General features: G+C 41.5%; 3 protein-coding genes across 4 annotated transcripts; 1 reads left to right on the forward strand and 2 right to left on the reverse strand.

Annotated features, from left to right (window-relative positions):
- The first annotated feature begins 26,950 nt into the window (after positions 1–26,950).
- LOC113018059 (uncharacterized) lies at positions 26,951–29,407 on the forward strand. Its single transcript, XM_026161132.1, has 2 exons — positions 26,951–27,590; positions 28,110–29,407. Exons 1-2 carry the CDS (start codon positions 27,268–27,270, stop codon positions 28,861–28,863), a joined length of 1,077 nt encoding a protein of 358 aa, XP_026016917.1. The 5' UTR covers positions 26,951–27,267; the 3' UTR covers positions 28,864–29,407.
- On the reverse strand, positions 29,333–30,976 carry LOC113018056 (G2/M phase-specific E3 ubiquitin-protein ligase-like). The gene is made up of 4 exons (XM_026161129.1): positions 30,814–30,976; positions 30,280–30,452; positions 29,884–30,098; positions 29,333–29,592 (listed from the first exon to the last, which is right to left on the reverse strand). Exons 2-4 carry the CDS (start codon positions 30,363–30,365, stop codon positions 29,333–29,335), a joined length of 561 nt encoding a protein of 186 aa, XP_026016914.1. The 5' UTR covers positions 30,366–30,452; positions 30,814–30,976.
- Positions 30,977–31,016: 40 nt separating this feature from the next.
- LOC113018057 (uncharacterized) lies at positions 31,017–34,678 on the reverse strand. 2 transcript variants are annotated; one of them, XM_026161130.1, is made up of 5 exons: positions 34,269–34,678; positions 32,914–33,126; positions 32,535–32,670; positions 31,842–32,335; positions 31,017–31,411 (listed from the first exon to the last, which is right to left on the reverse strand). In XM_026161130.1, exons 1-5 carry the CDS (start codon positions 34,634–34,636, stop codon positions 31,081–31,083), a joined length of 1,542 nt encoding a protein of 513 aa, XP_026016915.1. In that variant the 5' UTR covers positions 34,637–34,678; the 3' UTR covers positions 31,017–31,080. The 2 variants fall into 2 exon arrangements, with proteins under 2 accessions (XP_026016915.1, XP_026016916.1); XM_026161131.1 differs by lacking the exon at positions 34,269–34,678 and having other exon boundaries at positions 32,914–33,311.
- Between the last annotated feature and the right edge of the window lie 18,209 nt (positions 34,679–52,887).

Below are 52,887 nucleotides of genomic sequence, written 5' to 3' on the forward strand. Positions count from 1 at the left end.
TGTACCATGCACATTGAAATACAATTTAATCACCGATGACTGCAATAGTTAAAAATTACAAACTGTATGCAAGGGTTAAATAGGACTGCCGTATAGTGAAATAAATTCCAATAATCCACAAAAAAAAAAAAAAAAATACCCTAAGCCGACTTTAAAACAATGACAACAATAAAATCTTAAAATGAGCAAGTTCTGGTATCATTTTGGTGCGATATATTTCTGAACATTTATAAAAAATAAGGTACAATGAAGAGAGAAAAGACATAAAAAAAAATAATAACCTACAGGTTAACGACCACTCTGATGTAGTCTACAACTAAATTTGTACAAATCGTCCTTGCTCAAACATCAATCAGCAGTGGTAAACATAAAATCTGGATGCAGGCCCAATATGCATTAAAGTCAAAAGAAGAGGAGTTTAATCTAAACCAAACACCTGTTCTGATGGACCAAGGTCACACCAAGTTTCGAAACCACAGCTCGTATAGATTGCCTGTGCAGCTCAAGCCTCTGCCAATAAAATACCCAGCCTTACTTGGAGCAGCGCAAATGTATTCATCTCAGGTAGCTTGGCATTGGCCACGCCAGATCCCCCAGCAGCGCCCTTTTATCCACAGTGCCCAGAAAAGAATCAAACTAATCATATAAATGCCACTTTATTCACCACCATTCAAATAGCATGGATTCGTGTGACAGTTAAACATGTAAAAAGAGCTTAATCCTCAAATATAAAGAAAATTATCTCCTATAATGATGATATTTTTGTGTATCAACCTTTCTGTCTGGGTTTGTGCCTCTTTACAACTATTCAGATCACAATTAGTTTATTTATTTTTCAACACACTAGCCATAGTAAGATGGTAGATATTTACACACACTTGCCCATAGAAAATGTCCTGCATGCAGACCATTCATAAATAACAGCAACCACTACACCAACTGTCTGATAATCTTAGCAGCTGGAAACAGGCATGTGATCAGCGAAAAGGTTCTATCATTTTAGATTAACAACATTCCACCTACTTTTCTCCTCCAGTGCCTTGACAAAAACTACTACAACTATATTATACGGGCAAATGTAGAAATTGCTCGGGAAGATTGATACCAGCTGACAAACAAAATCGTCATACCAATTCATGAAATATTAAATAAATTATCTTTTACACATTTTACCTGCAGTGTTATGTATAACATGTTCAGCTACTCAAACAAGATGCACGGAAATAGAAAAGTACTTTCGAAATTTAAACTATTCATTATTAAACATGTGAAAATTTAAAATAATCGAATTTTTTTTCATAAATTAATGACAAAAGCAAATTAATGCTTAATTTTCATCATACTTTTGTTTGTTTGTTGTTGTTGTTGTTTTTTTACTATTGTGATGAATATTTTCTTCAGTGTGCTGCATAATAAAAATCTGTGAGGATCAGTACTATGGTGTTCAGTTCTCAGCTTGAAGGTCACGTCTGTCTTTCAAATAAGGGCCAGAGGGCACAGAGTCTTGGACAGCAAGACACATCCAAAGGGAGTTACCACACATAATGGGCTCTAACACCCGCTGCTGAGAGAACGGGAGTATTTGCTTTGTTGACTGACCTTGCACCCTCTTATTCCCTGCAGGACAGACATTGATTGTGTATGATCTGTTCTGGCACCCGAGCATCTTGTTGACTGACGCCAGGTTAAAGAAGCAATTAAAATGTATGTTATCTTAAGCTGATAATTATTAGTATATGCCATCCTTAACCCCAGAGCCACAAGGGGGTCATTTGACCCATTGGCGACTTAAAAATTGTGCAACTCTGTTGAATTAAAACCCCACGATCTCACTTTTAATGGTGTTTCCCAAAATGAGGTTATTGGTCAAATGCTGAAATTTGAGTTGTGCAAGATCAAAAGAAGAAAAAATGTGGCCACTACCTAGAACCTCCATGTACATCAGGTTGACCCCATAAAAACCCCATAATGTAAAACCGCTACCACTGTTGACTAGCAACATGATTATTTACACACATTTTGATGTGATTTATAAATAAATACATACAGTTAGGCTAAGGGTGGGATTTGAGCGAGAGTGGAGCGAGGTAGTGCGAAACATGTGGAAATCTGCACAAGCTAGCTGTTTTGAGCAGCGGGGGAACTGGAGCTGATCTGCACAGAGTGTCTTTAACTAATCAGAATAAATGAAAGGTGTGAATTCCAGAGCAGAACAACCAAATGGGTTGGACTGAGAAGAGTTGAAGAGGAGGTCAAGAATTGCAGACAGAGGTGTAGCCATGTGGACGCTGGATGAAAGACTGCAGGTTTAGTGATCAAAATTCTACTCACATAGTGCATTGTTGAATTCTTACACATATTGGCATATTGCTTGGCTTTGTGCTGCTACAGTGTCTTTGTGATGCCATAATAAAAAGAGCTGTTTCTTGAACCATCACATAGAGGAAAGAAATGAAATTATTCATCCAACACATATAACAGATGTTGGAATCCTTAAAATCACAGTAACTTAAAATAAAATAAAGGTGTGCCTATAAACTTGTGCATGTACATGCCTGCTTCTAAGTAAAATCACTGTGACTGACGGAAGATCAAACACTTGATTACTGACTTAATGTATTTGACCTATGTTCAGTTAATTATTTGTTTAGTTACAGTCTTACGCTCGTTCTTGTTGCTTTCCAGTTCCTATGTACATCTGCACCTCTGTAATGTTTCCTTTGTTGAAAGTAAGTTTCTTTGGATTAGTTTTTCTTTATCATCTTATGGCCTTTTGCTGTATTGCACCTTGGCTACTTCAGTTGCCGTTTGTTTGGTGTCTTTGTTTAATTTAGTTCCATTAAGGTTTATCATCTTCTTGCATCCTGTCCACATGTCTCTTTGTCCTTTTTGGGTTGAACTGAAATTCCCTTAAAGCCCTGTTTCTTTTGTAAGATCAATTCTTAGCAGCTTGGGCCATGTAGAAAAAGTTGATAAAGATAGTGTGTGTGCAGACATTGATTACAAAAAGCTGTACTGCTCTTGGATTCCTTGAAAATGACAGCAGTTGCTCTTGATTTATGGGGAATATTCAGATACTTGACAACATTTTCCGACAGCTTTCCAAACTAATGCAGCACCAGAAGTACTGACTGAATATCTGCATTAGCATGGAGAATAAAAAAAAATAGTCTTTGGATTTTGTAATATAAAAACACCTTCAACTACATCTGAGAAAGCTTTAAAAAGCAAACAGCAAGTTCAGCAGATTTGACAAGAAGGATAAGGAGCATGATAGATTACATTGAGAAAACAGCACTGCTCAGAAATCTATTGAAATGCATCAGCCACTGGATTTATAAATACGAATGTAAATTAATTTTATTCTTTTCATGGAAGCAGAAGTAACAATAATGTGTACGGTATGTATTTCACATGCTTCAGTTGTATTACATGCTGTTAAGGCTTTTTTCTTACTTTCTCACAGAAAACTAATTAATTCAAAGATTTCATTCAATTTCAGACCAATATTATTTTTATTCATTTGTTTTTTTTTCTGCCCTGCTGTGATTTGCTTTCCTGGGCTAGTTCCATAAAATAGATTAAGAAACTCTGTGTTGATTAACTGTGAGATGAGAAAATTATTTTTTTGTTTTAGAACAAATGATCAGACTAAATTAAACAACCCCCTGTATGTTCAAAGTAAGTTAAGCACATGTGTGGGGAATTTTAAAAAAAAAAAAGCCATTGTCAGCGGTAGTGTGATCCTAGGATTCACCATGGTAACCTGTGAATAAAGATCAGTCTCCATCATTTTAATCCAGCAGAGTGAGAAATATGAATGTAGGTCAGTATGGATAATGATGTACATCTTGTAGACAATTTGCAGTTAAACTCAGTAATCCAGATTTTAGATACTTCTAGTGGAAAAGATGTCTAAATTCAAACTTGAAATTTTTGATATCTATGATATTTATCAAAATGTTACTTGACAATATTTAACACTTTACCCACCAGACAACTGTTCTGAACTTGTCACTCAGGTTTCATGAATCATTTAACTTCATTAGTTACACCGGTCCAGCTGATCTCTAATCAGCATGGTAGCAACTCAACCCAGTTAGGCATGCAGTCGTGGTCAAAATGATCTGTTCAGAATGGGGTGGAATGGTGATTAAAGTGTCTTTGAAAATGGCATGGTGGCTGGTGTCCAGTGAGGTTGTCTGAGTATTTCTATTTTAGAAAGTACTGATCTACTGGGATTTTCCCAAGCAAACAATCTCTAGGGTGTACAGAGAATGCTCTAAAAAGAGAAAACATACAGTGAGATGAGATTCTCTGGGGAAAATGCCTTGTTTGTGCCAGAAGCCAGAGGAGAATGGACATACTCCTTTGAGCTAAGAGGAAGGCAACAGTAACTTAAATAACCCCTTGTTGCAAAAATGGCCTCCAGAGGAGCATCTCTGAAGAGCCAACCTTGAAGCAGATAAGCTACAGTAACAGAAAACCACACCACATGACACTACTGCCAAGTAAGAACAGGAAAAGGAGGATTCGTTGGTCTGATGAATCTCAATTTCTCCTGCAACATTCAAATAGTAGGATCAAAATTTAGTGTAAACAACATGCTGTTGGTGTGAGGATTATTTCTTAGCAGACTTTGACCTCTTAAATCAATTAAGCATCGTTTAAACATTAGACCTTACCTTAGCACCATATTCATCACCTTCTAAGCACAGTGTAACCATCTTCTGATGGCTGCTTATGCCAAATAACACACCATGTCGCAAAGCTCAAACCATCTCAAACTGATTCCTTGAACATCAAAATGATTTCACTGCACTTAAATGGCCTCCACAGTCACCAGATCTCAATGCAAAAGAGTTCCTTTGGGATGTGGTAGAATGGAAGATTTCGATGGTTGATGTGCAGCTGGCAAATCTGCAGCAAGTGGCACGATACCACTTTTTTATGTCCGATACCGATGCCGATATCATAAATTTGGATATGGGTGTCGGGGGGTTCCCGGAGGCATCTTCCTTGGGGGGCTCAACCCGGGGTAGCGGTCATGTCCGGTTAGGGGCTCTGTTGGCTCTCAGGTGACTGTTTCCTCGTGGCTGCGTGCAGCGGGGCTAGGGGAGGGTCTGTGCTGACGGACGTGGGTTACTGAACTGGTAGCCTGGCTGCCCCTGGGTGGGTCCGGGATGGGCGTGAGGTTCTGGGGGAGCTCCGTCTGTGGGATGGGGTCCTGGCCGGGCCTCGGGGGCTTGGGTCCTGGTTGGTGTGTTGCCGGAGTTGTGGGCGGGTGGGTGCATGGGGGCCCAGCCCTGGCGCAGGGTGCCATGGTGCAGGGTGCAGGGTGCCGCCGGTGCGTTGAGCCACCTGAGGGGCTCTTCAACTGGTGGGGGAGATTGTCACATCTTGCAGGAGCTTTCCTCTCTTCAGGAACTCTCTCTGCAGGAAGGGGAGATACAGGAGAGGTGGAGGAAGATCTCAGCCTGGGCGTCTATTGTCTTATGTAGTCTGGAAGATGAGTGGATGGTGGGGTGGGTGCAGTTTTCTCTGTGGTGGGGTTGGGTGGACTGTCCCGGGCTCTGTGGGGCCGGGGGGCGCTGCTGCACTGGGCCCCGGTCTGGATGGGCCTGGGCCCCCTTCCCCTGGCGGGTCGCGGAGTATGGGGGTGCCTACTGGGGTCAGCGGGGGAGCTGGCCCCAGGGAGGGGTCACTTGCCCCTCCCTTCCTTCCCTCCCCATCTCCAGCTGCCTCCCTCTTCCCGCTCCACCACAACCACCCACACATGCAGGGCCTTGGAGTAGGGGTATGTTACCAGGGTGCAGAGGAGGCTACCCCCCCCCCCCCTGTCCCCTTCTGGCTGCCTCTGCCTCAATTTTATCCCACAACTTAGACATTCACATTACTCACACTCTCATTACACATACATATAGGATCTTGGGGGTGGGCACGATACACGGAGTCCAAGTTACCATCAGGGTGTACACCTCACCCCTGGCGTCGTTGCCCACCACTTACCTGCTGCTCTCTGGCAGGTAGCTCCATGCCCTCCTGGGTTTTAAATGCACCTTAGAACACACATGCATCAGCACTACAATGAGCGGGTGGAGGAAGGTTTGGAGTCTTCTCTCACCCCCGTTCTCTGCGGCCTGCTGGAGCGGGGGGGCTAGGAGGAGGAGTTGGCCGTCCGACTGCGGTCTGGAGTGTGGGGCCTCCCTGCTGCTGCGGAGTCGGTGCGGTCTGCCTCTCCCCACCGCAGGGAGAAGGGTAACACCACCTGGGTCTGGGTGCAGTTCCCCCCTCCAGGGGCAAGGGTACCTAGACCCGGTTCGTAGAGTACGCTTGGGGAGTGTGATCGTGTGTACAGCGTCTCTTTATGTCTGTCTCCACGTTGGGTGAGTGTTGAGTGAGTGCATATGAGAGCATGAGGGTGGGAATGGATGTTTGTGTCTGTGTGTGCCTGTATGTCTGTCTCTATATGTCAGGTTGGGTATCAGACGCCACCTCTCTGGGGACATCTCAGGCCCTCCAAGGTTTGGAGGCCTATCTCCCCCCACCACCACTTCCCCTGCCAGTGGCGGACTCCCTCAGACATCAGTGCGTTGGTGGTTCTTTGTGTCTGGGGATGGGCGTCCAGGTACACACCGGCTCACTCCTTGGCGGCCGCTTATCGGGCCCTGGAGCCTGGGGCTCGCTCGGGCCACTTCGGAGGTGGGGTGCCCCCGGCCTCTCGGCCTGGGGCTCGGTCACTCAGGTACAGCTGGCTGCCGGCGGAGCTCACGGGCGCGTCACTGCAACTCCCCCTGGCTTCTGCTCCGCGGCTGCTGAGTGAACCCTCATCTGGGACTCTCCTCAGCTCTCTCTGGGATAGTGGCGCGGCTGCCCCTCTGTTGGTCTTCCTTGGTCTCTTGTGTTCTGGGGGCCTCTGGGTGTCTGGACTTTTGATCTGGGGTATATTAGACTTAATAGACTTGGTCTAGAACGTAATATTAAATAAATTCTAACAACAGATTATCAAGCTTAAACGTGCTGCTGTTGTTCAGCCGCTGGTTTCCTCTTTCTGGTGCAAAGTGGGCCAAAAACAAAGAAGAGAGACGGACTCGCGGCAGAAAAGCCGATCAGCTCATCATTAATCAGTTTGATGACTGAAGTAGCAGCAGGAGAGGGAAGGAGAGAGAAGAGGCAGCTGCTCCATATATCGGTTGTTTAGCTTAACGTGGGAATGCTTTACAAACATTCAGAGATGAACTTACACACTTGCTTTACTTCTCTCTGGGATAACTTCCTCTGAGATGAAATGCCGGTTTGGTAGCGAGGCTACAAATACACACAGCTGCTCTATCATGTGAGCACACTGCTCCTATGTGCTACGTTTATGGGCCGAGTTACGCCGTGTCGCAAGTTTTGTGAGGTGCTTTTTTGATATTTAATGGATCGGATTACATTTTTTATTTCTCTCCGATATCCGATCCAGTAATTTACGTCAGTATCGGACCGATACCGATACGTAATATCGGATCGGTCCATCTCTAGTTACTATCGCACCAATATGGACCAGTATATCTCAGGAATATTTACAGCACCTTATTGAGTCTATGCCATAAAAGATTAAGGCTGTCCTGAGGGAAAGGACATTAACCTGCTACTAGAAAGGGGAACCTAAAAGTGACTGATAAGTGTATAGAAAAAGAAAGGGGAGAACATTTTGATTTCAATACTACAGCATAACATAAAAAAAAATGTTTGCTGGAGTTATCTGTCAATGGCAAGGATAGTGTTAATAATTGGATATCAATGTGTGAACTCAATGCAGCAAAAAATTCTGTTAGAAAACATTCAGAATATCTGAATATCTGAGTTTTCACTAAAGCTGCATTCTGGAAAAGACTTCCTAAATTGAGGCCTGCTGATTACTCTCCCAAAACAGTTGGATCAATAGTGGTTGCTTTAGAGAGGGACGCGATTGTTTGAGGAATCAAACTCGAGAGGAGTGAACAGTGTTGCCAACTTAGCGACTTTGTAGACCCCTTTTTTTCTAAAAAAAAGTCGCTAAAAAAGACATGAAAGCGCGTATCGCTTTTACTCTCAACAAGCAGCGGGTGCTGTAACGCAGTCAGTTCTTCTTTTACTCTTATGCTGTTTTGTGGATCACAAGGTTTAAAACTACTTATAAACACACACACAAGTTAACTCCACCAGAGTGCCTGTTTCGGGTCACTTTTGCCGGTCCAAGCCCGGGTAAAGGAGCAGGGTTGGAATTGTGACATTAAAAAAAAACAATAATTGCTAAAAGAAATTAATTTGTAGTTCTAAATAAACTCTAAATGCATTTAGGACGTTTTTTACTCACTTTGTCTCTTCCACGATGTTATTTCTCTCTCCAACAACATAGGTGCGATCAGCAGCGAGGAAACCGCACACCCAGAGGCAGCGTTTATCACAGCCGGAGACTTTAATAAGGGAAACCTGAAGAAAGTCTCACCAAAACTCCATCAACACATCCTTTTCAACACACGTGGAAACCGGCAACTCGACCACTGTTACACCTCTTTCCGGGATGCGTACAAAGCCCTCCCCCGCGCCCCATTCGGCCAATCAGATCACTGCTCCATCCTGCTCCTGCCCGCCTACAGGCAGAAGCTGAAACAGGAAGCTCCAACCCGGAGGGCGGTGCACTGTTGGACGGACCAATCGGAGTCTGCGCTGCGGGACTGTTTTGATCACGTGGGAAATGTTTCACGTGGCCGCCAGAGACATTGATGAATACACAGACTCAGTCTGTGGATTTATCAGGAAATGCGTGGAAGATGTCGTCCCATCCAGAACAGTCAAATCCTTCCCAAATCAAAAACCCTGGATTAACGGAGATGTTCGCGCGGCACTGGCGGCACGGAACACCGCCTTTGCCTCCGCGAACACATCGGACTACAAACACGCACATTACCAACTCCGGAAGACGATCAAAGCAGCCAAACGTGAGTACAGGGACAGGGTGGAACAACAGTTTGACAACCCTCGGAGTATGTGGCAGGGACTAAACACGATCACAGACTTTAGAGGGAAAACCAGCACACCGCAGACCACGGCCTCTCTGTGTGAGGATCTAAACGTATTCTACGCTAGATTCGACACAGCGAACACCATGAGACCGGACAGTGTGCGCACCGCGGATGACGTCAGTGCGCACACTGTGTCTGAGGAGGATGTGCGGAGGTGCTTCAGGAAGGTGAACGCACGCAAAGCTACTGGTCCGGACGGGATTCCCGGCCGCGTCCTCAGGTCATGCGCGGCTCCGCTGGCTGGAGTGTTCACGCACATCTTCAACCTTTCCCTCTCTCTGTCTGTAGTCCCAGCCTGCTTCAAAATGGCCACCATCGTCCCTGTACCCAAATCCTCCACCATCTCCTCATTGAACGACTGGCGACCTGTAGCCCTGACCCCCATCGTAAGCAAATGCTTCGAGAAGCTGGTCAGGGACTTCATCTGCTCTGCACTACCCGACTCACTGGACCCTCTACAGTTTGCATACCGCCACAACAGGTCCACTGATGATGCCATAGCCCTGACACTACACACTGCCCTGTCACACCTGGAGAAGAGAGACACGTATGTGAGGATGCTGTTTGTAGATTACAGCTCAGCATTCAATACCATCGTTCCCTCGAAGCTGGACAGGAAACTGCAGGATCTAGGACTGAGCAGCTCCCTCTGCAGCTGGATCCTTAGCTTCCTGTCTGACAGACGCCAGGTGGTCAGACTGGGCAGCATCACCTCATCCCCCATTACACTGAACACTGGTGCTCCACAGGGGTGTGTACTGAGCCCTCTCCTGTACTCACTCTACACCTACGACTGCACAGCCACTAACAGCTCCAACATCATTGTGAAGTTTGCGGACGACACTACAGTGGTGGGTCTTATCACCAACGGTGATGAGACGGCTTACAGGGAGGAAGTCAGCGCCCTGACCCACTGGTGTCAAGACAACCATCTCACCCTCAACGTCGCAAAGACAAAGGAGTTGATAGTGGACTTCCGGAGGTGCAGAGAAGTACACACCCCCATCACCATCAACGGCGCTGCTGTGGAGAGAGTGAGCAGCTTCCGGTTCCTTGGCGTACACCTGGCTGAGGATCTTACGTGGTCAGTACACACAAACAAAACAGTGAAGAAGGCGCAGCAGCGCCTCTTCTTTCTCAGGAGACTGAAAAGATTCGGCATGAGCCCCCGCATCCTCAGGACCTTCTATCGCTGTGCCATTGAGAGCATCCTCACTGGATGCATCACCACCTGGTATGGCAACAGCACCGCCTACAACTGCAAAGCTCTCCAGCGAGTAGTGCGGTGCTCTGAACGGATAATTGGAGGTGAGCTTCCCTCCCTCCAAGACATCTACAGGAAGCGGTGCCTGAGGAAAGCGGGGAGGATCATCAAGGACTCCAGTCACCCCAGCCATAAACTGTTCAGACTGCTTCCATCAGGAAGGAGGTTCTGCAGCATCCGGTCCCGTACCAGCAGACTGAGAGACAGCTTTTTCCATCAGGCCATCAGACTGCTGAACACGTCATAGACACCTCAGCTTCACTACTGGAACTTCAACATTATGCACTCCACACTGTATATAAATGCCACTTGTTTTGCACATATTCAACTCTGTATATTTTATATATTTTATTATTATTATTATTATTATTATTATTTTATTTTATTTTTTTACTATTTAATTTGTAAAAATGTGTATACACACACACACACACACACACACACACACACACACACACACACGTAGGAAAATATTTAGTATACACATCCAGAAATGCATACACTATTATATATTGTACATATATTTATTAGTTTCAGGTTGGCCATTCTTGTATTTTGCTCGTTTGTGTTGTTGTGTTTGCACATCTCTGTTGCTTGTGGGGCTCGCACACAAGAATTTCACTCGCATGTGCTGTGCCAGTGTGCCTGCACATGTGATGTGACAATAAAAAGTGATTTGATTTGATTTGATTTGATTTAGGTTACAATTAGATTAGAATAGAATAGAATAGAATTCAACTTTATTGTCATTGCACATGCACAGGTACAGGGCAACGAAATGCAGTTTGCATCCATCCAGAAGTGCTTAGTGATATAGATATATTACAATATATATTAGCAATAATATAGATATGTAAGTATATTACAGAAATGGGTCTATTATGTTATAATGTACACGGTATGAAGTATGTTGTGAATATTCTATAACTATAAGTATGTACAGGCTGTAGTGAGTACAAGCTATGTACAGGATATGGACAGGATATAAATATGAAAAACTATACAGAATATGAAATAAATAACTTTACAGGAATCTGAGATATACAGCTATACAGAAATGGGAACTATGCAAGTTGTAAACAGTTGTAGGGTTAAAAATTATCGTATGTACAGAATGATTGTTTACACAGGGCTATACAGTAGTGCAGTTAAGGTAAGTGAGGGTGTGGATAATTTCTACAGAGGCTATATAAAGTGTGTTAAGATTCAGTATTGAGGAAGGGTACAAGAGGTGATCGAAGAATAACCACACCAATCCGGCCGGGTGAAGTCAAACGATGATTTTAATGAACACACGTGTGGGAAGACAACTCTGTACGCAGACAGGAAGTAGTCTTCAACTTAATCAAAGCATGAACAGATATTTTATAGCATCAGGGTTTGTTTACTGACGCCCCTTCATACGTCACAGACACATTTTATACATAGATCAGATCAACATCATCATGACTTTTCACCCAGAAAATCATCTCCTATTTTCATGGCTTGGTACTTTCCGTTCTTATCTTAAAATGAATTGTTCCTCTTTCTTGCCGAGACAACAAGGACGGTTCCTCTAAATAAATTTAACTCTATGTGTGTGTGTCACGACCTCACATGCTCTTTCTCAATTCACCTGTTGCACTTCTGACCTTTTACCAGACCAGAAGCTCACTGAGACTATGTGTATGTCTTCTACTAAATAAATGTTTTAATCAAGAACCTCTACTAAAACCTTAATATAAAATGATCTGATCTTAAGGCCTTCTTAAAGCTATCTGTTACATTGTTAAAGCCTCGTCTTAGCCTGCGGCTCAAAATAACTTCCTGGTTTCACTTCTGCATACAACTTCCTGTCAGCCTGCAACTCAGTCTTTCTGAAAGAGACACTGTTTAAACCTTGGAATGCAATATCCATGCTGCAGATTATATTATTAATGCAATGACAATTATTTAACAATAGCAGTAAAATAATTTCCCTCCTCGACACTCCCCCTTTTGACCTCTGGAACACCAGAGGTCACAATACATTGTGTCCTCACGCAGACCCCTCTCTGGTGGTCTCGAACCTCGAGATCTCCAGGATCCTCGCCCCTCCTGTGGTCGCCGAGATCTTCTGCAAAGGAAACAAAACACCTTTTCTTGCATCTCCCTAACTTATCCTATCTGGGACTCTTTAATCAAAAGCATGATCCTAATTATGCTCTTAACTTATTGTCTTGTATTTATGTATATTCTTCAACGTTACTCATCCCTTTAGAACTCTTTAAGCCCTGCTTTCACGTCCGATTGCTCGCTCTATTTTCCCTTATCTGATCATCAACATCCTGTGCACAAGTTGTCGCTGCTGCAAGTTAATCTACTCCAAAAGAAAACAACCACTTTAATCAATTAAGTTTAAGCATATAAGCAATTACTCCTGTATACATTTCATCATAGCTAAATGCTGCCTTGAAACAACTCCTATGTGTTAACACTAACTTCATTTTAAAACCTCACATTTCCTATGTTATCACCTGTTTTGGTATAGCCTTTTTATTTCATTTTGCTCCCTTTAATGTAACAATACCTTCTAATTCTAATGTATCAGACTTAATCAAAATATATGCTTTCCTTCCTCTTTGGTCCTTCTTTAAGTTCAGTTAAAAGCTAAATGAATTTAAGGCCTTTTGCCTGGAATCAATACTGTCATGTGTGTTTCTTAACTCTGTGTCTGTAAGCGTGTGCAATCCTTCATGAACTCATATTATCCTCACAGTAGATTGGCTAATCATAGCGCTAGCCAAAGGCTCGTGACCCTCCAGAGACAAATTTGAGCCACAACTCCTTTAAAAGCACAAAATGCAATATGTATAAAAATCATTTCTATTTATAAGCTCCCCCTTTTATCCTAAAAATACCTCCTATATAATATCTGTATGTGTAAGCCTACATTATAACCACTACTTCTAGAAATCAAAAAGAAATCAAAGCTGTTCTACCCCTTCAACCCTCACTAATTTTCCCTCTAAGATTTATTCACAGCTTTGAAAAACCGGCATTGTATCTTCTAAACAGGATTCATGGTCCTGGGCCATGTTGGCCCAGCATTCTTGGTTCCTTGTATTTTCGCTCCTTATTTAGGCCAGGTTTTCTGAGGTGTCCTGTTGTGGTGTTCCCTAAGTATTTTTCCTTTGTGACTCTTACCCCTTTGTGCCCCTCTGTGTATTTATGAGCTCTCGTCTCTCTTTGTGTTTATTCCATGTTTCCCCCAGCCTGTTATGTCTGTGTTCTCCCCGTGCTCTGGGTGTATTTAAGTTGTGTCTTCTGTTATGGTAGTTGCTGGTTTGTCTGTGTTGTTTCCCCTCGGTCTCCCTGCGTCTCGTTTCTGGTTTGTGTTATTAGCTTACCCAGTTTAGGTTTCCGGTTTCTTGTTTTTCCACCAGTGCTGTTTTGTGCCCACCGTTGTAAATAAATATTCACCTGCACCAGAGCTGCCGCCTTTTGGGTCCTTTTCTACAACTCCACACGGCTTGCCTCGCAAACCGTGACAAGTTCACTTTTAATCCTTTAACCTTAACTTAAAAATACCAGTTTCAGTTTTACCATATCCAAATGATCAAAAACCCAAAAGGTCCTAAAATGATCCTAAATTATTAAACAATTAAATTATTAAACCCTAAACCCCCCTTTATCTTGATACATTTCATGTGTCAAGATACTATACAAAACTTAAAACTGCTCAGTTTTCCCCACTCATGATCCAATCTATGTCATAAAAATAAACTTAAAACAGAACAGTTATCAGTCATGTGTTTCTACAATTAATGGTAACTGAGTTACATCAAAAAATATTTCCCCTTTAGCATTTGGCATTCTCCCAACAATATACTATAATCCCATAATCTAACCCCAGTCAACAAAACAAAAATTTTTCTGGTAAAAGCAAATTGTTTGTCCACATTTATTCACTCACACATTCACTCACATGCAGTCACACCATATATTTGCTGATAGTGGAGCTTCCCGCACGATCAGATACTCCACCCTCAGCAAAATGAGCTCAGTCATTTTTTATTTTCCATAGGAAATATTTCTTTATGCTTTTGGACTGGATTGACTCGCATAAAATCCTTTTTACAGGGACTTACGACCTTGATCAGTCCCCACAGGTAGCTTTCTCCTCAGCCAATTGTAATCTGGAAAGCCGCCTTATATTTGCTCCTCCCGATAATTTTCAGCGCCGTTATTCACTGTTGCAGGCCTGCTTAAAACAGAAATGAAAAATAGAGCTGATTGTTAGCTCATAAAAACAAAACAAAATCACCTGACAGGTTTTCTTTAAGTGCACTGTTACAAAATAATGGGCCCAATTTTAGACATGTCCATGTTTCCTAAAACTCCCTCCATTTAAAAACAAAAATAACAACAACAACCTACCTGACCGAATCAACCCATCACCACAACAACCTTAAACACACAAATCTTGCCACCACATAATTTCACCTCCTCAATACACCAAAAGTCCCATTAAACCCACTCAATTTGCACACAAAAATCACCCCCTTTTGCTCTATAACATACTTCAATTCAGCATAAAACCCCCTTACAACAACATATCACTAAACTATAAATTTCCTACCCCAATCTGCACTTCTCGTCTCTGCTATGCTTCCTCTTCCTGAAAGTCACAGTCACACACACACTCAGGAAGTTCTTTCGTCACCACACACTCCAGCTAATTTGCATACTGAGTCATCTCTCAAGAAGCTGTAACAACAGAAACATATGTTTAAACATTCCCAACTCATTAAATCATTTTATTTCTTCCAACAGTGATCACTAGTGTTGATCAGTCAGTACGAGAGCACTCCAAAGTCACTCTTTTTAAAACTACTTTAATCCCTTTTTTGTTTTCATAACTCCCTTTGTCATATGACTTCTTCTATTCCTCAATTACAAACTCAAATGTATTTTATTAAACATTCACACCATTGTATCATTCATACAAAATAGCAAGCTGTTCTTCATTGCCTATGTTCGTGTTCTTAGCTAGGTTTAATCAGTGTCTATGCATTAAACTCCATGAGCTTGTCTTGTCTTTATAAGTTTAATGCATTTCCTGTTTGTGTGTGTGAATTTGCATATGGTGCTTTTACAGTGTGTCAGACTCCTTCATAATTTTGCCTTTAAACAGTCAATTTTCTCCTCCCCAAATTTACTAACCCAAATTCTGATTTCCTACCTGAAATAGCAGCATTCCTTGTCCACAGCCAGAAGGTAGGGCTCCACTTGCCACTTTCCACCTCCACCCTAGCCCAGCGGTCTTACCCGTCAGGTCCGAGAGTATTCGTGACTGTGCCTGCCTTAGGTTGTCCCAGGGTTTCGAGGTGGGATCTTACCCGTCATGGGCTATCCAGCCTTCCATACTCGCCTGATACGGGGCCCAAGTGGGCAGGGGAGGGAACACACTGGCTCTGGGAATTAAAGGAATGTAAGCTGCTTCCTTCATTGCATCTTATATTAACCTATCTCTATAATAAGCCATCTCAATTCTGACTCCTTCCTAGAATAATTTCACATATGGCACTTTGTGTATGTGTGTTTTCTATTCATTAATGTAATTGTCAGTTATTTTCTCTCTTCATTTTACTTTATTTATCTGTTTGTTTGTAACGTTCTACTTTAGTTCTACTAAACCTTGATGTAAAAACAATACTCCCTTATTTCACGCACACACTCTGCCTTTTGCCTACACACACACTTCTCTCTCAGACTTCCTCTGTTCACACATCACCTTATATGAGCATGCAAACTTCCTGTCACCCACACCATTTCCTGTTACACACACACCGCACGCAGCTGCTCAGAGCAGCTCAAGCTGCTTTGCTGTTTCTCCAGGCTAATCAAACTTATTTTGTATTTACAATCTACAAACCCTCTGTAATTCTACTAACTTTTGACCTAAAATGTAGCATCATTCACACAATGATTTCATAATCCTCTCACACACACCTTTTAAATAAACTAAACTCTTATAACATCACTCATGCCTCTCTCAAATTAAAAACACTTTCAAAGTTTAAAACGTCCTACTTTACATCACCCAAGAAATACCTCTCACACCTTCATTCATCATGTCAAAGCTTCTAGTCACCGCATTCACACTTAAACTGTGACTAGAGTTAAGGAATATAACTCAACACACTTTCCTAAGAGTATTTTAGACATGCTCGTCATAATCAAAAAGAGCAAGTAAAAAACAAACAAACAAAAAATTGAAACCTCCATTAATTCTCACCGCACACACAAGAAATTGACAAAATAAAACCCACCAGCAACTAATGCTGGAGAAAAGTTACTACTGAAAGTGATGTGTTAGTCTTAAGTATATACAGTGCACTCAATCTATTTATATATCTACATCCAAACTCAGTCAGTTACTATGCATCCCCTACGGCAACTCAAAACTTTATTTATAGTCCTTTGCTAAACATAAATGGCATTTTAAACACACTCTACAATGTTTGCAGCAGTATTTGTAAAACCAACTGTGGCTTAAACAGTTCACTGCTTACTAATTTGCATTTTCACTCACACACACACCTCCAAAAATAGCAGCAGGCAGTCAGTGCATTACTGACTCGACACACAGAGATCTCTCACACCAAATTTTATTATTCTATATTACAACGACGTCTTATATTTACAACTACTGTCAGATCTATCAGCTTTAGCGCCTAACCAATTTCGACAAATTTAAAATAACCGCCCACTAATTAACCAGTATCAAGACTTTAACTGTTTCTGGCCTCATTTCTAAAATCCCTAACTCAATTTAAAAGCGTCAACCAACCCAAACTTTGCCTGAAGCTCTATTTTTGGCATTTCACAGCCAAGGCTTACCTCGAAGTGTTAAGTTAAAGTTACACGCCCGAAGACCAACTTCTCCTGTCCAAAAAAGCGCAGATACCGTTTCAAACGGTAAGGAGACTCTAACTCCTAGTTTAATTCCAGGCTGCCCTGTACCCCACAGCTAAACCACACTGAACTAACCCTCTTCGCCGAGAGGTCAATGTCGCGCGTCCACGACAAGGAGGGAGCGTAACCTCCGGGCTCTGCGCTTCCTAGCAGACTCGAACTGCCGTTCTAGAATAATTTATAATATTTTGAAACAACAATCAACACCCGAAACAAGTGTATAACTGAGGCAGGTGCAACCTAGTGGTCAATGGAGACTCCAACTCACAAAATGACCACTCAGGTCCACTCTTATGACCAAATTTGGACTCTAACCAACACAATAACCAATTCCCTACCAAACTACTTGAGACTCTAACTCAATTTCTTCGGGACTTCAACCCAGTATTTAAACTTTTCTTATCAGACTCTTAACTACTTTCATTTCTTCTTAGCAGAACTCTAACTGCATCAACTCATGAGATTTTCATCAAAATCAAAACAGACATCCACCAGTAACTTCAGTGAGTAGACTTAAATTTTATCATGTCCAATTTGGCACACTTTGGAAATAATTCAACAGGTAGTGCCTTACCTTTTGGATAAGCCGGCTTATGCCCACTCACTTAGACCACTGGAATTCATGTCTGCCCGTCAGACCACCTAAGACCCCGGATTTCTCCGTCCAAACCTCCAACTCTCCTTCCTCAATAACCGGACGAGCCCCCAAATGTTAAGATTCAGTATTGAGGAAGGGTACAAGAGGTGATCGAAGAATAACCACACCAATCCGGCCGGGTGAAGTCAAACGATGATTTTAATGAACACACGTGTGGGAAGACAACTCTGTACGCAGACAGGAAGTAGTCTTCAACTTAATCAAAGCATGAACAGATATTTTATAGCATCAGGGTTTGTTTACTGACGCCCCTTCATACGTCACAGACACATTTTATACATAGATCAGATCAACATCATCATGACTTTTCACCCAGAAAATCATCTCCTATTTTCATGGCTTGGTACTTTCCGTTCTTATCTTAAAATGAATTGTTCCTCTTTCTTGCCGAGACAACAAGGACGGTTCCTCTAAATAAATTTAACTCTATGTGTGTGTGTCACGACCTCACATGCTCTTTCTCAATTCACCTGTTGCACTTCTGACCTTTTACCAGACCAGAAGCTCACTGAGACTATGTGTATGTCTTCTACTAAATAAATGTTTTAATCAAGAACCTCTACTAAAACCTTAATATAAAATGATCTGATCTTAAGGCCTTCTTAAAGCTATCTGTTACATTGTTAAAGCCTCGTCTTAGCCTGCGGCTCAAAATAACTTCCTGGTTTCACTTCTGCATACAACTTCCTGTCAGCCTGCAACTCAGTCTTTCTGAAAGAGACACTGTTTAAACCTTGGAATGCAATATCCATGCTGCAGATTATATTATTAATGCAATGACAATTATTTAACAATAGCAGTAAAATAATTTCCCTCCTCGACAAGTGCTAGTGGTTGTGAGTGGTGGTTCAGTCCATGTTATTATTGTGTGTTTGAGGGTACAGTTGTCCATTGTGTGTGTGTGTGTATGTTCAGTCCATGAGTTAACGTGGGTCAGATGTCAGGAGGCAGAGTTCAGGAGTCTGACAGCTGTGGGGAAGAAGCTGTTCCGGTACCTGGTGGTCTTAGTCCGGAGGCTCCTGTAGCGCCTCCCAGAGGGCAGGAGGGTGAAGAGTCCATGTGATGGGTGACTGGGGTCTCTGATGATTTTCCCAGCCCTTTTCAGACACCGCTTCCTGTAGATGTCTTTTATGGCAGGAAGTGGTGCTCCGGCGATGCGCTGGGCAGTTTTCACGACCCTCTGCAACGCCTTCCGGTCCGAGGCAGAGCAGTTCCCGTACCAGACTGTTATACAGTTGGTCAGGATGCTCTCGATGGTGCAGCGATAGAAGTTCACCAGGATGTCTGAGGACAGGTGGTTCTTCCTCAGAGTCCTCAAGAAGAAGAGGCGCTGGTGAGCCTTCTTGACCAGCTTGGAGCAGTTGGTCGTCCAGGTGAGATCCTCAGAGATGTGGACTCCCAGGAACTTGAAGCTGCTCACACGCTCCACAGCCGTCCCCTTAATGTGGATGGGTGGATGTGGGTCAGCATTCCTCCTGTAGTCCACGATGAGCTCCTTGGTCTTCTCGGTGTTAAGTAGCAGGTTGTTTGTGTCGCACCACTCAGCCAGACGATCCACCTCCTCCCTGTAGGCGGCCTCATCGTTGTCACTGATGAGGCCAATCACCGTGGTGTCATCTGCAAACTTAATGATGGTGTTGGAACCATCAGCAGGTCTGCAGTCGTGGGTGAAGAGGGAGTAGAGGAAAGGGCTCATCACACAGCCTTGTGGTACACCAGTGTTCATTGTGATGGTAGATGAGCAGCGGTTATCCAGCCGGACATGTTGGGGGCGGTTGGTCAGGAAGTCCAGTAACCATTTGCAGATGAGGGAACTGTTGCCCAGGTCTGTCAGTTTCCTGATGAGTTGTGAGGGGTGGATTGTATTGAATGCTGAACTGAAGTCTATAAACAGCATTCTGGCGTAGGTGTTGTTGTTGTCCAGGTGTGAGAGGACAGAGTGCAGTGCGATGGAGACTGCATCCTTTGTGCTCCTGTTCTGGCGGTATGCGAATTGGTGGGGGTCCAGGGTGGGGGGGAGACAGGATTTGAAGTGTGCTAGGACCAGCTGCTCTAAGCACTTAGTGATGATGGGGGTGAGTGCTACTGGGCGGTAGTCATTGAGGCAAGATGGGTTGGAGTTTTTGGGTATCGGGACGATGGAGGTGGATTTGAAGCAGGCCGGTACCACAGCGTGGGCCAAGGACAGGTTGAATATGTCTGTCAGCACTCCTGCAAGCTCCTCAGAACACGCTCTGAGAACACGCCCGGGGATGCCATCGGGACCTGCAGCCTTGTGGACATTGATCCTGCTCAGCACCGCTCCTACATCGGTGGGGGAGAGAGTCAGAGGTTGGTGGTCTGGCGTCACGTCTGCTTTGGTTGTGGTTGTGGGGTTCCCTCGCTCAAAACGAGCATAAAAGTTGTTGAGCTCGTTGAGGAAGGAGACATCAGAGGATGCGGGGGAGGGTTTGGTGGTCCTGTAGTCTGTAATGGTCTGGAGTCCTTGCCACATGCGTCGGGGGTTGGAGTTGGAGAAGTGTTCTTCTACCTTCTTTTTGTAATGGTGTTTGGCTTTTTTGATGCCCTTCTTTAGATTAGCCCTGGCTGTACTGTAGGCGTGTGCATCTCCTGACCTAAAGGCGGTGTTGCGGGCCTTCAGGAGGAGACGAACATCCCGGTTCATCCAAGGCTTCTGGTTGGGGTACATGGTGATCCGTTTCTGGGTGGTGACACTGTCTGTGGTTTCGGAGATGTAATCCAGTACAGATGAGGCGTACTGGTCCAGGTCTGTGTGGGTGAACATATTCCAGTCTGTGTTTTTAAATCTGTCCTGGAGCACTGCGTCTGTCCCCTCTGGCCACACTTTAATTGTCCTCACAGCAGGTTTCACACGTTGGATGAGTGGTGAATACCTAAGTGTAAGGAACAGGGAGAGATGGTCCGATTGTCCAATGTGGGGGAGGGGTGTGGCTTTGTAGGCTCCAGCCAGGTTGGAATACACATGGTCTAAAGTCTTGTCTCCTCTGGTGTGGCAGGAGACATGTTGGTGGAATCTGGGGAGGACTGTCTTTAAGTTGGTGTGGTTGAAGTCGCCAGCAACAATAAAAGCAGCCTCGGGGTGTTTATTCTGGTGTTTGTTAATGGCTGCAGAAAGTTCTTTCATGGCCAACCTAGCATTAGCGTCGGGGGGTATATACATGGCAGTGAGTATGATCGAAGTGAGTTCTCTGGGGAGATAATAAGGTCTGCATTTGACCATTAAAAACTCCGCATTAGGTGAGCAGTGACTCTCAGTAGTAGTGGAGTTCATGCACCAAGCATTGTTAATATAAATGCACAAACCTCCACCTCTGGTCTTGCCGGAGTCATCTGCTAGCCTGTCGGCTCGGTGTGTGTGGCGTCCTGCTAACTCGATAGCATTGTCCGGGCAGCTGTTGTTCAACCATGTTTCGGTGAAAAACATGACATTTGAGTCCATAATCCATAGTCTGTTGTTAGTGATGGAGAGCCGTATCTCATCCATTTTGTTTGCCAGAGAACGGACATTGGCGAGGAAAATACTGGGTAAAGGCAGCCGGTGTGGTGTTAGCTTTAGCTTAGCCCGTAGCCCTCCGCGCCTACCTCGCCTTTGTTTACGATCTCGGCGCCGTCTGCGTGCACTTCCGCCCGGCCGGGTAGAGTGGGCAGCCTCCGGTGTTCTGGAGATCTCTGGGATGAGTCGGAGATCGGCGATAAAACTGTTGGAGTTATGAGTCCAGATGTCCAGAAGCTCTTGTCTGCTGTAGGTCAGGAACGCACAGCAATTCTGGACGAATAATCTGGTTAAAAGTAGATAAAAAACCGCTAAATAGCAGATTCTGGAGAGACACTGAGCCTCGCGTTGTTCACGCGCCGCCATCTTGGAATTTAATTAGCATGACCAATTATGCAAATTAAGCAATGACGTCATTTAGCGACTTCCAGCGACTTTTAGGACAACCAATAGCGATTTTCCTTACTGAGGAGTTGGCAACACTGGCAGTGAAGTGTTAACTAGCTCCACACTTCTTTATGTTGGTACATAAAACCACATAAAAAGTTGTTAAATATATTTTTGGTCTTTCAGTACAAGTGTCAAGAGCAGAAACCTCTAGAATTGGGCCACACTAAATCAAACCAAATAAATCTCCCAACAATAAGCATAATATATATATATCTAAATATAGTATTGTGTTGAATTAACCCATTAACATTGGAGCAGATATTTGAGATCTTGGCAGGGGAAAAATATATATTGTCGTTATTTAGTAACATTAAAATACTTTAAAACATTTAATTTGCAGTTTCTTTTAAGTAAGATTTTACTGACATTCAATAATTCTTTATAAACACCACATCTAATATAAAGAAACGATAACATTTGGTAAGTGCAAGAATAGTATTTGCAAAAAAACAAATAGATAATAAATAAACTGGGCCAACATGACATACCAACAGGATACTGTAAGTTTCCTTGGGCCATTTTTAAGTAGAGATCTGTAGTCCAAATTGTTCCCGATTCACCCAAAAAAAGGAACTGCATCTGCTGAACACCTGCATGAACTGACATTTTTAATTCTTTATAACAGGAAAAGCACAGGAGTACCTAACATTAATAATGGCCCTGTGCCATGTGTGTGTCCCACCAAGCCTGCTGAATAACCAAGGCCTTTCAACCAGCATAGCTGAATGGATTGCAGACATTTTAATGTTAATAGCTACACCTGTATTTTTCCAGCTATAACATGTCAAAATATCTACCGTATTTCCCGGACTACAAAGCGCACCTGAATATTAGCCGCACAAGCTAAAATCAGGGGGAAATCCTGTTTTGTACATACATTAGCCGCACCTGACCAAAAGCCGCAGGTGTTTCAATGTTGACTTATCATATGTAAGAGAATATGCACAAAGCGAATTGTCAGGAAAGAGATGGCTGTTTGGAGACACACCCCTTTTATTAATATTTTGAAAAACAAGTTATGGGTACATATTTGCACAGCTTTTTAGGTATATGTAAAAGTAGCGGTAATTACAAGTATGAAACATGTACTGTGCTTCATAAATGAGTAACAAATGTAGTACATAACAATAACCTACAGCACACCAGAAAAATAGATTCAGACTACCTTTTAGGCTCAGGTGCAGTGATACGGCTTTAACAAGAAGAAAAGTCAGTCATTCACCACCATCTTTCTCTTCTTCCTGCGCACTGAAACCACCAAAGTCCTCTCCTCCAGTGTCGGAGACGAACAGGCTCAGGATCGCTTCGTCATCCACTCTCAGCTTCTTTCCTTCGTTGTCACTTTCAAAACCAAACAAATCCTCGTTGTCAGTGTCAGAGTCGAACACCCTCTGAAGGGCCGTGGTGTCCTCTCCATCATGCAGCAGTCCAGCCCTTCGAAATCCGTTGGTGATCATGGATGTTTTCACACTTTTCCACGCTGTCAGATTCCACCGGTGGAGTTGAGCATGACTTGCTTTTCGCAAGTTTATTGCCGCTCGTCATCCACGACTCCCGCTGAAGGTGTAGCGCTACTTGTACGGCACTATGTTGCCTGGCAGATGGACATGTGACCACTCTTGAACCCCGATACTGTGTGTCTGATCACATGCCCTTCCGCCAGGCAACGTAGTGCCGTACAACAGCGGAACAAACAAAACAAATCGTCTTACGATATGACAAAAATCATGGATAATCCATAGAAAAGCCGCACCTGACTAAAAGCCGCAGGGTTCAAAGCTTGTGCAAAAAGTAGCGGCTTATAGCCCGACAATTACGGTACTGTGAAAATGGCCTATTGTGTAAAGACTGCAATTACTTCACTGCACTGTTCCAGTCATCTCAGTAGAGCTTCATACCCTGTGAGAGTCGGTCCAAGAGCAGCAGCATCTAACATTAGACTTTGTATTTCTATTTGCAATATACTATGCACATGCATTTTTTTCTCATTTGAGAAAAAAAAACCAAACGTCTATTAGGACTTCAGCTGACAATATAATGGCTCATAGCACATCAGTAAATACACTATTCTGAACATTCTTCTTTCTTTCTTCGCTCTCTCTCATTCTTCTATCTATACTGCATTTCACTTTTTTATTCTAATAAGCTTATTAACATATAGTATTGTTATTTTTAAAGCCGAGAAAAACTCACACTTTCAAATCTGCTATAAACAGGTGTTTTTCTACACTTTCAATTCCAGGTGCAACTGCACACAAAATCTCATGATGGCATGTTATCAGCCAAGGGCAAAATACCAACCTTCTCACACTCTGCCTGTCTCAGAGACAAGCTGTGGAATTGTTGAGGTGCACCAGAGTGGAGGCCAATATCACACAGCCACGACGAGAGAGAAGATGCCTCCTGACATACCTGGCTATTCAAGTATTTCCTGTCCCATATCCTAAACATCTGAAATCTAAAAACACACTTTCCAGCTGAATGAATGTAGCTTGCAGAGGGGATACTGATCACAGCAGGAAAAAAAAAGTGAAAAGACAATGAAGCTTTGTGTTAAAAATTGTGTTAGTTAATCACTGAAGTGTGTTTTCCCATGTACTTTCATAATGTTTGTGTGTCATACTTTCATTTCAGTTGCTAGATTGGGAACCTGAGCATTTTACAAAGTTTGAAAAACAGATGTCTCATTAGTAAAATCTTGCACGATTCAAGATTCATTCAAGATTGCTAGACTCATTCCACATCTCATGAGAAGCAATTTTATGAACAACTACCCAGCCAAAATTTAATAGCCTACATTATCTGACAAATGATGCAGTAGTAAATGTGCGTGTATGTGTCTCTACATTTCTGGAGATTTATCTTGATTACTATAATAACTACATCCATTACGTTCATTGCTAAGTATTCAGTAATAAACAACATTTTATTTTTATTGACCTGAGCTTCTATTTTATTCTATTGACCTGATTCTGTAAGGGAAAAATATCTGTAATTATTAGATATTATCTTTCAAGAATATGTATGTCTTGGAAAATGTCTTTGTTTACATCAAAGTGATGTAATGACAGACTCTCTTCATCACTAGCAATTAAAAGGATTTGATTTCATACAATAACAGTGCACAATTATTTCTGGTGAATAATGACTGTAAATCATTTAAAAATATAAAAACAATGTTTCCCAGAATTTTCACAAATTTCAAACATACTTTTCTATTTTGGTTTTACGGAAAAATCAGGTGAAAAATCTATTTAATGAATTTTTGAATAAGACTGTAACATCACAGGACAATTGAAGCCCTGTGAATACTTTCTGGATGCACTGAATATATAGTAAGAATCACCAGAATTGTAGCCAGATTATTGGAATCAGCAGAATGAGAGATCCATAGAGATCTATAGAAATGACTCCTATGCAAAGATATCATCTTGCTCATCGTTTTCATCTGCTCTCATCATGACAAACCTGGCTGGTGTTGAGTGGCTGAGCACGTTCCAGTAAGTAAGGGCAATCTAAGACACTGGGGCCAGGACTGATTTTAGCTGACACTTGTAGTCCAGTAATTCTGCATCATCTTTCCTGTAGCTAATCTCTTTGTCACCTTTAATGCTGAAGCGGCCAGATTTTTCCATATTCTGCATGGCTGGTAACTCAATTATATGAGGTGCCGTAAGGGACATTATTACTGAAACGCTCTCACACACACTACTGAAACGCTCTCACACACACTACTGAAACGCTCTCACACACACTACTGAAAAGCTCTCACACACACTACTGAAACGCTCTCACACACACTACTGAAAAGCTCTCACACACACTACTGAAACGCTCTCACACACACTACTGAAATTTTACCTCTCACACACACTACTGAAATGCTCTCACACACACTACTGAAACGCTCTCACACACACTACTGAAACGCTCTCACACACACTACTGAAATTTTACCTCTCACACACACTACTGAAATGCTCTCACACACACTACTGAAACGCTCTCACACACACTACTGAAATTTTACCTCTCACACACACTAGTGAAATGCTCTCACACACACTACTGAAACGCTCTCACACACACTACTGAAACGCTCTCACACACACTACTGAAACGCTCTCACACACACTACTGAATCGCTCTCACACACACTACTGAAACACTCTCACACACACTACTGAAACGCTCTCACACACACTACTGAAACGCTCTCACACACACTACTGAATCGCTCTCACACACACTACTGAAACACTCTCACACACACTACTGAAACGCTCTCACACACACTACTGAAACGCTCTCACACACACTACTGAAACGCTCTCACACACACTACTGAAACGCTCTCACACACACTACTGAAATTTTACCTCTCACACACACTACTGAAACGCTCTCACACACACTACTGAAACGCTCTCACACACACTACTGAAACGCTCTCACACACACTACTGAAATTTTACCTCTCACACACACTACTGAAACGCTCTCACACACACTACTGAAACACTCTCACACACACTACTGAATCGCTCTCACACACACTACTGAAACGCTCTCACACACACTACTGAAACGCTCTCACACACACTACTGAAACACTCTCACACACACTACTGAATCGCTCTCACACACACTACTGAAACGCTCTCACACACACTACTGAAACGCTCTCACACACACTAATGAAAACCAAGAGGATTTCAATTGAACAGGAAGGCATTTTAGCTGCACAGGAAGGTGAGGAAAAACAAATAACACATTAATGCACAGCTAACACCGCGGTGACGTCTACAACAGTCTGTTAGAGGTATAATTGAAAAATATTTTGCCTTCATCAGTGACTATCCAAACATTGTTGTAGGGTAGCAGCCTATTGCAACAAGTCGGGGCATCCTGGCTATGCTAGCTGCCCGTATAATCTGGAAAGACTGTGTCTGACAGTACCTCATCTACAATGAAATTACATCAGATCCTTGTCATTTTTTACATACTTTCTTTGTTTTTTGAGGTGAGAACCAATGAAGAAGATGTTGAAAGATTTTTTACTTGTGCTCTGCAATGTATTGGGGTGCTCCAAAATGAAAATTCGGACAATATCAGACAAGAGCGGCTTTATAGAGAGCTAGATGATCATACACGAACTCTATCAGAATTTCTTGCTGCTGTATCTCGATATGATCCCAATAATAGGGTTGCCACCAACCTACTACAATCCTTGTATAGATGCTTTTGCAGCTTGCTACATGAATATGATGCTAGACAGAGATCTGCTTATGTGACCCACAGATTGTTACCCCCAACCACCTTGAGTGGTCATCCAAGTCGGCCACGATACACTATATCTGCTGAACAGATTTCTCACTTTGTTTCCATTGGTATGACATGGCAGAGAATTGCATCATGCTTTGGAATAAGTCGAAGAACCCTGTACAGACACAGACAAACTTTGGGAGTTGAGCCATTAAGCTATGTGGATATTTCAAATCAAGAACTGAATGGCCTTGTGACGGATATCCTACAGAACACTCCAAATGCAGGGGAAGTATACATTCTTGGAAGTCTGAGATCTCGTGGCTTAAGAGTTCAACGTTGGAGGGTCAGACAAAGTCTACAGGAAGTGGATCCTATTGGACGTGCATTTAGACGTCGTCATGCGATAAGGCGAAGGATCTATAGTGTTCAGGCCCCCAACCACTTATGGTAAGTTCACTGGTTTGAAACAAATGATCAGGCCTTGTGTTTAAAAGTATTAACACAATACATCAAAATTAATGGTCCTTCATTCAAAACATTACTGAAGTTAATCTATATGATCAGCATAAGATAATAATAATAAAAAAATAACAATAACCAAAAAAACTGAAATTGATATAAGTATGTTAAATATTTGGGGGATTCATAGTACATCAATTTAGATGTTGTCTAATGTATATACTGTTGAGTTGTTTAATCCTTTATTTTACATCACAATTTTAATCTCTAACATCAATTGTGCCAGGTAAACGTAGTGTGGAAAAAGACATTTTATGCCACTGTGTGTATGTGTGTGCACGTGTGTGTGTGTGTGTGTGTGTGTGAGAGACAGAGGTGTGCTGTTGTTGAAGTAAATGTACAAAATGAAACCTCTAGTTTTTGTTTAAGTACAGGGTCAGGAATTCACTACTAAATAATATGAACAAACATGTGGAACTGTAGTAATGCTTTCTGATCTCTCAACAGGCATTTTGACGGCAACCACAAATTGATTAGATGGCGCTTGGTCCTGCATGGCTGTGTTGATGGCTTCAGCCGAACTATCATATACTTACGTTGCTTATCCAATAACAGAGCCTCAAGTGTCTTGTCATTATTTTTGGAAGGAATACAAAACTTTGGTTTGCCCTTAAGGGTCAGGTGTGATCATGGTATGGAAAATATACAGGTTGCTCGTTTTATGTTACAGAGAAGAGGAGTAGGCAGTGTTATTACAGGTGTTTCAGTACATAACCAAAGAATTGAAAGACTGTGGGCAGAACTCAACAGAGTTGTATCAAGACACTTTATAAATATCTTTAACTTTATGGAAGAACAGGGTATGTTGGATTCACTGAATGAGCTACATCTTTTTTGTCTGCATTATGTTTATTTGCCAAGGATTGAAAGAGCATTAACAGAATTTGTCAATCAGTGGAACAACCATGGTCTCTCTACACAAGGAGGACAGACCCCTCTTCAGCTGTGGCATACAGGTGTCACAAACAATGTGGGAATCCTGTCGTTTATAAATGACATTTTTCATGTTGATAACTATTATGGCGTTGATGAAGAAGGGCCATTACCAGAACTTCAAACAAACAATAATGTCAATATTCCAGCTATTGACATCAACATAAATGAGACTGCAATGAACATAATTCAACAAGTGAATCCATTAGAAAATGATGGAAATCATGGAATAGATGTGTTTTCTTCACTTTTACACCTTCTACATTAAATAAAATATTTTGCAAAAAATAAAAAAAAGATATATAAAAAAAACATTTCAGAAAACATATGTGATCGAAACTAACATATTGAAACCATTTTCTTTAAAATGATAAAATGACAGCTCTGTTGTCAAACAGAAACTGACACAGGCAGAAGAATAAACAGACACAAAGACAACCAAATCAAAAACCGATGGACATACACATGAAATGAGTAAAGTGACACAAATTTTGTATATTCAAACTCAACAATCTAAATTAACTTCTGACGTGCTGTTAAACAATTGGTATCTACCTGTATGAATCCTGAAGAACAATCACTTCTTGTCAAATTGATGTCTTAAAACATCAATTTGACTGAAGCAGGTAAATTTGGAAATATTAAAACCTTAACAAGTTAATACTCAATACTCACTTTGAATCAAAAGAGAGACCAATACAAAAGAGAAACACGCAAACTCCTCCAGCATAATGTGTTCATACCCTGCCAAAGCCGTAAGTGTTACCTAATGCAAAATCAAACTTCTCCTTGAACAGCTGGTATGAAACATGCAGTGGCATCCTAATGCAGTTAACACACGTGTTGGCAAGAGGGAAAATTGGTGTAGAAGAGAAGTCATCGTCTCCTCTATGAATGAACTCAATCGAGGGTACTGGGGAAAAGCCAATAGGTGGCACCGCAGTTGCTCCAGTTGCAAAGGCCAATATCTTCTGTAATTTGGAAGGTCCTTCTTCTTCTGCATAAAACAGAGAAGGAAAAAAGTGTTAAAAGGTTATTTCATTTGGCCAACATAAATTGTCAGTGAGTACAAATCTAAAGCAAGAATCTTAATGACTGTTATTGCAATGACTATAGAGCATGCTTTTCATCTTTCAATAGTCTCAAAGAACTATGTAAAAATGTTACTACAACCAAGAGGGTAATGTGGTGTTATTGTTATATGAGTATGTTATTTAAAATAAAGATTTCAGAAATGCTAACCTATAAATCGTTACATCTATTTATTGTGCACTAAAGTGACAATTACCTTCTGCATCTTGGAGATAGTCTCTCCAGAAGGTAACAACTGTCTCCTCAGCAGCTCTTCTGTTGCTTCCTTCTGGAGATAGATGAATGTTGAAAAGATCATCCACCTGGTCAGCAGTCAGCATATGTGGCTCATAGCAGAACAGAGGGCGAAAACTGTCTGGATGCCTCCTCATTTTCTCGAGAACCCCAAGAGTTTTCAGACCTTCACAAAATCTGGATAAACAGCACAAAGAAATTTTATTCAATAATTCTGCAATTTCATGCTTCTAAGTTAATTGTATATTATCAATTTGGCACAATCAGTTATACTAGGTTATTAACTGGCCATTTTGATTAATAGGTAAGATTTTTATCACATTTTAATTAATCTGAAAAACACAGAATACCAAAATACCTTTGAAATGGACCTTGAACCCTGTGGATGACCTGAAACATGACAATATCATGTACCAGCAGATCCCTGTCTCTTAGTGAACGCATAGGCCTCAGGCATCCTGCATTGGCCAAGTAATCAAGCAGAGGTTCTTTTGACTTTTCAAGGTCCTCAAGGGTTGTACTTTGAGATATCTAGCATCACAAAGAGCAGAGGAAGGGCTTGTTATGGAAGTTACTCAGTAGTCTTATAACCTATTAGAAGGAACCCAGCCACCAGTGGTCTACACAATCACAATATGCCCGCGCGTACATTGGAAGTCAAATGACTACACATATTTTTTTAATATGTTTACAATGTGCTTAAAAAATGATAAAATATACTCTTTCGTCTACCCTTATCTACTGAATCTTAGTTTAATATAGCAGCAAAATATAAAAACTTGGCATTCAGCAATGGCCAGACTGATCCGGATAAACATTCCCTACAAAAGAAAACTGGAACACAAACTATTTTCAATTCACTATAAGATTTATAAAATAAACATATAGAGACCTTTCGGACTTTTTCAAAGAGTTCCAGGTCAGCTATGTCTTCCAGGGCTGGATTTGCTGAATTTCCAACCAGAAGGGAAAATACTGTTGGTGACAGAAAGTTAGGTGGTGGACCACCATGTACCAAGCTCACTGCAATGGCTCTCCCAGAGATGTAGTACCAGTCCCCTCAGAGAGCTGCAAAGCAACAGAATAAAAGGAAAAGCAAAATTGTCAGTAATGTTGCCTGTAAAAATAAATATCAGTTAAACAGTTCCCACTATTAATCTTAGAAAAATAGGTAATTACCAGTACTGTCAAGAGCCAAGTTCTTGCAGTTTTCTTTCCCCTCAAACATGGCTGACCTGGCAATGGTGTCCATCAATAGTCTCAAGAATTCCCTCCTTGGCCCACCTAAATCAACCCCTTCCTCATTTTTCCCCATATCATCTGAGAATTTCACACAGATCATCAAGTTGGGATCATAAGATAGCCTTTGAAAACCACGCAAGGCTCCCTCCCACACAGCAGAGCGATTTATATTAAATTTGCACTGCTGTTTTGTGCTAATTTTGCTTGATAGTTCCAGCAGTATCTCTTGAACAGGGACTTTTTCTGCACTAAAAAAAGAAAATAAAACAGAAAATAAAATATATCAGCCATGTAGTCATGTTACAGAATTTGAGAATATGTGTCACACTGATCATAGAGAGTTAAAGCTTTAAAGCTTTATATTGATTTGACAATTCTGGAAAGCCCAAATTATGTCTCAAACTCAAATTCTGTATGTTTGTTACTCGATCGTGGCTCAAGAGTTGGGAGTTCGCCTTGTAATCGGAAGGTTGCCGGTTCGAGCCCCGGCTTGGACAGTCTCGGTCGTTGTGTCCTTGGGCAAGACACTTCACCCGTTGCCTACTGGTGGTGGTCAGAGGGCCCGGTGGCGCCAGTGTCCGGCAGCCTCGCCTCTGTCAGTGCGCCCCAGGGTGGCTGTGGCTACAATGTAGCTTGCCATCACCGCTATACAAATACAGGCCATTTACCATTTACCACATCTGATTCTCCAAGCTCGCAATTATAGCTTGATTTAAATCCTCATCATCTGAAGAATCGCCAGAAAGCGATGCCACGAGAGTTAAATATGAAGAATAATCTTCATCATTAACGCTCATGGCAGGGATGTCTTCACTTCTTGCATTGAAATCTCTGCTGTGACTGCTTGTGCTAGGTTTGTCATCACTTCTTGCCATGTAGCCTTCATCACAAATGCTGTTCCCATCACTTCCTTGCTTTGCTCGTTGCCTTTTACCAACACTCCTTCGAATACAGTTGGTCCCAGTATCATCTTCTTCATCACTGCTAGTGCCAGGGTTATCACCTTTAACATGACTTCTTAACCTTGTAGTGACTTGGCTGCTCATGTCTTGTTGGATTTTTGAACTATCAACTTCAAAACAATCATTGTCACTGTCCTTATCAGTTGCACAACTGCTTAATGCTGATTTGGAGCTGATGTGGGAAGGATCTTTGTCTTCATCTGATTCACTCTTCAACAGAAAAAGACCAAAAACATATATCAAAAGCAAGTAATTATAGCTTATCTTAAAAAGATTAAAATAAGAAATATCCATATTGATTGCTCCCAAACACTTGTTTTAAATAAATATATTCTATTTTGTTAGAAGCCCAATTGTTGACATGTTTTTTCCCAAATCATGATTACTTTTCATTCTTTTAGTAACTTACTAAAAGTGTCCTTGATGGCCTTACATAGAGGGCTTTGGTTTTAAAAACCTTTAGGATCAGCATCCCATTCAGCTCCTGACCAACTTGGAGCTTTGGAGACACCAGCTTATTGCCACAAGCCATTAGAAACTCGAGGCTACAAAAAATAAATAGGGACAACAGCAATTGCTAATTAGTTAAATATTTTAAGTATTAGTTAAATATTTTATTATATATTGTTCTGTTTGTGTGTATGCTTTTATGACTTAAATTCTACTGGTATAGTCATATGTTTTTATAATGATGAATGATATTTTAAACTTCTTTACTTTGGTATATTATCTTTAAGTACAAGTCATTACATGAATACACACAGTAACAATAAACAATAGTATTTTACCTGACATCCTCTGGAAAGCGTTCACCAAAGCTTTCCTTGAGGTGTTTCACGACAGTTTGGTTGTCCCAGGTCTTCTGGAATTCAAAAGCACTGAGGATGTGCCCATGTTTGTGTAACCATAATTTCGAACCTTGTTTGCACACTACTCCCCATGATGGAGTTGGAAGTAGTATAACATCTTTGTTGAAATGGTCATGCTGCTGGGCCATAGCTCTGAAATATAAATATTAGATACCATAAACAACAGCAAGTGATAACTAATAATACTGAGATGCAGACAGCAGAACACTATCCAAACCCCTACACAGAATGCTTTCATAGACAAAATTGTTGTAGTTAGGCAAACATAAGGGTTAATTTTATATACTTTTTTTTATACTTTTCCGAGAATACGTGCTTCTTTTGTGGTTCGGACTCCTTCTGACATTTCTTTGGAGGTGGAGGAAAACCAAAGTAATTGCTTAAAGGAGCTTCTTCGACATCTTTAAGAGTTCTAAACAAATGTCTGTCCTCCTCCAGAAAATCCTATGTACGCAAACACGCGTTGCAACTTCTTATCTTGTGCGTGTCTTTTGTTTTGACAGCGAATGTGCACCTGCGGACCACTTATGTGCAGCCCTGGTTATTTAGCTCGTCATTGCAGCCACAGAAATTATTTTGTCCATGAAACCATAAAGCTGCACTTTCTTTTTGCCTTATAGTCTGATTTGTCATAACTTTTCCGTTTTGTGGTAAGTTTTTCTTTGGCTGTCACTTCTTCACCCTGACCTGTCTTATTTGGCTCAGCAGAACTAAAATATAAATCCTGCTGCTTTTACACACACACACACACACACACACACACACACACAACGCTCAGCGATTCTCTGCGCAATCAACCTCTCACATGTTTAAGCTGCGGGAGATTTCACTTGTCATGTTTGCATAGTAAGCTAACAATTGATAAGACGATGTCAGAGGAATTGGTGCGCAAATTATCATCACTCACCAGTCAGTACTGTCGCTCTCTATACACAGTTGCATAACACATAATTGCAAAGTGAAAGCAAAAAACAAGCGCAAATTCAAACGCGATTTCAATATGTCACATATTGACAGTGGCTCACCGATGCCAATGACATAATTACCCAGCTACATTTCCGAAAGAATGCAAAAGCATAGACATATATTTTTCCTTCCTACGATAGCCCGACGGGCAGGGCAGAGATAGGTTTTGGTAGCCTGGAAAAATCGCTAGCCCCAGGACGTCGGGCTAGCGATTTTGCGAGCCCTGCAGTATATTATTAAATATCAGACTATTACATATGGCCCCATTTCAGGCAAGTGAATACAAACTCATTAAACTTTGTAACTACCTTTTTCTTCTGGTGCCTGATGTCCAGCTGCCGAAGCATTGCCGAGTTTGATAACGTGGTGCAGGTGCACATTCTCTCCTGACTGTAGATGTCGCTGGCATGGGCAAGCTGCTACGTTGACGTGAGGGAAAGAGGGATGTTAAGTGACTATCCAGTCCGTCCACACTGGTACTTGCAACAGGTTGCTGCCCCACGACTGTGGCATTTGACAAAGTTCTGATGGTCTCTGCTGAGGATAATATACTGTTGAGTAATGCGGCTGCTTCACTTAGGCTACTAGCAGGTTGCTGAGTAGACATCTGTGTAGTGGTTTGAAGTGTACCACTTTTTCCTTCACTTTCCTGGTCTGGACACAACTTCCTGTTCATCTAAAACTCCTTCCTGTTCAACTGAAATGCCTTCCTGTTTAACTGAAATGCCTTCCTGTTTAACTGAAACGCCTTCCTGTTTAACTGAAATGCCTTCCTGTTCAACTGAAACGCCTTCCTGTTTAACTGAAATGCCTTCCTGTTCAACTGAAATGCCTTGGATTTTCAGTAGTGTGTGTGAGAGCGTTTCAGTAGTGTGTGTGAGAGCATTTCAGTAGTGTGTGTGAGAGGTAAAATTTCAGTAGTGTGTGTGAGAGCGTTTCAGTAGTGTGTGTGTGAGCATTTCAGTAGTGTGTGTGAGAGCGTTTCAGTAGTGTGTGTGAGAGCGTTTCAGTAGTGTGTGTGAGAGCGTTTCAGTAGTGTGTGTGAGAGGTAAAATTTCAGTAGTGTGTGTGAGAGCGTTTCAGTAGTGTGTGTGAGAGCGTTTCAGTAGTGTGTGTGAGAGCGTTTCAGTAGTGTGTGTGAGAGCGTTTCAGTAGTGTGTGTGAGAGCATTTCAGTAGTGTGTGTGAGAGGTAAAATTTCAGTAGTGTGTGTGAGAGCGTTTCAGTAGTGTGTGTGAGAGCGTTTCAGTAGTGTGTGTGAGAGCGTTTCAGTAGTGTGTGTGAGAGCGTTTTAGTAGTGTGTGTGAGAGCTAAAATTTCAGTAGTGTGTGAGAGCGTTTCAGTAGTGTGTGTGAGAGCGTTTCAGTAGTGTGTGTGAGAGCTAAAATTTCACTAGTGTGTGTGAGAGCGTTTCAGTAGTGTGTGTGAGAGCGTTTCAGTAGTGTGTGTGAGAGCGTTTCAGTAGTGTGTGTGAGAGCGTTTCAGTAGTGTGTGTGAGAGCGTTTCAGTAGTGTGTGTGAGAGCTAAAATTTCACTAGTGTGTGTGAGAGCATTTCAGTTGTGTGTGTGAGAGCGTTTTAGTAATAATGTCCCTTACGGCACCTCATACAATTAACTTGCTCCTTATCAATCCACGAACTCCTTCTAAATGCATTTTATCATTTAGATGAGCAAAGCACATCACAATTTGATCATTTTAATTCAATAGTTTACATGTATCAGAATGAAAAATCCCTGTGCTGTGGTTCATTCAGCTACTGTGAAGGTGCTGTTATATTACAGCTGAATTAATTCATACATATAACTACATCATCAGAAACATGCTCTTAGATATTTTGGAAGACTATCACTCCAAGCAGCATTTTTCATGCCATGTAGGAAACATCAAGTCAACATTCAAGCAAATCCTCCTTTTCTCAAGCTGGAATTTCAATGCGTCTGAATACTTTGCTACACCACAGTGAGGTATAATTGAGTCTACCTGTCAGTTCTGATGCCAGTGCATGACTATCATACAGAACCAGAATCAGAAACCATGCTGCAGTTTTCAGTTTGAGACAGGAATGTTTAAAATCACAACATGGCATCTCAACCATGAGGAGATTTACACAAAGCACCAACATGTGACTTGAGCATTGTGTTCACTCTTGAATCACAATTTCTCTATTTCTTTGGCTCTCGGAGGAGGCGGACGACTTTTTCTCCTCTCCCTTATCTTCTCTGCTTATGTCCTTGTCTAGTCTCGTGGTTTTTTTTTGTATTACTTTCCCTGGAACACACTCTCATAGTCTGTTTCTAAAACCTAAAGAGAATTATGGATTTGACCAATTGGTCTCTGAATCAAATCAAATCAAATCAAATCACTTTTTATTGTCACATCACATGTGCAGGCACACTGGCACAGCACATGCGAGTGAAATTCTTGTGTGCGAGCCCCACAAGCAACAGAGATGTGCAAACACAACAACACAAACGAGCAAAATACAGGAATGGCCAACCTGAAACTAATAAATATATGTACAATATATAATAGAGTATGCATTTCTGGATGTGTATACTAAATATTTTCCTACGTGTGTGTGTGTGTGTGTGTGTGTGTGTGTGTGTGTGTGTGTGTGTGTATACATTTTTACAAATTAAATAGTAAAAAAATAAAATAAAATAATAATAATAATAATAATAATAAAATATATAAAATATACAGAGTTGAATATGTGCAAAACAAGTGGCATTTATATACAGTGTGGAGTGCATAATGTTGAAGTTCCAGTAGTGAAGCTGAGGTGTCTATGACGTGTTCAGCAGTCTGATGGCCTGATGGAAAAAGCTGTCTCTCAGTCTGCTGGTACGGGACCGGATGCTGCAGAACCTCCTTCCTGATGGAAGCAGTCTGAACAGTTTATGGCTGGGGTGACTGGAGTCCTTGATGATCCTCCCCGCTTTCCTCAGGCACCGCTTCCTGTAGATGTCTTGGAGGGAGGGAAGCTCACCTCCAATTATCCGTTCAGAGCACCGCACTACTCGCTGGAGAGCTTTGCAGTTGTAGGCGGTGCTGTTGCCATACCAGGTGGTGATGCATCCAGTGAGGATGCTCTCAATGGCACAGCGATAGAAGGTCCTGAGGATGCGGGGGCTCATGCCGAATCTTTTCAGTCTCCTGAGAAAGAAGAGGCGCTGCTGCGCCTTCTTCACTGTTTTGTTTGTGTGTACTGACCACGTAAGATCCTCAGCCAGGTGTACGCCAAGGAACCGGAAGCTGCTCACTCTCTCCACAGCAGCGCCGTTGATGGTGATGGGGGTGTGTACTTCTCTGCACCTCCGGAAGTCCACTATCAACTCCTTTGTCTTTGCGACGTTGAGGGTGAGATGGTTGTCTTGACACCAGTGGGTCAGGGCGCTGACCTCCTCCCTGTAAGCCGTCTCATCACCGTTGGTGATAAGACCCACCACTGTAGTGTCGTCCGCAAACTTCACAATGATGTTGGAGCTGTTAGTGGCTGTGCAGTCGTAGGTGTAGAGTGAGTACAGGAGAGGGCTCAGTACACATCCCTGTGAAGCACCAGTGTTCAGTGTGATGGGGGATGAGGTGATGCTGCCCAGTCTGACCACCTGGCGTCTGTCAGACAGGAAGCTAAGGATCCAGCTGCAGAGGGAGCTGCTCAGTCCTAGATCCTGCAGTTTCCTGTCCAGCTTCGAGGGAACGATGGTATTGAATGCTGAGCTGTAATCTACAAACAGCATCCTCACATACGTGTCTCTCTTCTCCAGGTGTGACAGGGCAGTGTGTAGTGTCAGGGCTATGGCATCATCAGTGGACCTGTTGTGGCGGTATGCAAAACTGTAGAGGGTCCAGTGAGTCGGGTAGTGCAGAGCAGATGAAGTCCCTGACCAGCTTCTCGAAGCATTTGCTTACGATGGGGGTCAGGGCTACAGGTCGCCAGTCGTTCAATGAGGAGATGGTGGAGGATTTGGGTACAGGGACGATGGTGGCCATTTTGAAGCAGGCTGGGACTACAGACAGAGAGAGGGAAAGGTTGAAGATGTGCGTGAACACTCCAGCCAGCTGAGCCGCGCATGACCTGAGGACGCGGCCGGGAATCCCGTCCGGACCAGTAGCTTTGCGTGCGTTCACCTTCCTGAAGCACTTCCGCACATCCTCCTCAGACACAGTGTGCGCACTGACGTCATCCGCGGTGCGCACACTGTCCGGTCTCATGGTGTTCGCTGTGTCGAATCTAGCGTAGAATACGTTTAGATCCTCACACAGAGAGGCCGTGGTCTGCGGTGTGCTGGTTTTCCCTCTAAAGTCTGTGATCGTGTTTAGTCCCTGCCACATACTCCGAGGGTTGTCAAACTGTTGTTCCACCCTGTTCCTGTACTCACGTTTGGCTGCTTTGATCGTCTTCCGGAGTTGGTAATGTGCGTGTTTGTAGTCCGATGTGTTCGCGGAAGCAAAGGCGGTGTTCCGTGCCGCGCGAACATCTCCGTTAATCCAGGGTTTTTGATTTGGGAAGGATTTGACTGTTCTGGATGGGACGACATCTTCCACGCATTTCCTGATAAATCCACAGACTGAGTCTGTGTATTCATCAATGTCTCTGGCGGCCACGTGAAACATTTCCCAGTCCGCGTGATCAAAACAGTCCCGCAGCGCAGACTCCGATTGGTCCGTCCAACAGTGCACCGCCCTCCGGGTTGGAGCTTCCTGTTTCAGCTTCTGCCTGTAGGCGGGCAGGAGCAGGATGGAGCAGTGATCTGATTGGCCGAATGGGGCGCGGGGGAGGGCTTTGTACCCATCCCGGAAAGAGGTGTAACAGTGGTCGAGTTGCCGGTTTCCACGTGTGTTGAAAAGGATGTGTTGATGGAGTTTTGGTGAGACTTTCTTCAGGTTTCCCTTATTAAAGTCTCCGGCTGTGATAAACGCTGCCTCTGGGTGTGCGGTTTCCTCGCTGCTGATCGCGCTGTACAGTTCCCTGAGTGCACGGTCAGTGTCGGCTTGTGGGGGAATGTAAACAGCCGTAATAATCACTGCTGTAAATTCCCTCGGTAGCCAGAATGGCCGGTGCTATTGCTATTGATGCTATTGACACCCTTTTCTCAACGAGAAGTCTGGGCTCGGGAGAGCCCGAGTGCACTGGAGGGACTTTCCCTGCTGGATGCACAATGGATGGGTGGCAGACATGGAGGATCGTGTGCCTGGCGGGACTGTCGATCGAAGATGCTGAAGATATCTACCTATTCGGAACCATGATAACAGGGTTCTTACTGATCGGAGCTGGCTTGGCCCTGGCTTATCAGAGAATTAAGAAAGCGGAACCGGCTGTTCAAACACCCCCAAGGCTGCCCGCTGGGATTGAAACGATGGGACGAGGTGCAACTTCTCAGAATGGGCTCATTGAATGCAGTATGGTTAAGAGCTTGGAGGCGCTAACGGCTGCAGTGAAGGCTCAGAATAACACCTCTGAGCGTATATTGAATTACATCAGGGAAGAATCCACTTGGAACAACACCTCTGGGCGGAAGCTGGATTGCATCGCGGATCAGTTGGCTGCAGTCGTGAGGTCTCAGAATCTGCTCTGTGAGCAAAAGAGTGAAAAGACCACGGAATTGAAGGTAAATAACATCATGGAGAAAATCGCAGCTATCCAACGGGAGATTTAGAGACCAGTGTCAGTGTCGGAGTGTTAAAAACAGCATGAAATTCTCATGAGTTGTTTGTAAAAGAAAAATCACCATTATAATGCGGCTACCCCTTCGGCGGCAGCTGTGGGCTCAAGGCCGGAGCTGAACAAAAACTCCCTGATAACGACTGTGTTGAGTCTGTTCCTTCCCATTCCATGCAAGGCCACCTGGGTTGGCTGGTAGTCTGTTTACTTAGCCTGGCAGGGCGAAGGACACTGTCTCAGCTGAACTCTGGACACGCACACACATACATATACTGATACTGATAAGCACTCACTGACGCATCACCCTCCCTACCCCGGATCCAACGCCACCTCCAACGCTTACCTCCCCTCTGATGTGGACATCGGGTCAGTTGGAGGCGCAGTCGAAAGATTGCAGCGGTCCCAGATCAAATGTACACACTGGAACTCTTTCCCATGTTGCTGTCTGTGTTTATTGTGCTATGGTGTGTTGATATCTGTGCATTCCTGTATTATCCTTCTGTGTTACATATTTCGATGTTTTTTTTCCTCGCTACCTAGCCTGACCTGTCTCCCCAATGTGATAATTGTGTATTGTATGTACGGTCGGCAAGGTCTGTCATCTCGGTTGTGGGCAAAAGACCTGCAACTGACAAATAAAGGCTATCTCATCTCATCTCATCTCATCTCAATGAAAATATAACGATTCTATCACGTAGACATTTTGAAAGGAAAATAACCAATACTATGCTTAGTCATCTAAATATAAGTACTGGGTCACCTACACATTTCACCTACAGGAACCACTCGGCCATGGAAACCCATGCCATGAAGCTTTTGTGCTGATGTTAATATCAGAGGAGATTTAGAATAGTGCTGTTCTTGAGTCAGAAGTGTTGTCAACATTTACACAATAAATGTTTTGCACCGCAGAGCTTGGCATTCAGTCTGTAACCTTACATGGTCTGCAACTTTGTGACTGAGCTGTTGTGGATCATTTAATTTCAGCAACTGACTTGCTGCGTTGGTGGTAGTGGTGGGCGGATCGATCCAAATATCAATGGTATCGATACCAAGTCGGCATTGGTATCGGGTCAATACTAGCCTGGCGAGATCAATTCTTTACTTTAAGTTCCACCCTTGTTTGCAATGCTGCGGTTTCGGCACAGACGAAACAGTCAGGCCGCTCCTGTGTCAGCGCAGAGCAGGCACACTTTGCTCCCCCTCCCCCTTCTTATATTTAGATGTTGCGCCGTCATGTGACATGATTTAGATGCTTTGGGGGTCGTTAAGTTGTTTACATATTATTTATATTTTCACCAGTTGTTGTTTTTGTTGTTGAATTTTAATTGTAATTTTTGTATTATAGTTTCCAAACAGTACTTGTTTGTTTTAATTTGTTTACTGGTTTGAGTGGACTTTTTATTTAAGATTTAAAAAAAAAAACACAATTTGATAATATTAATTTTCTATAAGCATTTTCTATTTAATTATAAATTCTGTATAATTATGTCCTGGGTTTTAACTATTTAATAATAAAAAAGGAAATAACACAACAAACACCTAAGGTCATGAAAATTAATTGAGATTTAGCAATTCAATGACGCATCCAACTTATTTATCGAAAAGTATCGGTATCAGTATCGGCGATACTGGCCCATATTTACTTGGTATCAGATCGATACTAAAATATGCTGTATCACGCACCACTAGTTGGTTGTATCCAACCAAAGTACCACATTTGAATTCAGTGAACTCTTACAATAATCCATTCTTTCACAAATGTGAAGACAGGCTGCATGGTGGCTGAATTTATACACCTCATGGAATGTGACTGAAAACACCTGAATTCAAGATTAAGAGGTTTGGCCCAATATTTGTCCATTTATTGTGTATGGAGGTTACAGTTGTATCGTTGCAAAGCTGTGTAATAGTGAGTCAGTAATGAGAGAACGATATTCACTAATAACTTTGTTTTATTTTTATAGAATCTCTGAATGGTCTGATATATTTTATAAAAACCTTACAGGTATATTGTTTTTCATTGTTGCGCATCAAAGCACAAATTTGCGCGTGTTCATTTGCTCTGCAGTAAAACATCACATTTGTGTCATCTAACATGACACTTAACAGGGAGTGGTCAGCTTTGGGCCTCCAGCCATGTGTTACTGTGGTTGCATATTTTATCCTCACTCACCTTTAGTCATTATGGAGACTCAAAATGTCACAGATTTATATCGCGCAACCCTCAAAAGCCATAGTATGGACATTATTGAAGAAAAAAAAGCATCTTACACCTTAACAGAAACACACCCATGGGTTTACTGCACACCCTTGTGATCTCTATCACAATTAGAAATCAAAGGTCTCCCTCTGAAAAATGTCAGTTGGGTTTGGAAAAGTTCTAGGCTTTTTTTTCCCTCTTTGGTTTGGAAAAGATAGAAAAAGGGTAAATGGAAATTATTCTTTCAAAAGGTTCTTGAGCTCTTTCTTGATCTCTGGAATGTTAATCTTGGGGTACAGTGGCACATAGTTTTCTTGTGGTTTAATTACTCGCACAGTTGCAGAGACTTAGAAACAAATATGGTGGTGAAATAAGGTTAGAGAGAGTTCCTTGAGGGGATTAACTAACTGTCCAGTTTATTTGCTTGTTGTTCAGCTTACTGTTCATTTCATCCTACATGGCTGATCTAAAATTCAAAATTCTCCCAAAATTCTGTCGTTATGGTGTGTACATACAACAGAATAGTAAAAACCATGCCTGTGAAAGCTAAACATGTCTTTGATTGTCAGTCAGTCAGTTTGCTTCCACTGACTGATGCTATGTGTAACATGAACATAAAGACTTAAGATAAACCAAAATAAATTAACATATTACATTCATAATAGTATGATATAATCATATAATCAGTGATAATAACAATCATTGTATGTTATGATGATATGACAATGACAACCTGGCCTATCAGAACAGTGATGAAGTTGAGTATAAAAAGCTATATAATCATAAAGATTAAAAAAAGGTAAAATAAAATAAAATCTTGTTTAATGTTTAAACATTGTTATCACATATTTCATTATAGGCCAGTGTGTCCTAAAAATATGATGTACATTATGTGGAGTATTTTTTTTATTCTTATGGTATTATAGGCAGACCTTAAGTGACTAGTTAACAAGATGTGGCTCCATGAAAAAGCAGTGTATCAGGGAGGGAAAAAAGAACAGAACTGTGTCTTGACAGGTGATTTGAAAGAGAGCACTGTTTGACTGGGTGTAACAAAGCCAGCATCGATAGAGCCTGGAGCTCTACGGCTGAACAATGGCTCATAGATGGTTAAAAGGTCCAAAACATAGCTGGGAGCAAGGCCTTGACAAGCACTAAAAGTTATCAATCAAATTTTTAAATCAATCAAAATGACAAGCAACCAATGCAGGAATGCCACAGAAAGAGTTATGTGGCCTTATGTTATGTAGTCTCTGGCTCTCAGATTATTCAAGTCTTGCAGCACCACTGATTTTGATGCTAGAAAATTCTAAATGTATGAGCCAGCTAGGTTATGGAAATACGCGATTAATGTAATATTAACAACGTCTATAATTCGAGATAGAATAGCAGAATCACTCAAGCAGCAAAATTTGAATGGAGTTATAGAGGTGCACCTTTTAGGACTCGTCTAAAGATGAAGAAATGGTTACATTTGTCAGGTTATCCTATTTTTACTCACGCCAGCCTTTAATGCCTGTCTTGATATTTTTGAGTTTTAGACAGGCTTCTGTGCCACCAGTGTACTCTATGAGATCACTGCTTTGCTCAAGAATGTAACAGGGTTCGTTATCTTGTCACTGGCACTAGGTACCTTGGAATAAATTGCAAAACGACCCTTTGTTTTTTTTTTATAAAGCAAACCTTGCATGGGCTATTGTATTCATCTTTGAATAACATCCTTTCAGTGACCTTTTGTGTGCAGCAGTTTCTCTTGTACCATTTATTTTTTTCTTATATACTCAGTGTTCCAAGGTTCTCCCTGAATCAGCATCCATACTTACAATGAAGCTTTATGAAACTGACCAACCTGATAGCCTCTTACATATGACTAAATAAGCTTAAGTATATCAGCATTAGTCATATCATCATTTGTCTTTTTTAATCATCAGGTCTGCCTTGCACCGATTGAACACGCTTTAATTTCAAAGTTAATTGAACAGTAAACCACTACAACATTCAAGAATTATATTTTAATCATGGGATGGATTCAGTGAACTCTTAATTATTTTAAAAGAAAATACAAATTAATTTTCGGTCTAGTAAGCCATATGATAAAATGATTCTTATTATTATGGAGTCCCTATTTATTTTGCGTTTCTTCTAGGTAAGCTTCTTTATTATGAATTATCTAACTACCCATGTAATTGAAAAAGCAATGCTTCATCATGTAGAAGTGACTTTTAGAGCTTGACAGATATTTTATAAATTGAATTTGAAGAGAAAATTAGGTGAATACCCCCCCCCCATAAAATTCATTAAGTATGTTAATAATAGTAATATTACAAGGACAAGGTAAAAATACTTGAGAAAGTATTGATTGAAGAAGTACTTATTTCTTCATTATGCAATCTTTATCTTTTAAGTATCAGTTGTTGGGAACTCACAGTTCATTTTTTATTTTGTGTGTGTGTGTGTGTGTGTGTGTGTGTGTGTGTGTGTGTGTGTGTGTGTGTGTGTGAGAGAGAGAGAGAGAGAGAGGCAGAGGTTAAGGTTCGTTCAGATTATGTGTCACTTTTATGTCTATATCTGATTCTCTTATTGCTTTCACCTGTTTTTTCCCCCCATCAGTAATCAGTCTGTAATCAGGCACTTATTATTCTTTATTCCACTGCAATTTTATTGCTAAACAGAGTAGCATCACTTTATAGTTTTGGTATTAGTAAGATTTGATTTTCTGAAAGACCACTACTTTCTATTACAACAATAAAACTGAGTAGAGCCTAACTTCATGAAATATGCTGGAGTGGACTGAGATAACCTCTCTGCTCATGCTCACAGTAAACTGTAAGTTTAATGACTGAATGGCCCATAACACCTCAGGCTACAAAAATCCCCCACCCCACCCCCCACCTCTCAGTACCTATTTGTTCATTTTAGAGACACGTGCTGTAGAAAATGTGGGAACTAAGAGGACACTAAATGTGCACTTGCTAAGTAAATGCCCTATCTTAAAAATCTAGGTAAAAAATTCAGACTTTGAGAATGGAAGCGGTTACGGTTCAGTAAATTACGGTTGGAAATACCACTCTAAAAACTGCCTGCACACTTAGTATATCGAGAAGACTCAAAGGAATTGTTCCCCAAGTTTAAAAGTAGTACTTAAAAGTGTTCTTTGAGTTAAAAAAGAAGCCTAAGGATTTGGTGCACTCGCTAGAGAGCCATCAAGATAGAGCCTTGGTCTTCTCCTTTCCGAAAGTGTTGTATCTGTTTCACAAGGTAACAATTAAATTGCAGCTGTCAGCAGAGGAGATATTAAACTCGTTCCCTGTTCTGTCTCCGTTTCTGCTGACGGTGACCTTGGTGGGGAGACGGAGGCTGGCCGCTGAAGCCTCATGCTGGTTGAGAGGGTTCGCGTGCTCTGTCTCGTGGAGAGCCAGCCATCTGGGATAGGGATATTCATCACACTGCAACAGTACACACATAGCCACTGGCACAGACGCCATCATCATCCTCACCATCATCATCATCAACACTTGCCGGCATGGTCACATGTTCTCAGGCTCTGTGAAAATCCCGGACCGCAAGCCTTACTGTCTCACAAGCTGATGTCACACAATATCATCACATCACCCAAGGTGTTTTTAGGGTGAGTGCAAGGATTATCTCTATCATTCTGCTTTCAAATTAATGTGACTACTCAACATCGGGATACATAGTGATAAAAGATTGCTGAAATTTTTATGTCAAACTATAGATGACCATTTTTCAGAATCACAGTTTACAAGTTCATCATACCTATACAGGTAAATCTGTACTGCATTACTAGTGAATTACTAAGTTGTGTTATGTTTTAGTACCTACCAACAGATGACAGTCAAATGAAAACAGGAATTAAATTGATATTTTCATATGAGTTCTAATAAGGGGCTACTGCCCGTATGCTATACTCTAGCAGTAAGTATAGTATGTTGCTGTTAATATTTATGTCAGTGGTTTTCTTTTACATATCACTTAACGATTGTTTCAGCAGAGTAGTTTGTGTGTTGTTACATCAGATTTTTCAGCGTGTTAGTGAAACGAATGATTAGTGATTCATACTTTTAGACTGAATGGGGTAACAGCAGGCTATTGGGCCTTTAGCTGGAGGCATGGGAATTTGATTGGTTGCACAGACAGCATCAGACTATATACAGAGTCTGACTTATGAGCTTGTTCCTGCTTGCCTATGATCTGGCTACACTGACCCTCTTCTTTTGCCGTATGGGGATTGTTAAAACTTGTACATCTCTTTTGGACTTCTTCACTGGGGGACTGTATGTGTAAGCTGCCTGTAGCATTATTGTTGCATTCTCCAGTGATGTTAGTTTTGTGAGTAAGGAAGTGCATTTGGATTTTTAGTCTCTTGCTCAACATGTTGGTATTTCGGAGGATGATCTCATGCCCTCACTATTATATTAGTAGCTATTATATTTTACAGAAATAAAATGTACAAAAGTGTAGTTTTAAATGAAAACTACCCCACAAACTAACAGAAACTCATATATTAATCCTCTGAGGTCTAACTCATCACATGGTTAAGGTTAGGTCTAACCCTTTATACAGGGGTTAACATGGGGGTAAAATTAGTAGGTAGGGTAACTCTAAGCTCTTGTGTAGAAGTGCAGGGTAGGGAAAAGAATCACTTAGAAATATTTATTGTTAGCTCCAGCAGATTTTTCTTTGTGTACATGCTATTTACAATATATATACTATCCAGGATGAAAGGACTATGAGCCATGAGTGCATCAGGAAGATGGCCACAACTGATCACGTGGTTAGTGATCAGGCAGTAGAAACACGAGAAAGGAAAAGAGCAAGAAGATGAACCATCAAAGGAGGACAGCCCCCTGCATAGCATGTACAACTAAGAGATAGAAAGAGTGGCTGATATCGAGAAATCTGACCGGTGGCTGGCGAAAGCTGGACTGAAAGACAATACAGAAGTACTAATCATGGTAGCACAGGAACAAGCTCTAAGCACAAAATCGACCAAGGTTGTCTCTACCACACCAGGGAAGACCCCATGTGCAGGCTGTACGGAGACAATCCAGCACAAAACAGGATGGTGCAAGTTGCCAGCAGGCAGGAAATACATGGAGCGCCATAACCAAGTGGCCGGCATAGTATCCAGGAACATCTGTGCCAAGTGTGGCCTTCAGATTGGGGTAAAACCCAGTATACACCATGGAATAAACTGTAAATGTTCATGAAAATAATGTGATGTATAATAACTATTATGTCATATATTATTATTTTCATATTCATATTTCCACTCGTGTTTACCAGCAGAATATTAATAAAAACCAGGCTTAAAAAGCTAAACAAAACAAAAAGAAAAACACAAGAGATATATGTATTAACCAATGTATAAATTAATAAAAATCCAATTATACGTTAAAAATATGGACAAAAAAAACCACATTTATGTCGTGCCCTTATGTGCAAATAAAATGTGCATGTATGATGAGATGGAAGCAAAAAAAATCAGGTGATTTAATGGGAAATAGAAACTGCCCATACATATTCCAATGACCCACCTTCCCTAGTGAGCCTATTCTGTCTGCTTGAATGGTTGGCTATGAAGGGTGTTTACTGGTGAATGACAATGGCTCTAACAGAATGGCACCCTGAATCACATGCATTATTAAAAAATGTCAGTCCTGCCTGTTTGCTTTCATCTAAAATTGTGTGAGAGGCTGAGTGCCAAGATACACTTGTCATGCATGATCATGAACTTGTTATGAAATGACCAGAGATTTGAAGAAAGCTGGAAAAGAATATTCTCTGAATGAAACATCCAGAGAATGGACATGTGTTTTTTTTGTTTTGTCATCAGCCTTCACCGCAAGTCTGCTTACTATGTCAGCCTGGGTGGATGTGATGTAAATTTGGCAGAATAATTGCCATTTAATTTTGTTTTATTAAATACATTCATAAGCTATCCCAGCTGACATTAGCTAAGAGATGTGATACATCCTGGGCAACCAAAGCCATCCCACGGTTAATAAAAAAAGACAGAGCACGCATGCTTAAACTCAAAGCCAGTTTTCAATCACGACTAACCTATGCATGTTATCTTGTACAGGTTATCTGGAGAAAGTTACACAGGAAGAGGGAGTGCATGTTTTCCATTGAGCATTTTTTGTTTTGCTAAACAGCATGTTCTCTGAATGCTAACAACATTGTTACCTTCTACTACATTTAAATACCATATCCATTAATTATTGGATGTATTATGGGTATTATATGGAGCAGTCATAAATGGCCTGTATTTATATAGCGCCTTACTAGTCCCTACGGACCCCAAAGCGCTTTACATATCCAGTCATCCACCCATTCACACACACATTCACACACTCACACACTGCTTTGCTTGACCATCATCCAACACCTGCACTATAAATTTCTTTCAGTTGAAAAAGAGGTTTTAAGAGGAAGATATTTAGAGAGAGAGCATTATTTAAATTAACATTTAATTATGAATCAGTGAATAAATAAATAAATAAATAAATAAATAGTGATCACATAGAGTTCTGAGATTAATGTTAAAATTCTGACATTTTTCTCAGAGTTTTTTGGGGGAAAAATCCAAAATATGCCCTCTTTTTTTTCAGTGGCCCTACTCGTCACTCGTAAACAAGTCACTGCAATTGGAAAGTACTTAAAAGTAGTGTGTAGTAAATTGCAACACCATTAATGACATTGAAAATTTCCCCTAACTGTCCACTAATGTACCGTCCACTTTCACCTAAGTAGGTCTATGTTGTTTGGCTAGTTGCACTCGAATGCGAAAATCCACCTTCTAGCTGTAATGTTCGGGTTTGTAAAGCACTTTAGAAATGAGGACTTGTGTCATACTAACATGATATGATTGGTTAAAAAGTTGGAGGAACCACAGTTTAAACTTAGGTCTACTGGCACTGGGTCTGGTTCATGGCTCATCTTACATCTTCACTCCAGTTGGGCTTCTTTTCCCTGAGAAGAGAAAACAATGGCCTACTTACACACACCAGAATCTATGCTCTATGCATTTGTCCAGTAATTTTCAAGTACAGGCTTGTGTTGTATGGGTGTGGCATTTACTTTAAACACTCTACATTATCCTACAAAACAAAAATGTGTAATAAAGATAAAACATAAATGAGGTAAATTCCTAACAGTAGAGCCTGTTTGAGTCAGGTGACAGGTGGTACTGTAACCCTACAAGCTGAAGTCCGAAACTCTTAATTTTTCCTCCCCTGGCAGACTGTGCCAAGCATTGCAATCAGCTGATGCAATCAATGCTATTTAATGCAATAAAATAATCTTTCGTTGCCCAAGAATATTCAAATAATTTACTGTAGCACAACTGTGATTCCCATCAGCAGCAGGAAAAATAGGTCTACGTGTGAGATGGACAAAAAAAAGTGTCTGAAGAAGATATGCCACACGATATGGAGACCTTTTTTTTTTTCCTCACATCATCTCACTGACTGGATTATTTCATATTAGAAGTGAGGAAAAGCAAAGCCTAAATGTAAGTGAAGGAGAATGTAATGCACGGATTTTTTTCCCCTGAGGACATGCTGATGGATGTTAGGATTTTTAATCATCTTTGATATGAAATAGTTATGTGATGCACATGTAGTAGCCTGTTATGTAGTAACTGTTTGGTGGTGACTCAAACAGGCTCTCTTTCACACAGTCCTTATTCATAAAGTGCTTTACAAACCCAAACATTGCCGATTAACATTAACAAGTGGATGTTTGAGTGCAGCTAGCCAAAATACATAGAACCACCTACTGCTACAGAGACAGACAGTGAAAGTGGACGGTATGTCCCTGATTTCTTAACATAAAATTTATTGTTGAGCCAGGGGCGGCCCAAAAGTGATCCGCTTAAAATTATTTTTAGCATTAGTGTCTTATTTTTGTCTGAGTTATCAATTCTGCCATTAGTTGGCTAACATAAACGGATGTAAGTCTATTAGCCACAACCGACCAACCACACGACATAGCTAGGTACTGAAAGAAGATGACACTACACATGTTCTCAAAACTTAAACTCTAAGCACTCCAGCTTCGCAGACAGTGTTATGTTATTATCTATATCAGTTTTTGAGAGCAGGGCTCCATTTTGTAAATTAGCCTTTATGTTTAGTGTTTCATGTCCTCTTTAAAGGCTGCTCTGTAATGATGGATTCTGTTTGCTGTTCCACCAAGACACTACCACACTGCCCAGATTCAGATGTTTCTGATGCCAAACAGTTACCCGATGCCAGTGAGCATCAAACCAAAACTCAGACATCATAGGATTCCTTCCTAAACCTCAGGGCCACATCGCAGGCAGTCACTTTATCTCTATTCAATTCAATTCAATTCAATTTTATTTATATAGCGCCAAATCACAACAAAAGTCGCCTCAAGGCGCTTCATAGATACAGAGAAAAACCCAACAATCATATGACCCCCTATGAGCAAGCACTTTGGCGACAGTGGGAAGGAAAAACTCCCTTTTAACAGGAAGAAACCTCCGGCAGAACCAGGCTCAGGGAGGGGCGGCCATCTGCTGCGACCGGTTGGGGTGAGAGAAGGAAGACAGGATAAAGACATGCTGTGGAAGAGAGACAGAGGTTAATAACAGATATGATTCAATGCAGAGAGGTCTATTAATACATAGTGAGTGAGAAAGGTGACTGGAAAGGAAAAACTCAATGCATCATGGGAATCCCCCGGCAGCCTACATCTATTGCATCTAACGTCCGGTTTCTCTTTATATTTTCCATTTCCACAGCAGCACTATGAACAGATCATGCAGTCTACCATATTGCTCATCAGTAACAAATGTGTCTCACCGTTTAGCTGTATGGTTCGATCAGTCAGTATAATTATCTGAATACTGCTGAACAGTTTATATGATTTCAATAAATTTTGTCTACACCACACAGTGAATATGTTTTAGCTCCTGTTTTAAACTTGTTGAAATTCATATAGGTTAGTTCTTTGTTGCGAGACTCTGGGTGAGAGGTAATTTCCGAGATGCATGACTTTATATGTACATGCAGACGTGTAGTGTGTGTGCTTCATTAATATAGGTGTCACACCTTAGGTGTAGCAATGTCAGATGTTAACATTTATACTAAATGACTTTATTTATAATAGGATATTTTGCCACAGCTGTACCTGGCTTGCAGCCTGCAGGCTCTATAGACTACACTGACATTTTTCGAGATATGAAATCAGTCAGAGTGTGATTCATGGAGATGATTGCAGTTGGGTTCTTTTTAATTAGACTCTCTTGCAAGTTTATTGCATCAGTATGACCAATGTGGATTGTTGAGAAATTCTGTAATTAGTGAAAATGTTTAGTATAACTTATGCAGAGGGTCGTGTCCCAGTGTCCCAGAAGCTTTGTAGAGCTTTGATACAAACAACCAACCTAAGACTGTTACTTTTTTTTTTTAACAAATCAGTGTAGTCACACTTGTGAATATTTTACATTGCATTAAACGTTAATTCTGTTATCTTCTTATTGCTCCATCTTGCAGACATATTTGCTTTGTTGCCTTGGCTGACCTAAAAGTTTTATAACCACTTATGCTGAGATAGTTCCATAAACTTTTGATACTTATAGAGTGTTTAATTAAAGGCATACATGAATGACGACCTTTGCCCAGCAGTACTTGCATTTTTCTGTCTTCTGTTTATATTTTTCCATGCCTATTGCAAGTCATTTATCATTATCAGTCTTCTCTGGTTTGGGGTGTGATCAAAGAATCAATAGTGTATTGTTCTCCATAACAAGCTCTGTTGAATGGCTAAATATTAAGACATACTGTACTGTATCAGTCAGAAGCTTCAACTGCATGCTTAAATGAATTCTGAGATGTTATGGATGAAAGAAGCTACTAAACAAAAAAGAATTTAAGTCATTATTATTTGTCCTTTTAGTTATATATATAAATCTGAACCTCATTAGTGAAACAGCCAATAGACAGCTGTCTGTAGAAGCATACTGCAAATATAACTAAAATCAAAACGACTAGCCATGACTGTACTGGGTAACACATTTCTTCATTGTTGCATGTTTCATTGCAATCTTGTTTATCTAAGTCATATGGGAATGGGAATCGAAAACCGGTTCTTGTAGAGAACCAGTTCCCAATATTTCAATTCCTTTGAAATCTTAATCTGCCTTCCTGTTGATCCCCCTTACTGGTACTATTTGCGCTTTCACTACAATCACCTTATTTCAGTTCGAGGAGGAAAATAGAGGAGCCATCTGCAGGGTGGATATGGTCAGTACTTTTACTTTTATTGCACAAAAGGATTTGAGCGTGATGATAAAGTAGAAACAGCATCCAGGACAGAAACAACTGCATATGCTGCTAACACAACTTTGACTCTTTGCAAGCTCAGATAGCCCGCTAACGCTAAGCTAGCCAAGAACAAAGAGTGATGTTAAAGCTAAGGGAAAGCTAAACCCAGCCCAGCAGCCACAGCCTGAACTGCAGCAGGTAAACAGATGAGCAGGCAGGCTACCTGTTCATGTTTCTGCAAGTAGCCTGTGGTGATTACTTTGTGCTGGTTTTCATCTTTGCTCTGTGCTATCAGCTAAATACTAAGACGTGTGTGTTTCACATTAGGATAGGGATTTGTGTTGGTGTGTGGGACTGTAACCTTAGGTTTATATTGTTAAATAGTAATTATGAGATAGTGTGTTTCATGTCATTTTACAGAGTGAAATGAAATTTAATGAATAGTATAATGAGTTACTTTCTCCTAGGAGCAATTAAGTAACATACATCATTACTTTTAAGAAATGTGCCCTTGTAATATGTGTAATAATTGCTTTTTTTGAGTAATGACCCCAACACTGATCACAGCAGAGGGGAAACACCTCCAAAGTGCACAAACATTTGGTCATACAGCATGCAATGCGGTCGTTAAGTCTGACGTCACTAGCCGTGTCTGGGCCTAAACTCCGCTGCAGGTCCATATATCAAATGATCACTATGGCATTACTGAGAGTTGAAAAACTGTCTTTCATCTTTAATAA

The sequence above is a fragment of the Astatotilapia calliptera genome, unplaced genomic scaffold (genome assembly GCF_900246225.1).
Source record: "Astatotilapia calliptera unplaced genomic scaffold, fAstCal1.2 U_scaffold_38, whole genome shotgun sequence".
In the NCBI taxonomy this organism is placed as follows: Eukaryota; Metazoa; Chordata; class Actinopteri; order Cichliformes; family Cichlidae; genus Astatotilapia; species Astatotilapia calliptera.

What these genes read in the sequence shown, in the direction of transcription:
- LOC113018059 (XM_026161132.1), top strand. Translation starts at nt 27,268, where the DNA reads ATGACATGGCAGAGAATTGCATCATGCTTTGGAATAAGTCGAAGAACC. An exon ending in CAGGCCCCCAACCACTTATG is followed by an intron (nt 27,591 to 28,109) that starts GTAAGTTCACTG and finishes ATCTCTCAACAG; the next exon opens with GCATTTTGACGGCAACCACA.
- LOC113018056 (XM_026161129.1), bottom strand. Translation starts at nt 30,365, where the DNA reads ATGCGTTCACTAAGAGACAGGGATCTGCTGGTACATGATATTGTCATG. An exon ending in GTTCAAGGTCCATTTCAAAG is followed by an intron (nt 30,099 to 30,279) that starts GTATTTTGGTAT and finishes CTGTTTATCCAG; the next exon opens with ATTTTGTGAAGGTCTGAAAA. An exon ending in CTATCTCCAAGATGCAGAAG is followed by an intron (nt 29,593 to 29,883) that starts GTAATTGTCACT and finishes TGTTTTATGCAG; the next exon opens with AAGAAGAAGGACCTTCCAAA.
- LOC113018057 (XM_026161130.1), bottom strand. Translation starts at nt 34,636, where the DNA reads ATGAACAGGAAGTTGTGTCCAGACCAGGAAAGTGAAGGAAAAAGTGGT. An exon ending in TCAGGCACCAGAAGAAAAAG is followed by an intron (nt 33,127 to 34,268) that starts GTAGTTACAAAG and finishes TTTATATTTCAG; the next exon opens with AGCTATGGCCCAGCAGCATG. An exon ending in GGCCATCAAGGACACTTTTA is followed by an intron (nt 32,336 to 32,534) that starts GTAAGTTACTAA and finishes TTTCTGTTGAAG; the next exon opens with AGTGAATCAGATGAAGACAA.